The 72,089-nt window shown below is 43.7% G+C and overlaps 3 pseudogenes; 2 read left to right on the top strand and 1 right to left on the bottom strand.

The window, feature by feature from the left end:
- LOC140596703 (dnaJ homolog subfamily A member 1 pseudogene) overlaps positions 1 to 13,025 on the top strand; it is a 13,308-nt pseudogene extending 283 nt beyond the window's left edge.
- A 989-nt stretch (positions 13,026 to 14,014) lies between these two features.
- Positions 14,015 to 15,050, top strand: LOC140596704 (microtubule-associated protein RP/EB family member 1 pseudogene; annotated as a pseudogene).
- Positions 15,051 to 25,836: 10,786 nt separating this feature from the next.
- Positions 25,837 to 57,941, bottom strand: LOC140596702 (transmembrane protein 19 pseudogene; annotated as a pseudogene).
- Between the last annotated feature and the right edge of the window lie 14,148 nt (positions 57,942 to 72,089).

Genomic DNA, 72,089 nt, shown 5'->3' with positions numbered 1-72,089 from the left:
AAACTCAATGTGGGCTTGACCCACAGTGCTAAGCCTGGAGCCAACACACCGAATTACACCATTGTTATAGTCCCAAGCCAAGGATTCCTCCCCAGTACCTGGTCTTGAATTAGGTTTCTTAGCAGTCAAGAAACCAATTGTTTCCAATAATACTCCCAGCGGAGCCCTGAGAACAGGTGTGGAGTCTCATCTAGGTCTTCCGGCTTTCTGAACCACCACTAGACTGGGCCCCAACTAGCTATTCACTGTGGCTCCCTCTCAGTTATACTGGAAGCTGGACCACCTCACTCCACAGCCCAACCCTGGAGTCCTGTGACATTTCCCCCCCCCCCCCTTACATGATTGGGAAGGAAGTCATGGCATGCTAGGTAAAGATGCCCAGCCTAACTTCCTACAGAGGATCTCAAAACGTACAGTTCCACTTCTCTAGGGCCCAATAAAGTCTGAAAGCCTTTCTCCATGTTCCTGGGAAGTCACACCTCTTAAGGTCTGCTCTCTTCCTCCTGAGAGGGGAGGAATTTGAACTGAGAGGGTTTTGAGGTAGGAGGAGACATCCTCAAGCTTTGCCTTCCTGCCCCTCAAGCTTTGTTGGGAACTGGGGAGATGACAAGGGGTGAAGTGAAGTGCCAATGATGCAGTAGGAAGCAAGATCTATCCTTTGGCTGGGCACTCCGTGCTTCCAGACTGGTCCATATTCTGGTAGCTCATGGAGCACTGAGCACTGGGAACATCTTAATATATTCAGGTTCTGTTTTTATTAGTAGCATTGTATACTGGAAATAGGAGTTATAGCCTATAATATACAGTTGCATCAGAAACTTCAGACACATTAAGAAAACATTGATTTTGAGTAAATGAGAGATCACTTAGTCTTTTGTTACAAAGGATAAGCTCCTCTCCTACATCTCCATCAGCACAAAGGAACCCATCAGAAACTGAAAGCAGGTGGGATGGTTTGAAGAAAAACCATTAGTCACAAAAGACTGAATCATTTTCTTCAACTCCTATCAAACATGGTTAGTGTCAAATCCAGGGCCTCTAGAAGAGCGGGCCAGGCTCACAAAGGGTCAGAAACATCCTGGGGTCCCCTTCTTACTGGTTATGTAAGGCAGAAAAGGGAGAGGGGGGCCTCACAGCACAACTGGGTCAAGCCTGTACCTCAGGAGCCTAAGTGTCCAGTTTCAAATGTGTGGGGGGGAACCTTTCCCCTCCAGACAGGTTGCCCCTCTACTTCACCCTCACAGCAGTGGTCAGATTCAAGGTACTTCAAGCAATCCCAGAGCTCTAGTGCTGGTGAGGACTGCAGAGGAGCATCAGTTAAGGATACTGCCCCTGTGCAGGGAGCAGCTCTCAGAAGAGCCCCATCAGGTTTCATCCTTGGCAGCATTTTTCCATTACTTCAAGACCTAGAAGCATTTGTTCCACCAGATGGTTTACTTCATTTGAGATAGGGCCCTTTGCACCATTTGATTTGGAGGGGGATATGGTCTATAAGTTCAAGCAGCAGTTAGAGGCTGTGGCCAAGACGCACTGGTAGAGAAGTCAGTTTGGGAAGCTATCAGAACCATTCCCAGGATAGTCCTTCTCATCCTGGAACCAGTACTCCTGGGCTTTTAATTCTTCATGCACATGAACTTGCCCCTATCCATGGCAGCTTTAGTCACCAGTGTGGCCTGGTAGCCTTTCCCTCATGACCTCCTTACTATCAACCAGGTTAGTATTGCTATATCCTATGAAGGAATCTCTCGCCCAGGCTTAGTTGGAAGTAGAGGAGCTACTTCTAGCCTCCTAGAACCATCTTGTGATTACAAGACCAAGGACTTTCAGAGCTGATGACACCATCAGGCCCCTCTCCTACTGTTCCCAAATCAGATGCCCATCAACATAACAATTGGATCCGTCCAAATCAGAATCCACTGGGGACATCATGTAAAAAAAAAAAAAAAAAAACCAGCCTGGGAACACAACACCCTTTGGGATCTAAGATAATTTCCTTTGGCCTGCAGTACAAAGGTCTTTCATTCAAAGCTCTAAAAACTTGTGCTTTCCCATCCCTCGATGTTACTTGGCAATGGGAAGATGTGTCACTATTTTTATAAAAAAAATCAAATCAAGGGTCAAGGACAGACAAGGACATTTTGTCCTTGAAGGATACCCAAAGTTGGCCAAGGTCATACTCACTTGGATATATTTGCAGAGTAGGTCTGCAGCTGAGCAAGGAGCTAGCTGTGAACCTTTGGGATTTTTGTCACAGGACATGGGGGAAAAGTACCTCTTGCTTAAGAGCCACCAAACACAGATTGGAGCATGTGGTGGGGGCAGAGGTGAGGGTATATGTGGCAAGACCTCGGGTTCAGGCTAACAGAGGCCAAACAAGGAGTTCTGGTGACAACATGGTGACATGTCAGAGACCCTGATACCAGGAGAGACGGTGGGATTCAGGACCACCAATGATAGAGCTCTACCACTTTCTAGCAGTCTTCAGGTTCTCCAGTCCAAGAAGCTGTGCCATGGCCTTTCTGGAATCCATTTATAACTCAGCCCTAGGACACTGGACACAGTTAACAAAAGTTAGAAGGGACCACGGCCTGGCAGAATGGTTCCTTAGAAAAAGGGTCACTATCTTATGCACAATATTGAGATATTGTGAGCTACCTTGGGGGGTTGGCTCTAAGGTTTCCTCTCTGGTGGAAGATGCTGAGGAGACAATCCTGGAATCTAGTGGCTGAAGCTTATGCTAGGCCTTTCAGGGGGTGCTGGTCTGATAGAGCATTGGAACAGCTTCCTGAAGACATAGCTATAGCACTAGCTCAGAGGCAACCCTCTGCAAGGACAGGTATCCTCCTGGATGCATGCAAACAGAGGTCTCTAAGGGGCTAGGTCCCTAGGGGAAGGGACACATGGGTATAGAAACCAAGAGGTTGAAATAGCAGAGCACCTCCCCCCTTTGCCATAACTGACTCGCTGGGGACTTCGTGCTTCCTGTCCCTGCAACTCTTGCTTCTTCTATAATAGATTCTGTTCAAGAATAGCACACTCTTGCCATAGGATCCTGTTGACCTTCCAATCTTAACTGTTACTGGGGATCTTGGGTTCCTTGTGTCCGAAACCAGCAGACAAAAAGGGCCACTATTCTGGTAGGAGCATTGGCCCTGATCATCAAAATGCAATAGGGCTTCTTTGATATCAGGCAGCAGGAGGGGATCTAGGGCATGGAGTAGTCCTCTTGGACATGTTGTCCCACTTGAGTGAAAGAATGACTAGTACAGCAACACCAGCCTGAGAAGGGAGGAGTATCAGGCACTCAGACCCCTCAGGAATGAGAGTTTGAGTCATATCATCAAGTTAGTCACTGAGACCAGGGAAGGTGTGGGTTGGTAAAGAGAATTTAGGATGGATAGTGGAGGAGTAAAAGTGAGTGCCAGTAGCCCCCGGAGACTGCCTGCAGTGATGGGCACTAGTTCTTTCTTCCAGTCTCCCACTTCTAAGTTTGCCCACTAGGGACTGGGAAGCTGTTCCTCTACACATGTGAGGTGGACTTCAGTAGGACAGGTGAGGGCTAGGGCAGCTATGAAGTATAGGCCTTGCATCCTTAAGGTTTACCTTAAAGGGGAATACTTGTCTGACAGGCTCCAGTGGTCAGTGATTTCAGGAGTCATCCCACCATTTGATTGAACGGTGTATTCTTCATAGGCAGCCCTTGCCAGTGATTTTGCAGCTCTACCCCACACTGGACCTCCAGTGGCCGTGCCCTGGAAGTCCCCCATTTGGTTGAAGTGGCCAGATCTGTACTGTGACTGGGCCCTGCTAGGGGGAGGAAGTGGAGGAGGAAATGAAGTGATGGGAGGCCATACACTCCTCTGGCTATCTGGTCAGGAACTACAAGCTGACCTAGGTGATGCTTAGCAGGTCTGTTCACTGGGACCAGAAGTGTTACAAAGATTATACTTTTAGTCCATTGAACAGAGACCTGTTCCGCCTGTGTCTCTGCCTTTCTCTCGTGAATAGAAATATTAAAAAATATTTTATTCATGAGAGAGATACAGGCAGAGGGAGAAGTAGGCTCCATGTAGGGAACCTGATGCGGGACTCGATCCTGGGTCTCCAGGATTCCACCTCGGGCCAAAGGTGGCACTAAATGGCCGAGCCACAGGGGCTGCCCAAATAAAATCTTAAAAAAAAAAAAAAAGGAAAAAAGGAGAACCCAAATACTACACCACATGTCATAGGGTTTCAACTAGCTGTGAAAGTAGGTCAACCTTCAACTGGCCAGCTTGGGGGTGGGGGGGTGGGAGGAACTTAACAGGCCAGCTGGGCACTTGAGGGCCAAAAAAAATTCTGAAGTGTGTACAAGATTATCACCAACACACTCTGTATCCTTAGAATAAGCTGTTCCATTAAAGTAGAAGTGTTCACACTGGGAATTGCCCATGAAACAGCTTTCTTTTCGAAAGGGAGTTAACCCTGCTTCCTAAAGTGAGCAACTGATGTGCTGGCAGTACACTCACAGACATGGGTCTAGCTTTGGAAGACTTGACACTCCCTGGCATGGGATTCTGGAGAACTTAGGGGGTGGTCATGAAAGATGCCATGTGGAGACTTGAACTGCAAGGAGAGATGCCCCAGTCAGAGGTAGTGGGAGTGAGACAGGGCCCTGGATCCAAAGAGGAATGTGGGATTTCAAGACCTAGAACAAAACAGAGGAAGGTAGAGATTTTTCCATATACCTCCTGCCCCACAGGTGCATAGGTACCTCCATTATCAGCATCCTCCAATAGGGCTGTAATATCCACATCCAATAAAGTTGTAATATCTTATTTACAATATTGTAATATCTGGGGATGTTTTAGGTTCATTAAGAGTTCATAGTTTACTTCAGGGGTCTACTCTTGGTGGAATAGCATTTTTAGGGTAGTGAAGACCCTCTATGACCTAAGTACATGCTGTTGTGTATTTGACACATAGGATGTACAATGTCAAGTCTCCATTTTAATTTCCTTCAAGAAGCCTCCTGCCAACATCCTAGTATTAACTTCCACTGGTCCTTTTCTCTCTGAAGGGCTTGGACCCTGAGAATCACTTGTTCCCAATGATCTTGATATATGGATTATTTTAGGACAAGGAGATCTGGCAATGCAAGTGTCGGGAAATTCCACCCTCCACTAGAGGCAGGGGAGTTCTTGAACACCTGCTCCCACGAAGTGTCTAATGATCAGAGGGGACATTCCTCTCCCATTGTAAGGGCTACCCATATTGAGGCATGTGCTATTTTCTTTGGGCTCATGTTTAATACCAGTAAAAATTCAGGTAAGAAAGGATTTAGGAGGTTTTCCTTGGACTACGGTCCTGAGAAAGAACAAGTCTACTTACAAGTCTACTTACTGGTAGCTTCCATAATTGATTCCTATTATGGCTGTGCCTGTGATCAGATGCACAGATGCCACAGGAAAACAGCTTTTCAAGTTCTGGGATGTCTGAGAAAAGCAACTCTAAGTCTGGTAAGCTGACCTATTTGACTTTTGCTTTGAGTATACAATCCTTCAAAATTCCAATCTACTTCATTTCCAAGGCCACTGAATCATCTTTCAGCGCAAGCACCTCTGAGCCTCTCCAAGAAACATTGGCCTACATCCTACTAAATACTGTGTTAAGACTCCATTTGTGAGCAGGTTGGCATGTTTTCTGTGATCAGGCGGGGGATAGACCCCTTGCTGTGAGGGGAGTTAGAGCCTCCAGGTTTTTTTTTTTTTAATATTTATTAATGAGAGAGAGATACAGAGGGAAAGGGAGAAGCAGGCTCCATGCAGGGAGCCTGAGGTGGGACTCGATTCCAGGTCTCCATGATCAGGCCCTGGGCTGAAGGCGTCGCTAAACCGCTGAGCCACCCGGGCTGCCCTGAGCTTCCAGATTTCTTAGAGTGGATCAATGCCCTTCCAAGGAAGAAAGGAGCATTTCTGGAGAACTTGCGGACGGTCAGGAATTGGAGTCACGTTGGCCATTGTCTGAAACCTATCAAGCAGAGGGCAGAGTGACACCTCTTTGGTCTGAGTTTTGGGGGAACAGCTCTTCCTAGGCCCTGGTAGGCCCCTTCTTCCTGAGCTCAGGAAAGGGAGGAAAGGGCTAGCAATATGATGCATAGCCAGTGTCACTGCATTTGGTCCCAGGACCTTGTCTTCTCCCATCTCCAAAGATTCCCCTGACCCTCAGTCACCACCTTTGCTACCCTCACTGGTTTAGGGGAGAATTAATCCTCATTCCTGAGGAGGAGTCCCCAGTAGACTTCTTCTTCTCAGGTTGGGTTGCAAAACTTGTCCATTCATAGTCACACCTGGGAAAGGGAATACAGTTGTCCAAGTAGATCACTGGGCTACCATACTTTGCCCATTGCCCTCCTCGTATACTGGCAGCTCCACACCTTCACCTGATCAGCCAGAGTCAGCCACCCCTGCTGCAGTCATGACTTTTCCTGCCTGTGGGTCCTGGATACCAGGAATCCAAGTTGTCTGGGCTGCAGTCATATCCTAGGATTCAATGGGACCCTTGCTGTGTCCCCTGGCAAGAATGAGCCCTCCCTCCTATCCTTTCCCCCAAGCTCTTCTCTTGGAACTAGGCCTCTAACCCTGCAGAGCCAAGTTTGAGATAGTAAACACAAAGTCCCCCATGGGTCAGTGGCAATGGTAGTATTATCACCACACCTACTTCTACACTTTGGTTTCTAGACCCATGTTCTCTTTATTGGGATAGACCACCACAGAAGAGTTCTGTTCAGGGTTCTCAATCCTCAAGGATGGCACCCATCCTCACAGATCATTGCTAAACTATTGCTTCAACTGCTTAAACAGCAGGCTAATGTTTTGCTTCATTAGGACCATTCTCTGTGGGGCTATATGCACATGGCATACCTTTAGGTAGGATCTTGGGAACCCACAATCTGATTTTCTCTGGACGGTGTGCTATGAGTGCCACTGTGCACCTTTTTCCTCATCGAGCTCTCTACCAGCCCTGAGGTTTGCTGGATTATGCAGCTCAAGTTTCATGTCAAGGCCATTTGCTCCACAGCCTGGACGTGTTGTAGAGCCCTTTTCAGCTCTCAACCGCAAACAAAGCTGACAGCTTCTTCCAGGTCATTGAGTATGTGGGTTAGAACAGTACATGCCTAGATCTAGAGTATAGCCTCTAGAACCCTCATGGCACCTGTCAGGCACTGGGATTCTTTGCAGTTGTAGATGCAAGATGCCACAATTTCTTTTCCTACAAAGGGATGCCCCAGTGTACCTTAAGCTCTTGAATTCTACAAGATTTTGGGAACTTATTTCCAGAAGAATTGGAGTTTGTCTCCTACCCTCTGAGATACATGTGTTTTACCAAGGCCTCCTATATACTAGCCTCTTCTTACTCCGCATGGTCAACACGACACTGAACTGGCTGGGCATCCTGAAGGGAAAAAAAAACAATTATGTTGACAGTCCTTCTGTAGTATGGACAGAACAAGTTTAGACAGTCTTGGAAAACTGAATGCATATGGTGATCAGGCTCAGGAGTTAGGCTTGAGTATTATGTCCCTTACCCTTTAATCTTTTGATCCTAATATTCAGCCAAACGTGCTGCTTAATATCGGACATGTTCTCAATCATTTCTACAGTTCTTTGAAAGTCATGGTTCCTTGACTACAATAGTCAACTGCTCTGACCACTTTGCTTGGGTCACTATAAGGGTGTGGAATAATCCCCATTGCTAATTAGGGAGCCAAATTCCATGAACACTTCCCCTGCCTTTAACCTAGTCCTGTAGGAAGTGAACTTAGGGTTGCCATGTCCCACTCACTAGTGGGTCCCCAATAGCCTTCACAAGTGCAGGATCTCCCATTCAATTTCTGGACTCCTGTAATAGATTCTCCCCAGCATGCCCACTTCACTGGGCCCCATCGCCCCTTTCTGTGCTGCCAAGGTAACTCCAGTATTTCATTTAGAACCTCTAGGAAATTTGTGGAGTAAGGTTCTGCCTGGTGAGTTTCTACTGTCCTGGAGGTCTTAGAGTATATTCCAAGAAAGGGACTCCACGTTGACAAGCTCCTTCATTCCATCTTAATTTAAGCCCCTTTAGATCAAGCAGCTTCACTATCCGGTCCTATGTGAACTATCCTGGCTCCTAGAGCCACATGTTTAGACGGCTAGCTGTTTTTGGTAGAGACCAGTTCTGGTTCCCCTGCTTTATCTTCTCCTGGACCATACCATAGAAACCTGATAACTCTTATGAGAAGAGTGGCCCAGTTTCTCGGCTGTGAAGGCACCACCAAGGAAGCCAAGATGGTCCCACCCAAGGAATCTGGGACAGGTGAGATTCAGTACTATGCTCCAGGAAAGCCTGCTGCAACTTCTACAGGAGATGCTGCCTTTGAGCTCAGCTGCACATCAAGGCCAGAGGATTCCCAGGAGTAGGAATTAAGGATCCTGGGGCCTGCTCCACCACGGAGAATTCGAACTCCTGGGAGGAGCCCAGTTTTTATGATGTTTGGTGCTTCATAACCATGTGGCGGGCTTCCTTGCCAGGATGAGGCACTTGGGTTTTGGTAACCATAGGTAGAGGTGCTTCATGTGGACATAGAGCCTCAGGAATGGTGTTCCTGCAGCCAGACTGGCCATTCACATGTTCCTTCTCCCTCCCTGTCCCAGGGGCTAACACTGCCTAATCAGTGCAAGGTTTAGGCTCAGTCTAATCCTGGCTGTGTCAGGAGCCTCTTAGACCCTAGCCTGAGAGCAAGAGCCAGGCTTTGGGGGGGGAGGGTAGTTGAATATTTAGCCCCTGAATATTTCATTGAACCAGAGAATGCCTAGATCTTCTGTTTCTCAGCCTCAAGCCCTAGCAGGACTATGGAGGATGTACAGGCATTTCAGAAGCCCTAGAAATATCACCATTTATTTAGGAATGAACATGAATTATGGAGATGAACACTCAGGTCTCCTACTGGCTCTGAGGTTTTCTCATATTGGAGACTTCTTGGAGGTTTCTCCAAGCTGTGAGGAAACCAGGACCCCCAGGTTCATCCAGAACCACACATGAAGGGTCTATTTTTATATGTGAACTGATTTCTTTCAACACTAGTCAGAACTCAGGCAAAAAGCCTCCAAGATACAGGAGACCCAGTTAACGTTAGAAAGATAGGAGCATCATGGTAGACCACCACCTCAGCCATGCTGGTGGAGCCCTTATTTTGGGCCCTGTACCCAAGGGCCTGCCTGGCCGCATACCCCCACTAGCCCACTCACCCCTGATTTTTTACTTCCGGTCTCTTTAGCATTCTCCAGCTTTTCTCTTTCGGCAATCTGGACTTTCAGTTCACCGTTTCACAATACCAAATTCTACCGGGACATATACGAGTCAGTTATTTTGTTTAGCACTATACCAAGTTTTCCTTTTTGCTACAAATTAGCAGCATAATCACATCTGAGAGGTTTACAGAAAAAAAAAAAAAGCCAGAACATAGAATTATAGGAACTTTCTGCATCCTGGGCATAATGAGCCTATGATAGTTCTGTTTCATGATGTTATACTAAATTTGGAATTTTGAGTTTCTGAAGAGTATTATGATCAGTTGAGAGGCTCTGAGAAAACACTTTAGAAGTTTGGGGGGAAAAAATGATCTGTTCCCAAGACAAAGTTATACTTAAGTCCAGATCAACTAAGTGAATCCTACAGATGGATTTTCAGTTGGAGTGGTTAGTCTTAATTTAGGTTTAATTTGAGACTTAACCTACAATGTCCATGTGAGTAAGGTGCTGTTTGGGAGTAACTGCCTATAGGTCTGAGAGTTGAGACACAAGGTCTTAAAGTACTTACCAAATGGCTCTTTTATCTAGAAGTTCCTATGATGATTGAGGATTAGGGTTTTCTTGTACACAAATGAATTCCCTGTTTTCAGTAGGATAGCAAAGTATGGCTTAATACAATCAGTTGGAAAAGAACTATGGGATGGCCCGTGAGATCTTGTTTTTCTGTAAGTGAATAAACGCTAATGTGTGAGGAGTTAAGCTATCAGCTTTTGACTTTCAGGCTTCCAGGTACGTTTTTACCTACTCCCCTACCCCACATTAGGAAAAAACTTAAGCGTATTGAAAAGTTGAAGTTTTATAGTGCTGCACCACTTAGTCACTACAGTTACCATTTTGGTATTTGCTTTGTTTTTGATGTATTTGTTACAGGCGTCAGCTGCGTTTGCCCTAAGTACATAGAGTAGTTAATATGCATGTTCTAGTTCGATATTGGTTTACAGCTTCTTCCCTTTGAAAGAAAAGGCACTTAAGATCTGTGCATCTCATCACAAGGGTGCCATTTAAGCCATGTTGGAAGTGCCTGTGCCAATAACCCAAATCCTGATCACAAAGTCCTCACTACCCCAGAGATCTCCCTTCAAGTCTGCTCTCTTCCCTTTTCTGTCCTGTGTACAGCTCAGGACATTGAAGACCAAGAGTAGAATTTACATTCTTTCTGGATCATTTATTATTTCATACAACCTCTCGCTTTCATTTTGACTAAATCTATTGGCAGAAGGGTCTTGACCTTCACCAATATTTCTATCCCTTTAACCTTGTAAATTTAACAGGAGCTATTACTCCAAGGCCTGGCCATTCCTGAGGGTGTCTGGGTCTAACAGAGGACCTGCACCTCGGACCTTCCCTGGTCTCGGCCCATCATACTACTTCAGCATGTCCTAATGTATCTTACTAGTTCAGCTAAGTCCTCTTGTACAAATTTAATCTTGAGACCATAAACTGAGACAACACAAAATAAAGCTGGGTATTTGGGTTGGCTGGTTTTGGAGAAAGATGGAGTAGGTATCGCCAGTCATCCTGGATTTTCTCAAGCTAAAAACTCCTAAGAATCTGTTCCCTAGCCAGTACAGACTGGTCAGCTCCATGAACTCAAGTATCACCATGGATATAGAGGTCCTTTTACATAGCCTCATTTGCTACAGGTGAGCAGCAAGACCCTAAGTCATTTCAGCTACCAGCTCTTGCAGAATTTGCTTCATTTGAGCCACTTTCCCCCCACAATCCTCCCTTTAGTATTCAACAGTCAGTGGCCAAACAGATGCGAGTGTAGAATACCTGCATGCTTTGACCTAAGGCATTTTTGGGCTTGGATCCAAGTTCGATGGCTCTTTTGCCCTCGTCTTAGGCTTAATACCCATCCATCCTGTCCGACTATTTCTCAATATCTTCTGGAAAAATTGAAACAGGAGAGAACTACAAGATTCAGGGGGAAAATCATGCTGCTTACTGATACTCGGTCATTGGAAGTTTATCTGCATGTAGGCAACAGAGATCTTAGTGCCCTCATTCCATCGTTGTGGGGTGACAAGTTTGCCGGTATTCAATAGAACTGCTAGGAAGACCGGCACTATAAGTCTTCTTTCCATCCCTGTCCCCCTTGTTGGCCTCTTGGTCAACGGAAGAAATAAGACCATCCAGATCTTAACTATTGTAGCAATTCCAATTAGAGAGCTTTCCTGGGAATGTAGCCTGTAGTTAGACTGAAGTCACTCCTACTCCTTAATTGCCAAAGATGTAGAATCATCTGACTTAACAGATGTACAGTTGAATCCTAACCAGAATCTTTAAAGCATCATCCAACTCTAATACAAAGTTATTGGAAACAGAGCTTGTTAGTTCTTAGAGACCTAGTAGCCAGGGACCTAGGTTACTAAGTGCTATTCATGTTGAATACTGGTCCAAAAATACAGCTGGGTCAGTTCTAGAAAGCCAGGTGGTTTTTGTTTTTGACCTATTGACTTGTTCTTGACCATATTCTAGTTCCAGCAAGAAGCATTTGTACTAGCTCCAATTCCTCTTTACCCAACTAAGAACTAAGTATAATTGCTCAACTATAGCTAGTGAATTTATATTTTTGGGCCTCTAGACAAGAGCAGGTGTCACAAGTAGCTTTTTTTTTTTGGAGGAGAGGAGTTACTGACCACCTTCCATTTGTATTATTCTTATCATGGGAATCCACGCTTGTGTATCATGCAGGAGGGAAGTATCGGTCTTAGAAGTTTTCCAGTAGCCCGTACTTGCCTTAATTTGGGGGCTTCTGGATATCCTTAGGGAAGGACAGTCTACTGGAGGGGAGAGCATTTTAAATATCTGGAAGTCTAACAATCAGCCCCAATAGAGGATTAGTAGGGAGCAGGGGGGCAGGCAGATTTAAGCCTGGTATCTGCATAGCAGTAGTACCCGATTTGGATACATCCTGTTTTGAGAGTACAAGTATTGTTTATCACAGACTTAGCCTCAATCTTGACCTCTGCTTCCATGGTGAGGGAGACCAAGAACCAGGACTTGAACCAGGAGATATTATCATTGTTTTAGATCAGAAGGACCATGCTGTTTTTACTCGACGAGGAGAAGATCTTTTCATGTGTATGGATATACAGCTGGTTGAAGCCCTGTGTGGCTTTCAAAAGCCAATATCTACTCTTGACAACCGAACCATCGTCATCACCTCTCATCCAGGTCAGATTGTCAAGCATGGGGATATCAAGTGTGTGTTAAATGAAGGCATGCCAATTTATCATAGACCATATGAGAAGGGTCGCCTAATCATCGAATTTAAGGTAAACTTCCCCGAGAACGGCTTTCTCTCTCCTGATAAACTTTCTTTGCTGGAAAAACTCCTACCTGAGAGGAAGGAAGTAGAAGAGACTGATGAAATGGACCAGGTAGAACTTGTGGACTTTGATCCCAATCAGGAAAGACGGCACCATTACAATGGGGAAGCATATGAGGATGATGAACATCATCCTAGGGGTGGTGTTCAGTGTCAGACTTCTTAATGGGGCTGGTGAATAACACTGCTGCTGGCATTTTATATGCAGTAGTGGATGAGTGAAGGACTATAATCATAGCTCACTACTTGCTATTGTTTTTGTTTTAATATTCAACTATAGTAGTGTTTTAAAAGTTAAATGAAGAATAAACTCAAATATAAAAGCTCTGACTTTGCCCTGTATGTATGATGACTTCAGTGTGCAAGATTCTGAGTGGATTAGAGCATGTTGGAAAAAAAAATTCTTCCATTTCTGCAATGGTCTATTTGATTCCTTCGAACCTAGCCCACCACTAGCATATATTCCTGATGAACTGGCTTTGGCTGATAGGGTTGGAATGAAGTCAGCAGCAGTCCTGATTATTGCAAGAGGCTTAAAACTGGAGGTAGTATTAATGATAGGAGGGGAATTGGGGAATTGAAGTATTAGAGGAAATCTGTAGAAGGAAGTCTGCCTTCTGAAGTGTTTAGAGGTGGTACTAATTGGTCTGAAGCATAAGGGTAAAGACCATGGTTCTTCCAGAGTGGCTTAGGCCTAAAATAGAGACCCTGTGTTAAGAACTGTCTTGTTCCCTGGGGAAGATCAGAGGGCCTTGAATGGCCTTACAAGTTCCCCACTAGACTCTGCTCCTGTGGAGGAGGCCCCCCAGCTAGACAACCCTTCTTGTTAAGGGACTAGGCACAGCTTCTGCTTATCCCTAGGTGTCTGGTTTCCATTCCCTGCTAGCTTATAGAATTAGACAAAACTTAAGACATCTTCCATGGGAACCAGAGGACACCCACATCCTTGTCACTACAGAGCCAGCCTTTTACAACTCCTGGTTGTCCCTGTTCCATATGGCCCACATGGCATGTGTCCTCACCTAGGCTGTATGTAGGACAAGTTTCTGATATCTCATTATATCCCCGTACAGTGGTAATTGTTTACTTGCTCATCCATGGGTGAATAGGAGATTAAAACTGTTATATTCACAGCAGTAGTCATGGTCTGAGACAACATTCAGGATAGCTTTGTTTTTGCTTAAGTGTCAGAAGATGGGAATGGGGGCCAGAAGGATGAAGATAAGCAAACCAAAAGGTTTTTGTACTTTGATAATACTTAGCTGCCAACTATAGTTAGGAGTAAGGAGAGATTCTGGGAAGTATATATTAAAAAAACAAATTCAGGGGTCGGGTGGTTTGAACAAGACGAAGACGGAATCGAAGCCGGGCACAGGCAGTGGACGCGGTCCCGCCGAGAGCCGAAGATGGCAGTGAACGTATACTCAACGTCCGTCACCAGTGATAACCTAAGTCGACATGATATGCTGGCCTGCATCAATGAGTCTCTGCAGCTTAATCTGACAAAGATTGAATAGTTGTGCTCAGGGGCTGCCTATTGTCGGTTTATGGACATGCTATTCCCTGGCTCCATTGCCTTGAAGAAAGTGAAATTCCAGGCTACACTAGAGCATGAATACATCCAGAACTTCAAAATACTACAAGCAGGTTTTAAGAGAATGGGTGTTGACAAAATAATTCCTGTGGACAAATTATTAAAAGGAAAGTTTCAGGACAATTTTGAATTTGTTCAGTGGTTCAAGAAGTTTTTTGATGCAAACTATGATGGAAAAGACTATGACCCTGTAGCTGCCAGACAAGGTCAAGAAACTGCAGTGGCTCCCTCCCTTGTTGCTCCAGTTCTGAACAAACTGAAGAAACCTCTCAGCTCTAGCAGTGCAGCTCCACAGAGGCCCATTGCAACACACAGAACTAATGCAACCCCTAAGGCTGGCCCGGGTGTGGTGCGAAAGAATCCTGGTGTGGGCAACGGGGATGATGAAGCAGCTGAATTGATGCAGCAGGTCAATGTATTGAAACTTACCGTCGAAGACTTGGAGAAAGAGAGAGATTTCTACTTTGGAAAGCTAAGAAACATTGAATTGATTTGCCAGGAGAACGAAGGGGAAAACAACCCTGTATTGCAGAGGATCGTGGACATTCTCTATGCCACAGATGAAGGCTTTGTGATACCTGATGAAGGGGGCCCACAGGAGGAACAAGAAGAGTATTAACAGCCTGGACCAGCAAAGCAACATCCGAATTCTTCACTCCAAAACATGTGCTTAACTGTAAAATATCCCATTTTATTATTCTTAGAGGACTCACTGGTTTCTTTTCATGAGCAAACAGTACTTCTTCTTAAAGTGCACTTTGCAGAAGTTTCACCCCTTTTCCAATGAGTTTGAGTTGGGAGCTTTTACCCTGTAGCAGAGCAGTATTAACACCTAGTTGGGTCACCTGGAGAACAGAGAGGCTGACCATGGGGCTCACTGTGTGGATGCTGGTAACACTCACTGCTGGAGAAGGTGCTTTTTATGTTATACACTCAGGTGGAGTCCTCAGTAGAGAAATGTAAAGACTGATTTGAATTTTAAGCTAACGTGAAATCTTGGCAGAGAACGTTTTAATAAATAAATGCCTTAAGAGTATTTAAAATATGCTTCCATATTTCAAAATATAAAATGTACCATGACAGGAGATGTTACATGTTTGACAAGGTGTCTGGGAAGGAAGGGCCAGACCTCTGGACCTTTGGAATCTGCTGTTCACAGGCCTTGCAGGGCTGCTTGAATCCTCAAAGACCTAGACATTGGCTCAAAAGGGAAGTTTAAAACGTTGCTCTGTAAAGCCATTTGGTGTCCTTGACCAATCGTATCCCTCCTCTAAGAAGCAAGAGGCATTGTTGCCTGGATGAATAGAGGGCACGCTTCAGCCCTGAGATGTTGAAGAGCTTGAATTTCATTGAACATTTCTCTGACGATTTTTCCAGTTATCCCTGAAATTTCTATGTATTGTGTTTTTGGGAAAGGAGGTGTGTCCAGTTTCTAAATCTAACAACTACTTTTGGGGACTTGCCCACATGTCTGGGATTTGAATGGAGCTCATGTCCCATTTTACTGTCTTTTAAGTTTACATTGAACATGTTTCTCTTCTCGGCTCCCTGTGCCCACTGGGGACTCCTCTTTGGCTCCTTAAAGTTTGCTGCTTAGAGTGTAAGTTCAGCAGGCAGGTGGTCACGCTGCAAGTCTTTCTGGACCTCTGGCAAAGGGAGTGACTAGTGAAGGCCATTGCTACCTTAGGATCTGCAAGGCTGGGTGTTCTCGGTACCTGCTGTCCACCACCCTCCACTGTTATCGGAATACTTTGCCAGTGCACTAATCTCTTTGGAGATAAAATTCGTTAGCGTGTTGCTAAATGTTCATTTTCTTTTGCAGAAGATACAGTACCGTGTCTGAATTAATTATTAATATTTAAAATATTTCATTCCTTAACTCTTCCTCATTGCTTTGCCCCTAGCCTATTCAGTTCCTTTGTTTGGCAGAATTCTGCAAAATGTGTGTCACCCACTACTGAGATTGTTCAGCCCCCAATGTATTTGTGTTGATTTGTTCCTGGTGGTAGCTTGTCCTAAAATGTGTGTAGAAAGCAGATATTTTATGATAAAATTGTTGTGTAGTGCATGCTCTGTGTGGAATTCAGAGGACAACCCAGATTCAGTGATTAACAATGCCAAAAAAATGCAAGTAACTAGCCATTGTTCAAATAACAGTGGTGCTATTTCTCTTTTGTGGCCTTTTAGACTTTTGTTGCCCTAAAATACCATTTTATTGGGAACCCATTTTCCACCTGGTCTTTCTTGACAGGGTTTTTTTCTACTTTAAACAGTTTCTAGATAAAATTCTGTATTTCAAAAAAAAAAAAACAAAATTCACTCTTCTTTCATGGTCTTGAGTAGTCCCTGTTGTCAGCAGCTTAATTTTAGAGTGGTGGCTGGAAGTGACCTATTCCCTGAAGAAGTCCCCTGCCAGAAGATTCTAGAATAGAGAAGTCAGCATACTTGCTAGGGATCTTGAGACATGAGCAACAAACCAGCAAAAAAAATTTCCTGGGTGATCTTCTAAGCTCCTAGATGCCCTTGCCTGGGCGCTGCAGATGTCTGCAGCCAGGAGATGCCAACAGGCACAGATAAGAAATAGCCCCAAGGAATAACTCCAGCCAGAAGCCTGAGGCAAGGACACCCAATGGGACAAGAGTGCTTTACTGGCACCTGCCCATTCTTGGTGAGAGGAAAACAACCCAAGCTCCTTTCTGACCATAATGAGCACTACCACAGCAGAGTTCACAGAAGAAGCTGTTCCCTTTACAGTTATTAGGAGAGGGACACCTCCTGGAGTCTGGGGCAGCAGCACACTTCCCCCTCCAGCTAACATGGAGGGAATGACTGGAGTCTTGCCATCTGGGCAACACACCTGGAGACCGACCAGGAGAGCTCTGCAGGTGCTTAACTGAATGGACATTTGTTTTTGTTTTTTTTTTGTTTGTTTGTTTGTTTGTTTGTTTGTTTTTTTTGAATGGACATTTGATCCACAGCTCGTGAAAGTGATGTACATTCTGGGCTGATTAACTACCTGCTCAAATGGGGACATAGGCCTGTTTTATAAGAACAGGATTTTAAGCCTGATTTCTCAATACAGCCGAAAATTACTCCTACTGAGAGCCAGGAAAATTTCAGCTTGAAGGGGGAAGACAGACAAGAAGTGAACACTGAGAACAGATTAGAACGATCAGAGAAGGGTTGTCAGATGCTCCAATGAACAGTTATGAACACTTGAAACAAATGGAAAATAGAAAATCTCGAAATAGAAGACGTGCATTTCAGTTGGAGAACTATTGGACTTTCCCAAGTTCTAACTCACTGGCTGGACTCGAATAGAGAGGACAGAAGAGAATTCATGAACTTGAGGTAGAGCAGAAGTAATCTGTTCAGATTGGGTCAATAGAACCAAGTGGTCTGCAGAACCAGGGCTCGCCTTGATATCATTGAGGTACCCCTAACTCTAGCAACATGCAGGAAATTGGGTCAGCCTTAAACTTCTAGGTCTATTCTCTAGTTCTACAGAGAATTTCATCTCCCAGGACGATTGTAGAACAGGCAGGTTAAGAAAGTCCCTTCAGGAGAGTTTGTCCTAGGAATACTGTAGTCAGAGCAGGATCATTGGAAAGAACATCTTCCCCAAGCTCCTGGCATCCTGTATCCCAGGATATCTTTGGTTACAGACCCAAAGACAAGCAGATGGACTTAGTACTGTATACCTCCTCTACTCAAGGACAGAACAGTGACAGACAGAAATAGCCACATCCTTAGAGGCCAGGGGTAGGCAGTAGGGAAGGAGTCCCAGAGGCAGCCCTGACCACTAAGCCCAGCTCTAGGCAAGGGCTTTCCCAAGCTGACCTAGTTCATGGAGCTAGCACCTCTGGCTGGTGAGAGGTCAGAGCTCTACTTGGTCCATGTCAAAAAGCCAAGGGACCTCTGATTTTTGGGATGGGGTGGTGGTGCTAAGAATCTGGCTGTGCTTCAAGCACATGCAAGGAGAATGCTCTAGGGAGAGATGTGCCTCAGGGTCACTACGGTGGTCAGGGATCTGGAACTGGTCAGGAGATACTTTCCAAGACAAGGGCAAGTTGCTGTCTCTGCACTAATGTGAAGAATTGGAAGACCCAGCACATTGGGTCTTGGAGGGCTCAGACCTGTGGAACAGTTCACCCTTACAGCTGCTATTTTGGAGTAGGATGCAGAGCCAAGGCGGCTTGGCTTCATGCAGGCCAGTATAGGGGTGGCCATGCCACGTAGTATACAACTTAACAGATAATATGGAAGGATCTAGGGCAGAGAGAATACAATATAGAGCTAACAAAAAGCCTCAGTTGATTGATCACAGATTCCTAGAGAAGCAGCATGCCTAGTCCTGCTAGTTTGATAGTCAATTCCTCTCATGCCAGGGTCCTGGGAGTGATACATGCCTAGAGAGGGGTCACTAAATGCCTGCAACTTTCCAGTGACTGAACTATCAAACTGGATGTCATCTGACACAAGTAATCACAAGCTCATACTGCATAGAAGGTCAGTACAACAAATTTGAGACCAAGCTAACTCCGAGGTCAAAAGACTCCAGTTTCACCAGGTTACCATCTTGCGTCTGAGGGTTATTCCCATTCAATCTCTGGTCCTGGTTTGAACCTTGATCCTAAGGCTCATGCTGACTTGACTTAGTTTGTGCATGAGGGTCAGGCCTGACTTGAAGTCAAGCTCAGCCTGACTTGAAGGCGTTTGAAGAACTTTGGCCAGACTCCATCCTCTGTACGTGTTGTGCTGAGGTCTATCACCTGGGGAGACCCATCACTGTCCTTCAAACCTCGGGGAGGTGGGAGTAAAGCGGTATTTGAGAGGATTCGGTCATTTGACCTAGGCCTGATGCATTCTTTAGAAGAACACAAGTTTGGCCTTGTGTGGCCCTGGAATCTCCTGTGTTCGATGCCTGTCTAGAGGCCCACGGAGAATCTGGTTTCACTGGACATCACCAGGGGTACCAGTGTCCTAGAAGTGGAGTCTATCCTGGTGGTAACTCTAGAGGAGGTGGGTGGTTTCAGACTAGAAGCCCCCCCGCCTTTTTTTTTTTTTAAAACACCATACTTGGTTTGCAGACATGAACTTCCCAGCTTCTCTGGGCTTCTGGTTAAGATTTTTTTTTTTAAATGGTATCAGCCAGCTTCCTTTCCTTCACTCCAGGGCTACAGGCTCTCCCTGAACAGAAGACTTCAGGTCACCTTTTTCTATTTCGCATTGGCTCAGCCTTCTTTGACTCTTCTTGCTACGGTCACTTGTCACCACAGATTGTTCTCTGGTTAACTTTCCCTTGTCTTGGTTCCCTGTAGGAACCTGTCAATGGTTTCTGGTGTGTGTGAATTTGTAAGAATATTCTTGTATAAACTACTAGTACCATGATCAAAACATGTGCCCAAACTCAAGGTATAACAAGCATGTGTAGTTTTTACATAAGATACACCTGAGGAAAAAAGCCCTCTTTATCCCTGACCCCTAAGACCCAACTATCTTGAATTCCAAGGTACTTCTCACCTTGTTAGCCAGTTAAAGACAGCATAGAGCTTAAGAAGCACACTTCTTGACCTTGCCAAGGAAACCAAGTGTTCTTGCAGAACACAAGACGTTGCTAGGTAGGATGCTCCTACTTCATCTACAGAGGATTCAAGCCGTGTCCTGTCCTAGTGAGCACAGTTATGATGTATGAAGGTCAAGGCCCACACTGTAGACCCAGAAGGGTTATTGGTCAGGTTCCTGAGTGAAAGCTGGCTCTCCACTCCATCTCCTTGATCTTTGGAGTGCTGTCATATTTGATTGTACCAGGAAACTGGGCATTTGTGGCCAAAGTTCTTGTTCCCTGATGGTACGTTGGGAGGTCCTTTGTTTGGAGTTGTGGTCCATGCTGGTGTTCTAGAACAAGACCACCTAGCATGAGGCGCAAGGAAAGGAGAAGCTCTGAGCAGAATTTAATGAGAATTTAAGCTTCAAGCAGTTCACTGTCAAAGCTATTTGCTCTTATTGATCAAGCTTGGTTCCTCACTCCACTTTCTTGAACTTTTTTCATACTGGCCTCCCTACCTCGAGTATCCAGCAATTGTTCATCCTTCCTGAAAAAAAGGTTTTTTGGGCCCATTCTCACTTCCACTGCCATGTACACCCTGGGCCAAACCACATCTTGATTTCTACATGGTGCTCTTAACTGGTCTCTTCCCTACCACCCGTCTTCTACAACAAGAACTTAAGGCTCTTAATGGCTATTTTTTCCGCATTGAGTGAAATGGGAATCTAGTGGTGAGCTTTAAGTAGAAGACCAAACACAAAGTCCTTGCAGGATCTATGACCTGAGACTTTCCTATACTCACTTGGCTATATGGTCTACACCACTGACTAGAGAAGGGGCTCCTTGCTGGTGGAGGCACATTTGCTCCCTTAGATTACCACTATACATTATAGGTACTCCATATTTGTTCATTTAAATTCGATTTGTCAACCTACTATAACAACCAGTGCTCATTCTATCAAATACCCTCCTCAGTGTCTGTCACAGCTACCCTATCCCCCCCACCTACCCCTCATTCTGCAACCCTTTGTTTCCCCAGAGTTAATCTCCCTCTAATTCCAACCCCCCTCAGATCCCCTCTTTTCAATCCCTTTCACTATTTCTTATATTCCATGTATGAGTGAAACCATAGGATTTGTCCTTCTGATGGACTTCACTCAGTATAATACCCTCCAGTTCCACCCACACTGAAGCAAATGGTGGTTGTCATTTTTAATGACTGAGTAATATTTCATTGCATATACAGACCACATCTTCATCCAGTCACCTGATGAAGTACATGGAGACTCCTTCCATAGTTCGGCTATTGTGGACATCACCGCTATCGTGGTGCAGGTGTCCTAGCATTTCACTACATATCTTTGGGGTAAGTGCTCAGTAGTGCAATTGTCGGGTTTTGGGTATTTGACTTTGAGGAACCTCCAGTTTTCCAGAGTAGCGGTACCAGTTTGCATTCCCACCAACAGTGCAAGAGGGTTCCCCTTTCTCCCACAACCTCTCCAATATTTGTTGTTTCCGGTCTTGTTCATTTTCCCCATTCTCGCTGGTGTCAGGCGGTCTCATTGTGGTTTTTGACTTGTGTTTCCCTGATGGCAAGTGATAGAGCATTTTTTCACATGCCCGTTGGCCATATGTAGGTCTTTGGAGACACTTCAGGTCTTCTGCCCCTTTAGTGACTGGATGGTTTACTTGGGTGTTGAGTTTGATAAGCTCTTTATAGATCTTGGATACTAGCCCTGTATCTGATAGGTCATTTGCAAGTATCTTCCCCCATTCTGTAGGTTGTCTTTTAGTTGGTTTCTTTTGCTGTTCAGAAGCTTTTAATCTCGAAGTTCCAAGTTCATTTTTGCTTTGGTTTCCCTCACCTTTATTAGATTGGTCTTGCAAGAGGCTGTGGACAAATTCAAGGTTTTTGTCCGTTCTCTAGGATGTTGTATTCTTGTCTCACATTTAGATACTTCAGCCATTTGGAGTTTATCTTTGTGTATGGTGTAAGAATGGTCCAGTAGCATTCTTCTGCATGTGGTGGTCCAATTCTCCCAGCACCATTTTTTTTTTGAAGAGTGTCATTTTTCCAGTGGATATTCTTTCCTGCTGTATCCAGTATTAGTTGACCAGAGTTGAGGGTCCATTTCTGGGTTCTGTTCCATTGATCTAGTGTCTGTGCCAGTGCTATAATGGTCTTAATGATCAGCTTTGTGATACAGCCTGAAATCAGGCATCATGATTCCCAAGCATTGGTTTTCTTCTAGATTGACTGATTTGTTGACATATGGTTGCTCATACTTTAAGAGTCTTGTATTTTTTCAGTATTGGTGATCTTTCATTCATGATTCAGTGTTTTTAAATAAGGCCAGACAAGAAAAAGGACCATTAAAGTGAAAATTTTTAAAATAGTAAAAGGGAAAAAAAAAAGGTGGAGTAGATAATAGAGTCTCCCAAAGGGGACCCTAGAGGGTGATCCTCCTGGTTTAGAATGGATTTCATTCTCTATGTTAGAAGATGCTCAAATCCAAATTTAAGTAAACCAGCAATACTCATCAACTACAAAAATGTAAAGATAGAAGAGGGGGGCAGACTGGGAAGAGACTGTAGTCTCACAGAATGAGCCAACATGGTGTTCCAATTGGTTTTGGGTGTATCTTGATCCAGGCGTTAGAAGGCATTAACTTTTATCATTGGAAAACAAAATGAGACAACCCGCCCCCCCATATCCCATGGGTCTACCAGAATTAAGCTGACTACATTGAAGGGAATCCAGAAGAGATCTATCTAAAACATGTAATTGTAGCAATATGAAAGTCCAAAAGGAAAAAGCTTAGAAACAAGTTGGTAAAATGTAGCTAAGGTGGGAAGAAAAAAATCTTGGGAATTTTTAACTTTATACAAAAAAAAGTTGTGATTAACGAAAGAGGGTGGGTTTTTTGTTCAAAATTTATTCGTGAGAGACACAAAGACACAGGCAGAGGGAGAAGCGGACTCCCTGCAAGGAGCCCAGTGTGGGACTTGATCCCAAATCCTGGGATCATGACCTGAGGTAAAGGCAGATGCTCAACTGCTGAGCCATCCAGGCATCTCCAACCCTCTTCTTTATGCTGTTTTCCCCTTCAGCCCTGGAGCTTTCCAGCGCTGCTTGTCCAGTGAGCTTGCTTTTCCTTTATTCTACTGGTAGTTCTGGGGAGGGGCCTGTTGCACGGATTCTCAGGTGTCTGTGCCTGAGAGGAGATGCCCTGCCTCTTGCCAGGTGCAGGACTCAGTATGAGCTGTTTGTCCTGTGAGGCCTTTGTTCCCTAGGTCTTGCCCCTTCCTTATGAAAGTCGAGGAGAAAAAAAAAAAATGGAGGCAGCCAGATCTCCAGAGCCAAGAGCTCCGTGTGAGTACTGAACCGGGGCCTCCTCGTCCACACTGGTCCAGATGCTCCCGGGGACAGGTGAGGATGCACCAATCTGTACAACTCGCAGGGTGCCCAGTGGCAGGAAAGCTCTTGTTTTCCTGTGCCCTCCGCATTTCCACCAGTCTCCCTGGGGGAACAGGATAGCCAGCTTTGTCCGCTTAGGTGTCCTCGGATCCAGGGCCTGTGCTCCTGGACCTACGCTCCCAGGGACCCCCTTCTCCTGAAGGGAATAGAGGACAGCCACCTCCATTGCTGGGCTCTAGGGCAAAGAGCTCTGGAGCAGGCCCATGTAACTGGCAGGCTTCTCCCAAATGTCCAGGAGGGTTGTGGTGCTCTGGCAGTATTAGAGATCAGGCCACGATTTGCTATGAGCTTTACCGAGATCAGGCCACGATTTGCTATGAGCTTTTCCTCCGGGTGCTCCTCTACTAGGGTCTTCAGGAATCTTGAAGCTTCACTGCCCCCTCCCCGAGTCTGCACTACTTCCCTGCTAAGCACTTTTCAGTCAGGGAAAGCTCAGGCATGGATTTTTTTTTTTAAGTTCCCATTTGCCCATGGCTGGGTTTTCATGCCTGGAAGCTTGTGGGGGCTTCACTTTCACCTAGGCTTGTCATGGTTCCCCCCCTTCCACTCCTTGTCAGGAGCAAAAACTGTAGCATTCCAGCTGTTCTCTTTACATCTCAGGTTGTATTCATAGGTGTTCAGGATGTTTTGAAAGTTATTTAGGGAAGTTTGTGGGAGCAGGAGTTGAGGACCCCTACACTTCCCCCATCTTGCCTTGACCACTCTAGGTACTCCATATTTGAATGGACTAGCATCCATTAGTTATAGGCCACATTGTTTCCCCCCCCCACTAATGTTCTATAGGATACGAATGGGTTTTTCCCTTCTACTGAAAATACAAGCAGAAAAGTAGGTCAGTGGGAAACCCTGGTGGCTTTAGCTTTGCTGGTTTAGTGGTTTTACACTGGTAAATAAGTCTTAAGTTACCTGCCCAAACATGGTTAGGGCACCAAGCTGGGTTTAGACTTAAGAACCACATACAGAAACCCACTTGTATAGGTAGGAACAGCCATATTACTAGTTGAACTGGTTGGAAGCCCCACCTGGCCAGGCTTCCTAGAGCTCCAACATCAACCAAATAGGCAAGGACTTGAATGGAGACCTAGGAATTGCTTATTGGGCAATTCTTGAGTAGGTACCAGCCTCCAAGGGATTCTTTGAACCAGTGTAGGCCTAGGAGCCAGAGTCTGGGGAATGAGGTCTAGAGGAAAACAAGCTGAGTGAGTTGTACTGGCTGTGGCTTTCTCTGAACATTTTCAGCCTATTTCCTAGTGTCCTTGGAGGCCCAAGTCCCCTTCAGCTCTATACTTGTATAGACTTCTACAGAAGTCTAGAGACTTCTATAGTCTCTACCATGGTTGTCTTAAACTACACATAGTTCCGAGGATCCAGAGAGCCACTTGTGTTTTTACTACCCACGATGTGCCACACGGACAAGAGTCCTGCTCAGAAGACAGGAGAAAGCAGGATTCCATTTGCTGTTTCTGCAGCTGTAACAGAAGGTCACACGGCCTACTTTAGGACATCACCAGTGAAGCCTTTTCTTTCAGCCTCTCAACACCCGGGTCTTACCAGGCTGCAGACAAGATGAGAGAACACTTGCCATTATCTTGTTCTAGAGGCAGCAGGGATAATCATTAAGGAGTGAGGTGGTTAGGATAGTTGCCTTAGGCTCTTTGATCTTCACCTCCATCTTCAGAGGTGGGGACATGTTGAGGTGGAAGGAAAGGTGACCTCGTTTCCCTTGGAGTATCCCAGGAATCCCCCACTCCCACACCTATTTCTTAGCACGAAACACCTCCAATGCGTTTCCATCTTGAAAGATTGTACCAAGTCAACAGCAAGGCAGGGTTATAGATTTTACTAAGCCTCGGCAAATACATAGGAGTGTTCCAGTTGCTCTGTCAAAGTGAATTACTTTTTGGAAGGCCATTCCGATGTGTTCCCCTCACCACTTCACACTCTGAAGCCAGGCATGAAGCCTAGAACACGGGTTTTACTGCAGAGTGCATAGAGCGCATTTCTGTACACCAGTTGCCATATTCGACATGACAGCTTGGGGACGGTTACAGTTAGTGCAGCCCACTGAGTGTATGACACTAGAATGGATAAGCCATAGTAGGTTTATAATGAAATACCATACAGCGGTGGAGAACTGCTACAAATAATATGCAGAAGTTTCAGACAAGGGTGAAGAACTATATAGAAATGGAGTCCTGTGGTATATGAAGTTCAAAACCGTTTGTGTTTTCACTTTTTTTTTCATTTTAGTTGAGTCTGTATTGTACAGGAGAGCATAACTTAAGCTCAGAATAGAAGTCATAGCATCTTCCAATGAATTCTAGGTAGCAAACGAAAAAACTAATTACAATAGTTTTCCAGTGACTAACTATTCAGGATGCCAAAGTAAAACAGATTCCTATACAAATTTCAAAGAAAGCTAGAAAATACATTAACAAATATTGAATTCAGAATAATTTCTGCTCAGAAATCAACTAAAATGTAAGGTGCACTTTTTTAGATAGAAGATAAATCTCTTTCACTTAAAAATAATTTTTTCGTGCATTCCAATGGTCATATGAAAAAGACATATACTTTATTTTCATTCTAACCCTGAGGAAGGAAAAACAAATGTGGAGTAGCATACTAAGAACTTAAACTCCACACTTTTCACAACTGGAAATAGCAAGTAATGGAAGAAGTCCAGGACTACATTTATTCAGGCTTCCACACACATCAGTTTAAATTCCCCAAAACTAAAATTTGGGCAACTGGTACTAGTGGCATTATATTTTTAGTCCCTACACTGGTTTAAACAAAACAAAATTTGTATTTACCACGTAGGAACTTTCAGCTCAGCAATATATAGGGACATTATAGTTTCATTGCTTAAGAAGCTCTATTCAGAAGAAAAATATGAATAAGGTCTATGCACACATCTCTTTCACTACAAAGAGGTCAGCTGTTACAGGGGAGTTAATGAGAGGAAAAATGTGGAATTTCATCACAATGGAATATGGGAAGAGCTGGTATTTCCTCTTTGCCATTACAATTATTCTTCTTAGGATGAAACTTGGAATTGCAAATTTAGCTGACTTTGCCACAGTTTTCAACCTTTGTAAAGGAAAAAAAAAGTTCACTCCATGGGCCAGAAACCCCAAGCAGCAGTTGGGAGTAAGAGGGCAATAACAATGCAGTGAACCTGTTTTCTTCAGTTGTTATCAAGAATGGGTTTCCCCGCTATGTACTTCACCTCATTCGCTGGGCTGTTGACCACCATGCCTGTGCTTTCGTCTAAACCAGTAAATTGCATTGTAGCTCCTAAATATGAGTCCACAACTGATCCTAGTAATCCAGCCAGACCCCCAAATGCAATAATTGGCCACTGGGGAGCAGAAATGCCTAAATCATTAATGAAGACCAACTGTGTGAGGAAGTAGGTGATGCACACAAAGGTACCGCCAAGTAGACTGGAGACAAGGCCCACCACCGTGACCCCTCCATTGGTACCAACTGGAACTTTTTCCCAGGTTGTTATTAGCCTCGGCGGGCTTTTACTCAGAACCGGGCCCACTTCTGAAGCCCAGGTGTCTCCAGCAGAGCAGGCCAGTGCAGCCAAGAGAGACAGACACATCCAGGAAGCGGTGTACTGCTTGGAAAAATCTATCGGGATCTCCCCGGGGCCATTTTCTATCATGTACAGCAGGGCCAGCTCTGTGGGCACAGCCCCATTGCAGAACACCTGAACCCAATTCCTCTGCCCACCTTCTTTGTATTCTGAATCTAGAGGCTTCTTTATTTCTCCCTTCCATTTAGTGAGTTTTGAAGAAGAAAGGAAAAACATCAGCAAAGAGGTAAAAGAGCTGAAATTTGCAATGCTTAGGATAAATCCAACCACAAGCCCTCCCAAGGCCCCACTGTGGTCTAGACTTTTCTTTTTAAAGCCATTGGAGACGATCAAATCAGGAACGACGACAGAGAACAGCCAACGCCAAGGAGAAATAGGGTGTAAGTTGCCGTAGTAGGTGCTGGCGGTCAGAGACACCACCCAGAAGGCCAGGGAGATGCAGAGCGCGAGGCTCAGCAGCGCGACGTGGGCATCATCCTCAGGCACCGCGTGCACGCGCGGCCGGCGGCGTCCGACATGGGCTCGGGCCCAGGGGCCCACTCACCGGGCGGGGTCGCCGGCCTGGGGCTCGCAGGGGCGCCAAGGCCAGGCCCGCATCGCCCGCGCCGCTCCCCTCCCTGTGTTTTCACTTCTATCACTTGATAAATCTTGCCTTTGATAAGGATCAGGGGCAGCGCAAGGAATGTGTCTGGGCTTGTCAGTAATGACTTCATCTTCCTGGATCAGTTATATGCAGGGGATTCACTTTAACACTTCACCAATGCAGTAGAGTAAGGTTAGAGGAACACCACTGGAAAGTACATAGAAGTTCAGGCTCAGTCCAAGCTTTGCAAATTTGCCTCTCAAGGTTTTTGCCCAGTTCCCGGTAATTGGGTCTTTGCAATGGGGCCCTGGAGATCCGGACTTCCCCCAGGAACCTGCTGGTTACAACGGAAAACACCCTTGGCTGGGCTGACCTCAGGGAAGTGGAGTGGAATTCCTAAGGCTGCCAGAACCATTTTGCAGTTGACTTCTTCAAGTTGTTGAAACCTGTAGTGCTAAGGAAGACTTGGCCTGTCTTCCGGGAAGAGAGGTCTTGTCTACTAGTTTGCTGAAATCTAGTATTTTTCAGCAGTATTAGGAGCTTGAAAAATTGCTACTAGTTGAAAGGACAGACATCCTGTGTGACCACACAGCCAGTCATTGACGTGGTGGGACTTTCCTGGACTCTTGTCTGCTTTGGACACTGGTGATGCACCAAGGAGCAACAGTGAGGACTTGTGTTATACCCACCTCCTCAGGCCTTGTGAGCCTGCTTTCTATGGTCCAGAAGGCCCTGCAGGAGGGGACTCCAAGTTGTTGGAACTCCAAGGTCTATTGGAGCTTGGAGTATAGAGAATGCTACCTCCATGGCCCCCATCCCGGTATAGCCAGCAAGTTGCACTCCCCTCTGCTCCTAGTCTGTGCAACACTAGCTCCTATCCACCATGCTCTTCAATTCTGCTACCTTCACACCTCCATCCTCTAGCGCAGATTCAAAGATCAGTTTTATGTCTGGAACACCCTTCCTTACCTCCTCAGCCCCTTGTTTTGTGTGCTTTTGGGTCTTTGAGCTTCTGCTCCTTGCATGGATCACGGTAACAGTGTGAAGGCAGGTCTGTGTGGACCAAAGCCTGGTCACATACAAAGGAGCTCAAGAGGTTCTCCAACCAAGGCCCCCTCAACATATTAGGTTTGAATTTGAAAAAACTACTCCATATTCTTAGGGCAGAATATTCAGGGAGATACCATAATAGTGGTTAGGTCATTTGTCTAAGCTCATTAGCCATGTACACGAAGAATTAACCCCAATATTAGCTATGGGCTTTGTGGGAGAGGTTTGGTCCATGTAGGTCCATTGGTGGACAGATGTACCATCTGGTGGTATATATTCACAGCAAGGGAGGGACACTGCATGTGAGGGAGGCAGAGGGCATGTATGGAAGTCTATAGTTCTGCTCAAGTCCTGTGAACTAAAACTGCTTAAGGTTTAAAAAAAAAAAAAAAGAAAAAAAAAGCAATGCCTAAACTACATTCACAGAATCAGGTGTCTAGAAGACTGATCAAACTTTGACAGGCCTCACAGCATTTTCTAGGTTAGTCACATTCAACCATCATTGGTCATTTCAGTAGAGGGTTCTCCGGAGACCATGTTGGAGAAGTGTCTTGAGCCAGGATTGCCTTGAAGTCTAGTAATAAAGATCGTCAACATCTCCAGTTTTGATCAAGGGTAGTGCCTATCCTCTCCACTATCCAGTCATTCAACCAGGTGAAGTCCAGAACTGAAGGCTCCTGCCCTATGTGCTGGGACAACTTCCTCCTCGATTAGACCCCAGTCCTGTGGCAGGTAGCCACCAAGCCATCCCCTAGTCTCTCCTATGTACTGGGTACATGAGTATGAGACTCTAAGGCATCCAGATATCTAAGGTGGGAGCCCTTTTGCTGACAAGAGTTGGCTCTTTCTAAAGCCACCTGGCAGTAGTTCTACAGAGACATTTACCAAGACAGCATTAAGTTTGGTTATCTGATAGTCCCTTGCTAAAGTTAGAAACATGGAGAACGTTTTGTAGGGAGGATGACTGGAAATGTTAAGTTTCAGTAGCAAAGTTGGTACTCAGGAAAGCCCCCTGGGGAACATCTAGGTACCACTGAATGGCTGCTGGCAGTGCCCTTTGACATGTGGAGCTTCAGTCAGGATGCCAAGGTAATTCTTTCCTAGCACCAAAAAACCCTGGTTTCTACTCCAATCTTGGGTTTCACATTTTAAGTGCTTTGGGGCATCCAGATTTTAAGTAAAATGTAATAGCCAAGAAGCTAGCATATCTCAAAGATGGTCCTCCTTACAGGTCAGTATCAGGAGTACCATTTGCCAGGCTTGTTCATCTGATACAAGTCACCATGGGCTTAATTTCACACATGGGCCTAGCTTTCAACCCCCTAAGCTCCTTCCCAGGATTCCCCATCAGACATGGATTTTGGAGGATTTGTGGAAGGGGTGGGGGGCCTGCTAGGAGATGCCACTGTATTTAGAAACCATGGCGGCAGCACCATTGCCCAATTTATAACCCAACAGGAAGGGGACACCAGCTCTCCCTCAGCCCCTTCTAAACTTCCGAATAGCTCCTAAACACCAAGATACCAAGAAAACCATCAGTGCAAGGACAGCAGGAACCTGAAGCAGCATCAGTTTTAGGCTTTCTAAAAATAAGTGTGGGATGGGGAATTGTGGAGATCTAGCTGGTTTAAGGAAGATGGTGAATCACAGAATCCTCCATGTTTGGAGCACCTAGGAAATTCTAGTAGGGACCAGTAGTAGGCATTACAACACACTGAATGGCAGCTCAGAAGAGTGCTACTGGAGGAGAGCGGGGGGCGGAGGGCAGGGAGAGCAAGCACCTAGCTGCTAGTTGAAGCTATGACGTCCTGAGACCAAACCTAGAGCAGGATAGGGACCAGCTAAAGAACAGCTTGCAAAGGAGACCTGAACAAAATAGCTGGAGACTTGTCAGTCCCTGGGCCAGGTGTCAGCTGGGCCAGAAGCGCTTTAGACCTAGATCTGTCAGGGAGATTTGAAGAGGTTGAAGTCTGTTTGGGAACATTCAGACCCCAGACATTTAGGAAGGTCTTGCAAACGTGGTAAGGCACTAGTGTTAGTGGGGAAATGGTTTTCAGGATAGAGATCCTGGTTTTGTGATAAGCTCAAGGTCTAGAAGGAGTTGAAATCCCTCCAGAAGATGGTGGGGGTGAGGGGTTAGAGAGAATCCTAGAAAATAGATACATTTTTCCAGGGCAGATAACCCCCAGGGAGTGACAGATCCCTTACAGGCTTTCTACAACCGAGAAGCCCCCCCTTGAGGGACCAGGAGGACCACCAAGGTATTGGCAGAACAGATATGGCGTCCTGGCAGGACTCCCTGAACTCCCAGGTAGGCAACCAAGGGATAGTTATTCATCCAACCCAGAAAACTACCGTTTGGAGCACCAGGCACAAGATGGTTTCCAGGTTCACCATGACCTGTACAATCAGAAGCCCTGTCAGCAACATTGGACACGTTTCTCTAGGCACACTAGTATGTGAAGTCCCCAGCGAGCCGCTGGTTTCCTGACCTAGTTCTCTGGAGGCAGAGAAGAGAGAACCCAAGAAGATACTAATAAGGAAAGAAGATCCAAGATTTGTCTGGGTCCCTAAGGTAGAAACTACGGCTCCCCCAGAGCCCTGAAGACCCCAGCCTTGATAGAGACTATAGCACAGATTCACCTGGATTTCACCTCTGGAGAACAGGGAGGCCCCGGCATAGAGTGGTGTCCGGTCCTCCATTCACAGGAAACGGCACAGAATTTAGGGTAGGAGGCAGCCAGCCCTGTTCTTCGGCAGTTGTGCTCCAAACCCTTACTTCAGGCATGTTGCCTAGGAGGATAATCCCTCCATGCTTTTGATCCCCTGAAAGGGATTGCAGATAGGATCTGCTTCTCGATCCTGGAAGAGGGAAAGTTACAAATGGAATGTATTAGGAAGACGAGGGCTTGACCTTTGCAGACTGATCTACAAGGTTAGGGCAATAAGTTTAGACTTTTTGCTTCTCACCACCAGGATTTTTTTTTTTTCTTTGAGCTCAAGTGACTGATGGAGATACTGCTTTTGACTCATTCAGGTTGAGCAATTCCCCTAATACTTTTCATCCCTTCATTCCTTAAGACCTTAAAGCCACCTGTGGCTCGTAAAAGCCAAGAAGGCTACTTCACCAGCTGTGCTAAGAATGGAGGAATCCGTTAGAATAGGGAGTCGGCTTTGTAGGTTTTTCCTGTCCCCCCCCCATTTGTAGCTTTAATACAGTCCATGCTGCACAACTTCAGCGGCAGTACTTCCAGCCCATGTTAGTGGGACCACCTCCCCTCGGAGGTCCCTAGTGTTGGGGTCTACTCTTGGACTCCATTCTCAGTACAAGCAGATCTTGTGAAGCTATTTTTTCCCCCTGACTGCTTGGCCATAGGCAGTTTGGGTTTTGTAGTTTCAAGAAGCAGGTACTTAAAACTCATCCCAAGAATGGAACAGCAGTCCATCTGTACGTTCCTGATCAGCACTTGTGAGGTAACCTGGTTGATGAAAACCTTGCTGCTCACTCCCTCACCCCCTAGAAGAGCTCCTGGCCTAAAATCTTTTATTCTGATTTCCTCACCCCACCTTCCTGCCTAGAAGACCATCCCAATTTTGTACAGATCCTCGGAGCAGCTCTCTACTTGTGTGGAATAGCTGCCTATTCATGAATGGGTTAGTAAAGCCAGTTAGAGCAAACAAAAAGTGTGGTCTGTGTATACCGCAGAATATTTCTCAGTCACTAGAGACGACAAATACCATTTGCTTCGATGTGGTTGGAACTGGAGGGTATTATGCCGAGTGAAATAAGTCAATCGGAGAAGGACAGACATTACATGGTATCATTCATTTGGGGGAATAGTGAAAGGGAATAAAGGGGAAAGGAGGGGGAAAAAAAAAGGAAATATCAGAAAGGGAGACAACATGAGACTCCTAACTCTGGGAAACAAACTAGGGGTTGTAGAAAGGGAGGTGGGCAGGGAGTGGGGTGACTGGATGACGGGCACTGAGGGGGCAACTTGATGGGACGAGCACTGGGTGTTATGCTAGATGTTGGCAAGTTGAACTCCAATAGAAGACAAACAAAAACAAAAACCCACCAGAAGCTGGGTGAGTCACTCTCAACTAAAGCCCTCATTTGAGGAAGAGCCACAGCTGGGCTCCGGAAGTTAGCTATCAGGATAGAGGGTTGAACAAGATCCTTTCATTTTAAAGCCTGGTCCTGATAACCCTCCATCACAAAAGGTACGCTCCTAGTACTATACAGGAGGATACTATGCTCACAAAGAGCCTCATTTTCAGAGCTGTCCTGGGATGGCACTGGAGATCTCTTGGGCTCAAGTTCTTGAAAGGAACTTGCTGCCTTGAAAGGAAGCTTCAAGGGAAGGCATAGTCACCTCCAAAATCCAGTCACAGGGCTAGGCTTTGATGGATGCCAGGTCATCTGGGACCCAAGCTAAATGCCTGTAGGGATCTTCTATCCATTTAAGTAGATCTTAATTCAAAAGTATCCTCCAAAGCACAGCTGGTACAAATATGGCCACATGCAGTATTTGTCAGACTGTCCCCTAATTGACATTAGGCCTTAGGGCTATAGTAGAAAGGCCAGCTAGACGTCAGCGCTCTGGACCCTGATATTAGGGAAAATGCTCTGAATGTGGTTACTCCGTGAAAGCACCCAGGATTCAGAGCTGTTATTTTTAAGCAGGCAGTTGCCTACTGGGCACACACGCTGGTCACATTTAACTCCATGTTCAATTTAGTCAACACCTAGAGCTTCATACCAGTGTCCTGTCCTGTTGTGCATGTTATGGGAATACTACATTTTTCAGGTCAGGAATCTGGGAGAGCTCCCCACCGCTCCTCTTCACAAGTAGCAGAGGTAGGGGGCAAGTGTAGTGTCTTGATATAGATGACAGAACCTGTTTCCTTAGCTCGGGTCTTTAAGTCTGGTCAAGTTCATTAGGCATGGACCAAGACCGACCGCAGGATTTGGTAGTGTACAGCTGATAGCCACCCCAACTTCCACAGCTCACCAGGGGACTTTAGGATTGGCTAGGACGAACCCCGTAAGACCTGGAAGTTCAGTGGTCCTTACTTGGCTTTAAACTTCATTGCCAATCTCCAACCACACCTGTCAGGAAGAACATGGATGCTCTTATCTGGAGGCTTTTCAATAGGCCCTTGCCTTCTTAGGAAGGCTTAAATAGGCTTATTCATGAGAAGGAGGCAGAGACAAGCAGAGGGAGAAGCAGGCTCCTTGCAAGGAGCCTGATGCAGGGCTCAATCCCTGGATCTGGGACACAGGATCACACCCAGAGCTGAAGGCAGATGCCCAACTACTGAGCCACCCAGTCACCCCCTAACGGAGCCCTCTGTCTCGCTGAAAGTAGACTAGAAGTTGCTAACCTTTTCTGCAATCAGCTGTTCATTTTATTGCTGCAGTATAGTCCGAGCCCAGGGTCCAACACTGGGTATTTGGGCCAACCTTTGCTAGTTTTTACCACTTGAATTCAGTAAAGACTTTCCCTTTACAAAGCGAATTCTTATTAGATACTAGGCTACACTCAAGCCCAGAACTGTAGAGCCAGAGGAACAGTTCTTGGGAGTCCCTGAAGGTCTTCAAACAGCAGTTAAAGAAAACTCAAGACCAGACAAACCACGGGTAAGGAAAGCAGAAACAAGGGAGCCTGAAACTTCAGGCAAACCCAATCCGTGGAGATCTGAGAACATCTAAGGGGGTACCCTGAGTGCAAACTTGAGTGCAAACTTGCTCAGTCCAGTATTCTGCTCCTGTTTGGAGGCCTTCTAAACTTTGCCAGGAGTATAGTCTAGCTGTGACTCATTCATCTGGAGCCCGACCAGATGGATTCATCTTAGAAGCAACCACTATTCTGAAACTGAACATAGTTCAGGGCAGATCCCCATGTCAGAGGCCCTCAACAAAACCCTGTGCTTAGGAGATCTGGTTTTGTACTCCAGGATCTGGAAAAGCACTCAGTTGAGTTTCAGAGTATTCTTATGGACCTAATACTCAAGTATTTTGAGAAGCTCCCCACACCCCCGCTTGGGAGGAGACGGCACAAGCTGCTCTACATCTGAGCCTGTACAAGCGTACCTTGGGTCCTTACACGCTTAAGAAAAAGTTTGTGGCAACCCTGCACGGAGTGCATTTCCACGTGCCATTTCCACGGGAAGCACGGAGACTGCTCAAGCCATTCCAGTTTTCAACTCCGTGATATTATACAGGATTCCAAAAAGTGTATGTTTGTCCAGCCAGGTAGCCTCTCCTGTATGAATGCAAAAAAAAAAAAAAAAAAAAAAAAAAAAAAAAAAAAAGAAAGAAAAAGAAAAAAAAGCTTAATTCTTTGCAAAAACATAAAACAAAAGAAAACAAAACAAAAAACCCACAAACCAGTCTCTCACAAATATTTTTATTATTGAATTTATTGCTTCTTTGAAAACCTAGAGGGGGAAAAAAAAAAAAAACCCTTACCTTCCAGGCACGCTTCCTGCTTTTGCTATTAGTCAAGTATAGATGCTGCAGTGTTATTAATTTTAACAATATTTCAGCCTGGCTTAATTTGGCTGCCTTTTTGGTTCAAGGTGAGACCCCGGAGGGGGCGGGGGTTGGGAATCATCAAGCCAGTCCCAAAGCCTGTTTCTGGAGGCCGGCATTTGATCTGTTACAAGCCTCTCCTACCCTCCTGTGGCTTTGCTTTATACTCTCTCAGAACAATGCCTTCTCTGTGGCCCACTTTTGCTGCCCATTCTCAGGTCTGGGTCATTTGGCGCCTCCGATGGGTCAGGGTGTTGGGGTCCTGAGAGTCCCTGGTGACTCGCAAAAGTAAGACCTCATCCGAGCCTTTCCTCAGAACGAGAGTCCCAAATGGCCTAAGTTTTGTCAGCACACAGGAAGCTTCTGTTCTTTTAGGATTTGTGCCCAGATCAGGTCTACCATCTTGAATACTGTGCCTTCAGGGAGATTCTTAACCTCCAGGCAGGTTACCCCCAAGGAGGGTGTAATTGAGCCTTGTTCCATGAGGCGGACAGTGTGGAGCCACAACAAAGCGGCTCTCCTCCAGGCCGCTGCCCCTCGGTGCCTTAGGCCTGCTCCTCAGACCTCTCTACTGTGGTGTGGCTAACTGGTGACTGGAAGCAATTCGGCTCCGCTTCTCACTTGTTCTTAGATCTTAGTGCCCCTGACTGCTGCAAGGCCATATTATCAGTGTTTACTTTTTTGGGGTAGTATAGAAGCTTTTTGCCACCCCCAAGCTCGAGGGAGCAACAGGTGCTAATGAGCAGTGCCCCCACCTCACCCCCTGCCCTCCAACAACACACACCCACACAGAGTCATATACACAAGACATTTAAAGGATTCTGAAACAAAACCAGAGGAGCAGTGTGAGTTCGAGGAGCCCTAACAGAGTATATACAATTTTCATGAAAACCTGCCAGAGGCTAAGAAGCAGCAGAGCATTGTGAACCAACACTAGACTGTCGTAGCCAGCTTTCAAAGGAATTGCAATGCTTCACCCTGGATCTGTTCCTCGGCAGCAGGTTCGAGAACCCAAAATGTGGCCTCCTCTAGCATGTAATCAGTATTTCTGCTGCATCTGAATACAAAGTGGTTGGCTTTGTCTCAGACCGAACTTAATGTAGCCTCACATGATTCTCCCCCACCTGGCTCCGGGAAGACTGCTCCTGGCTTAATAGAAAATGAAGATAAAATAATGCTCCAGATGTCTCCAAATAAAAATGTTCCATTTAAAAAAAAACAAAACAAAACGGGAGTCTATCTGTGCCATTTCCACTCCCTCCTATACCATTCGTCTCTGCAGCACATTTTGATAGTTCATGAGATTTCATAATTATGATCTGTGATCAGTGACCTTTGAGATTATAATTATGGTTTCAGGTCACCATGAACCACAACATAGGATCGGAAACGGACAGGAGTGTTCTGACTGGTCCACCCACCTGGTACTCTTGTCTCGTCTGTTCAAGCCTCCCTGAGACAAGAGTAAGCCAGTTAATATACAGTGATCTCCGTGTGAGAGATGGAACTCTTCCTTTGCATTCACAACTTGTATAACTATCACAAGGCCCAGATTTGGGCCTATCAGCATTCAGTGTACCTTCTCTGCTAAGCTTGTTTTTTGACTTGAAGCGTTCAAGTGGAAGGAAAAGTTCTTGAAGTTGGTACTTCACCAGGGACCACAGGAAGGTTAAAGCCAGCAGCCTTAATGCAGACATGGATATAAAGTTCGAGTGATGGAGCTAGAGGGTCAAGTCTGGCTCAAAATTCCCTCAAACTAAAGCTTAATCCAGAGCAAGTCCAACTCTCCAATTTTGTGTGAGTGGAGGGACCCGGGGATGCTCAAGTTTGAGGCTGGCAGAGGTCCGTTCTTGAGGTTCAAGAAGTGGTCTCCATAATAGAAGCACAAGTGGATACAGCAAGTTCTCTAGAAGATCTAGCTAAGATAGTGAAGATTTCCACTATAGTGAGAACAGCTTTGTATCGTAGGACGCCATCTAGGGACTTCTAGTAGACTGGGGCAGGAGTTCTGAGAAACAAGCTGCCACTCTTGTCAGGGGCAAATGCAGCTGGTGACTAAATTGAAGCCTGTGTTCCTTGGCCATTCCAAAAATCCTAGGGCCCTTAGGAATTATGCTAAATTGACCCTGCCTGTGCTCCAAAAATGGAGCAACAAAGCCTGGATAGCCGATAACATGGCTTAGAGTATTTCAAGCTTACTGCTGAGACCTGCTACTCAAAAGATCCTTTTCTAGTTAACTGCTCATTGACAATGCATCTGGTCACCCAAGAGCTGAGGGGGGCCTACAGAGCGATTGAGGTGTTCACGCTAACCACCTCTATTCTGCAGCCCACAGTTGGAGTATTTCTGACTTAAGTCCTCTTAGGAGACAGTTTGTAAGGATATAGCTTCTGTAGACAGGGAGCCTGCAGGTGGATCTGGGCAGAGGAAGTTCAAAACCTGGGAAAGGATTCACTGTTCCAGAGGCCATTAACATTCATGATTCCTGGAAAGAGGTCAAAATGTCAACAGGAACAAGAGTTCAGAAGTGGATCCAACCCCCATGGATGATTGAGGGGCTCAGGACATCCGTGGAGGAAGCCCCCTCAGATGTGGTAGAGACAGAATTAGAAGTGGAGCCTGAACGTGGGACCACACAGCCATGATCTCATGCTAGAGCTAGTGGGAGAATAGATGCGGCTCGGGGAGGAGTAAAGAACATGGTTTTTGAGATGGAATCTACTCCTGGCGAGGATGCTGTGAAGCCTGTTGAAATGGCAGTTTGAACTCTTCCATAAGCCTACTTGATAAGGTAATAGCAGGGTTCAAGAGGACCGACTCCAGTTTTGGAAGCTCCGTGGGTAAAATGCTGTGGAACAGCAGCACATAGCCACAGAGCAATCGTGTGGGAGGAGAGTCCGTTCATGCGGCTAAGTTCATTGTCGTCCCAAGAACTCAATCAGTCGGCAGCTGTCAGCACTGGGGCAGACACTGCACCAGCAGAAAGACCAGCTGAAGGTTCAGGGGACAGCATTTTGGGGAGATTTAGTTCAGGCATTTTAGGACTATTGTACACTTAGTAGGCTATGGTGTAGTATAAACGTAGCTCTTACGTGCTCCAGGCAACCAAGAAGTTCATTTAGCCGCTTTATGGTGGTGTGCAAGAAACCGTGGTATCTGAGGCCTGCCTGTCTGAACAGACTTTTCATCTAGGATAAGTCGTACCTCACCGGAGACTAAGGGGGCTGTACGGCAGGCACCTAGAGCCTCTCAAGGCCCACCAGAGGCCACCTGCCCTTTATAGGGTGGCATCTAGAGCCCCAGCACAGATCTCAGGGGACAGCGTGCAAGTTGCCAGAGAAGCTCACCTCCCAGCTGCACATGACTTCAGAGAGCAGCCTCAACACCTATACTTTACATGCACTTAATTGTTGTATGAGTGGAGGGTGTAGTATGGCTGAGAAGATCCTTAGGATTGGATCTTAAGGATCCATCTAAGATGGATATATAGCGAATAGAACCAAGCACCTTCTACTCCACATTTCCGAAGGCAAGGTTAAGGCCAAACCACAAAGGCACTTAGGGGCTTAGCTTTGTAGTAGGATCCTCCCTAGAGGAACACCATGAAGACTAAGTGGTCACCCACCCACCCACCTCCTACTGTTTGGGAAGGATTACTTCAGCATGAAGCTAAGGACCACTTTTCTGCACAATGATGGATGGGGGAAATGGCAGCTTGGACACACTATAGGAGGACACCGGGCTGGGAGCAAGGCAAGAGAATCCATAGTGGCTTCCTCTAAGCTCATGAGCAGGACTGCGGCGTTCTGTGCACCATAAGGGGGACCTAAAGACCCCTTATGGTAGGACGGCTAAGCCAGACTATGCTCCATGCAATTTCACTCCCTGAGCTGCAGGCTTACAAAGGCTTCTGCATCCTCTGCATTTCCCCCTTTCCCACAAGGAACGCCAACATCACCTGCATTTAGAACGAGCCTCATCTGCTGGCCGCCTGTGGCGGTGTTGGCTGCTGCCTCACACAATCCAGCTAGCACGCCACTTCCAGCCGGAGGCCCACGTCAGTACCCACAGAAGTGTTGCAGCTAGCGCCCGGACACTTTGGGCACACTCCATGTTGAAGTGGGGTCTGTGAAGACCTCAAGAGCTAGCTAGTCCCTAACTCCTTGTTTTACAGGGGAGGGCAGCAGCACCAAAGCAGACAAGAAAGCTCAGCTTCACAGGCATAGGAAGGAGTCAGGCTACAACTAGATTCAGGTAGTTCCCAGCATCATGAAGCAAGATCTAATGAGTTGATTAGAACCGGGCCCAAATGCCTTTTCAAACAGGGACTTGTGCTTTGAGAAAGCCCCAGCTGATAAGACTTTCCCTCCCTCCCGAGGTGAGGATTAGGGGTTCTGTAGGAGAGAGTAAGTGTACAAACAGATCCTAGTTCCTCTCTTTTCTAGTGATCAGGTCACTTCATCCTTGGGGAATGAAACCTGACTAGAGAAGCAGAACTAGCAAGGAATGTTGAACCCTTGCCAGGTTAGAGGGGCTGGGGGAGAGCTTTGGTTTATTTAGTTCTAATGAACTAGTAGCCAGATAACCCTTCAGGGAGAGGAGCGGAGGTCCCTATCCCTCACGAGTTAGAGATGGCCTTAAGGTTTTCTGGAGGACAGCTACACCCCCCCCATCACTGCAGGACTAATCCCTCTGACAGCGTTGACAAGATTTGAGGAAGAAAGCCTATTTTAGTCACAGCCCAGAAAAGGAACCAGCTTCCTGAACCTCAAAGATCTTTGCCCGTCTCCATTCTGCTGAGCACCTCCTTAATCTGGTGCCGTGCGGAGCCAGCCCACAAAAGGGTTGAGGGGTCCCTATCATCACAAATTCAGATCTAAGAAGCCACCTAGACCTCCAGGACCACAGAAGTAAATGAAGAAGCATCTAGAAGACCATGTCTAGTGCCCAGGGCAGCCAGTCCTGGTGCTGGGGAGGGAAGATGCCTGCTGCTCGTGGGTTGGGAGCTCAGGTTCACCTGCTCCACCATCACTAGCGCTTTGTTCTGACCTAGTTAATAATTCCGCTCATGAACGACAGGCACGGAGAGCTGCAGACTGCTGTACCGCAGACTCCAGGCTTCCCAACTTCTGATTCAGAGGCTTTGTGAGGCCCTGCCTATGGTTCCCCCACCAACATCGGCTTCCGCGTACCAGGGGGCTGCTCTTGAAAGGCTGCTTTAGCATTCCCTCCCAGGCTGGGCCCTTAGGGACCCAGCAGGCTCCTTCCCACCCTGTTCTGCTGGATGAAAGAGAACTTCGCCTTAGCCCAGGAGCCAAGGAATTGCTCCTACGATCCTCTTTAGAAAAGGAAAGAAAGGTCTTAGAGCAAAGGAGGCCTCAGACATGCCGGTGGAGGTGCGTTCGAACAGGCTTATTGCGGGCTGGAACCTCCTTAGGCTTCAGCAGAGTGAAAGAGAGCAAGAGAAAACAGGAGCTTTCTCAGGAGGAAGGAACCCAGAGGAAGAGCCAACCTTGCCAGCTTGAAAACAAAGGCCCAGCAACCCCCACCCCCCTCCCTCGTATCAGAGAGCTCCGGCAGCCCCGCTGGGACCACCAGGATCTGACCGCCCAGGGCTGGACCAACAGCTCACACCAGCCAAGATACCCACGGGAGGGAGGAGGCCGCAACCTGCCTCTTTATAGGCCTGCCTTCTCCCCACCCCCTCTATTAGCTGGAAGGACAGCCACCTGCGCCAGCAGCCTCTCACCTGCCCTGCCCCCGCCAACCTCCTGTTGGGTTTTGGGGGCTACTGAGGGGCAGCTGGGGTCTTCAGGGTCAGAGACGTGAACACTGTTAAAGCAGTCGGAGAGACTTGGCAACAGTTCTCTGCAGCTCAGCAGCTTACTGTGAACGAGGAAACCACTTTTGGGAGGTCCTCCCTGGCCCTGGGGACAGCCACGGTGGGGCAGGGGTGGGGTGGATTTTCCTTGGAGAGCTGAGGGTTCAGGTAGGGCAACCAACGCATCCCTGTCTGCCTGTGACTGTCCCACTTTTACCACTGGAAGTTCTGTGTGTCCTGGGACATCTCCTAACCTGGGCAAATTGGGGGTTGGTCATCCTTTTTTTTTTTTAATATGTATATTTATATTTTTTATTGAAGCTCAATTTGCCAACATACAGTCTAATGCCCAGTGCTCATCTTGTCAAGTGGTCATCCCTGCAGAGGAAGGTACAGTGACTTTCCAGGGTCTGGACTCCCGTGGCTGGTAGGGCTTGGGCTGGGAGCTGTAAGGGAGGGAACACTTTGCTTTATTTAAATGCCCTTGAGTGTTTCTAAACCACTTAGATTTACAAATCACCCTAGACATATTCCAACTCTGCCTATTTAAAGACCCGAAGCATTTCCTATTACTCTTAATTCACATTGTTTTAATTTGGGGGTAGAAAGGCTAAGAGTTTTGTGAGATTTGTTAAATGTGTACCTCTGTGTCTTAATTATGAACAAGCTCACCAGCTAGGCCCGCGGAAACTTTTTTTAGAAGTCTGATTACCTCCTATTTAAGGAGTTAAATGTCAGGTTTTTACTGTTAGGACCCCTTAAAAGATGGCAGGTAGTTCCAAAGGTGAAAACTGTAATCATACATTGTTTGTAGGGTTAAGAATTTGGAATCCAATCACTCTATGGTGGTGGTAGGTTTATCTCATTGTATTTATCCTCAGGACTGGCCAACGCAATGAGTTCAGTGGATTACACGGTTTGGGGTTCGGTTGCCAGTTTTGATGGGAGATCGAAGCTTCTTGAAATTATTTCATTTGTGATGCCTTAATTGATACATGTGCTGATGATTTTCGCTAACACGTTTTAAAGTTAATATGTAGACATGTGGTAAATTGTCTATATGTAGTTTAAATAAAAATATTTCAGTATAAATAGCATAAGGTGTTTGTATACCTCTAGTCTACACCCTTGGGGCCTCTAGGTAACTGCAGTCACTTTAACGAGATTCTACTCTCTAGAGAGGACCACCAAGCTCTTTAAATGCCTTCATCTGTTTCTAAGGGACGTTAGAAGTGACTTCAGCACCGTGAGCAATGGCTAAGCCACGTGGCCGGCTTGAAATACTATGTGGATGCCACTGCTGTTGGAGGAACAGGGTCTGAGGACCTCAGGACCGAGTGGCCCATCAGCCCAGCATCTTCCCTGCCCGCTGTGTGGAGAGCAGATTGCGGGGCTAGGTTCTCCTTCCTCAGCCTCTCTGCTTTTAAGGAGGTCTCAAATCCCCTGAAGAGATGAAAGGCTTGGCTCATCCTGCCTTCAAGAGACTGCATTTACTCAGTGAAAATTACACGCCGTTTCTGCAATGCTCGGGGACAAAGTGTAGGGAACTCTCTGAACTTGCAAAAATAGAGTATAGGGCTGCTTGGTGCTGATTGCTAATGCACGCGTGTGTGCTTTGTCAGAATGGGCTCTGAGCCTCATCTTTGCGACACTATTGGGTGCGGGTTGTGGGGGATGGGACGTACCTCCCACCTGTCGCTATTGCCTGATTATTCATTCAGAAACAACAATAAGTAGCTGGCCATCGTGGACTAATCGGATTGCTTAGAGTCATTTCGCAGCAGCATTTTCAAAGTCCTGTTCCCCTTCCCCACACACGTGGACGCTCTACACATTTGCAAAAGAGATGCTTTCTGCAGATGGTTCCTTGTGCCTAGGGCTCAGGGCGATTTAATTCCAGCATTTGCAGAATGAACGAATGGTGCTGCGCCCGGTGGGTGGTGTCTGGTTAGGGCAGCTCCCTGTCTGTAAACTCCTATCCCACACATTGGTTGAGCACCTCTTGAGTGCTGGCAGAGGATAGTCCCACTGTGAATAGAAGTGGGTCTGATCAACGCCAATCTCCGTGCTCATGGAACTGCCAGTTCAGTGGTAGGAGGTAGACAATAAGCGATGATTTATTTTCTTGCTTGTCTGATGGAGACGGTGCTGCAGAGCAGGTCAGCGGGGATGTGGGGGGGGGTGCATGGTGCAATTTAAAATCGGGTCAAATGTAGAATTATGCGATGGTGGAAGGAGGGGTGTCTCGGCCCTGCATCTATTTAGGGGATAATCATTTAACGGAGGAGGAACTATTGGTGCAAAGGTCCTGGGCTTGGACCCTGCCTGGTTCAAGAAAGAGCCCTGCAGCCAGTTTCTGTACAGAGCTCAAGGGAAGCAATTAGGAGGCGTGGCAAGAGAGGTTATTGCCAGGGGGCCTGGGCCCTTGCAAGCCTTTGTCAGGACTTTGGGTTTTCCTTAACGGTGATGGAGAGCCCTAGAAGTGTTTGAGCAACACTTACATTCTTAGACGACAAAAGGCATTTTGAGCATGTTTGAGGTCCCCCAATCAGCAGAATCAGCTAAACCTGGGAGGTTCATAGAAGGGCATATGCACAGACCTCATCCCTGATCTCCGGAATCTGGGACAACCTGCTTTCACTGAGCCCCTCCAAGGGAGAGACAAAATACAGCATGCCCAGGTAAATTTGAATATGTTTGACAAACAATGAATAATTTTTTATGTAACTATGTCCTCTGCAATGTTGCACACTTATACGAAGAAAGTACTTAATTATCTGAAATTCAAATTTACCTGAGTGGCCTCTATTTTTATTTGCTAAACCTGGCAACCCTCCCTCAGATGATTCTGATGCATGCTGATGTCTGAAAAGCGCTGTTCTATTAGCTGTAGCTGACCCACCCAGGTGCCCTCCGCCTGGGAGGCAGGGTGTCTCCCACCCAGTGAGTGCTGATGGCTGAGGGCCCTCGGCTGCCACCTTCTTTGGGGTATCGCTCCATGGTTGACCAGATCTACGCTTGGTCCCTAGCACATGACCGAGACCGCTCTTGTGTCGAGGGCTGATGGCTCTGTTCATGGCTTATTCTTCAGTCCTCCCTGCTGTGGGTCAAGCTAAGGCCAGACTTCACTGAGACCCCATCCTGGCTCTGCTCTGTCTCCTTGTTATTCTGTGTCCCCTACTTCCCTACGGATTTCTTTTCCCCCCTGAGAGAACTCCTTCAGTATTTTGTGAACATCCAAATCTCTTTTGTAGGCTCTACTTATGGGGGCCATGTCTGAGCTCAAGGGTCACTCTGTCTGCTACTTTGAGGATAGCCTCTTGAAGCAAGCGTGAAGCAGGGAGACGTTAACATATTATTGCACAATCCAGTGGTCTAGAAGGGTGCTGGCAGCAGAGGAGTCAGTTTGGGTTAAGTTTGCAGGTACAGTCAACTGGACCTGCTGGTGAGTTGGAGGGAGGATGAGAGAAAGAAGCCAAGGTTGACTCCAGGGATTTTTTCCACTTACCACTTCCCCAAGGTGGGTAAGATCAGGAGTGGGGATTTCTGGGAAGAAAGATCCTGATTTTAGCTTTTTTTTTTTTTTTCTTTTATATGGCAAGTTTCAAATACCTTCAGCTCAGGCGAGCAGGTGTATTGAGTCAGATGGGATCACCGGGTTGAGGCCAGGAGAATTTGAGCATTTTCAGTGGGCAAACAGCCATGAATGCCAGCCATATTGTGGGTCAAGGTCACCCATGGCGAAGGGAGGAGGTGTGGTTAGGGAAGTCCAAATCGAGAAGGTGATAACAGATGAAAGGACACGGAGGAGGAGCTGAGAAGGAGGCAGGAGGACAAACCAGGGAAGTGCGCGCTCGTGCTGGATGGCAGGTGAAGCAGCTTTGTCTGGCGGAGAGAAGAGTCTGGGTAGGTGGCTTCTTACTGTGTGGAGACCACACGTGCTGAAGTCGGCTCGCTCCACCATGTGCACTAGGATGCACTGCCCACCTGCAGGCTTGCACCACCCTCACTCTCACACACTACTCATGTACTCACATGCTCTCACATCCACATACCACACTACACACGCCGTTTACACACTCATGCCCCCATGCCACTTACTCATGCTCTCACATATGGTATATCCTTACACTCACATGCTCTCACACACCATAATTACACATTCTCGCCACTTACTCATGCTTTCACTCACCCACATACCACACTACACACTCACACCCTCACATGCCACACACTCATGTTCTCACCACAGTTACCCGTGCTTTCACATTTGGCCACATTACACACACTGCTTACATGCTCACACATTATACTATACACATTGTCTCACACGCACACTCACACATTTCTCACACTCTCAATGCTGATGCCCATGCCATGCCCAAGAGCACCTCCTCAGGTGGCAGTGGCAGAAGAGGAGCAGTAACAGGACATCTGGGGGAGAGAGGAGAAAAGAGGTGGGGGGCTGGAAGGGGAGAGAGATTTGGAGACGCTCTGCTGCTGCCTTGAAGGCCAAGGAAGGAGCCACAAGCTGAGAAATGCCAATGGCTTCCCAAATCTGAAAGAGACAAGGACATGGACTTGACCCTAAAGCCTCCCAAGGGAGGACAGCAGGTGGATCAGTCCGAGAAGAAATTTGCTGTCAGAAGTGCAGATTAGAGTGTTGGGGCCAGGAGCCAAGGAAGGCAGGTGCCTTGGAAAGCTGATAAAGGCAAGGGAGCCCCCAGAAGGAAGGCAGCCTGGCCACACCACAATTCCTGCCCCCAGAGGGTGCTAATGGGATTTCTGCCCTCCCCCCCCCCCAGAACTGTAGGAGCATAATTTTGTTTTGTCTTAAGGAACTAAATTTGGAGTTGTTACAATAACAAAAGGAAGCTGATCCAGGAGGAACAAGATGCATCTCAGAATGTCTTTTCCATCTGAGGGGACAATGGAACAGGAACCCAGAGTCGGGGCGTGAGGCCCATCTCCTGCTCTGCTCCACTGGCTCTGTTCAGAGGTGAGGGCCTCTCCACCGTCTCTAACTGGAGGTACTGCTCCTCCGTGTGTGGACGGGTTGGCAATCTGCCTGAGCCAGGAGCTGTCCTGGACTTTCCCTCCGGAGAGGGCATGAGCGTGGTTTGCTTTGTTGTCTTACAAGGTTGGGCCCCAGCTTCTAAGTGGATGCCCTTTGGTGGCTGTTTGATGATTCCCTGTGCTCATAACATAAATTATTTCTGCTTCAGGTATTGCAAAGTTGCACTGCTTCACCTCTGAGGAATTCAGCCTTGGAAAAATAGCCAGAATGCTAATTATCGCCAATTTCTGAGGAGGATTGTCTGTAAAATAACCCAAGAAGACTTTGCCTTCATTAACACATTGTTTCCTCAAGTTTCCAGAGCTCCACAGCATGCAGAGGAATGTGTTTAGGGGCAGACCCGTTTCCTCACTGGTACATGTCTACAGTGATAAAGGGCCTGACTTGGAGCCCACGAGGATTCAGGACACCATGGATATCCTGCAGATGGCAAGGAAGTCAAGATGGGACCCAAGAGGATCTAGGCTGGAATTCTGCATCCATAAGACCCACCAGTTTGGGGCCTGTGTGTGTTTCCCTTGTCTCTAAGTCAGACTTTTCTCCTCTACAAGGGAGGGATACTGAGTCTCCAAGCACCTCTGCACACTTGTGCAAGGGCAGCACTGCGCCCAGTGGTGTCTGGTAAGGGCAGCTCCCTGTCTGTGTGTGGGAGCTTGCGACGCGGTATTCGGGTGGTAGGTAATTAGTGGCTGAGAGCAAAGCTGCTTTCCCTTTTCACCGACCTTGCTCTTATTCTGGTGTGTGATGCGTTTGCATCGATTGCTGCTCAGCTGGTTGGAGCCGCTACGTTCAGAATCAAGTCACTAGAGAGGTGATGCAGCTTCCCAAGTCGTGTGGTAGGGAAGCAGTCTTAGGGATTTGGGGTGTGTGTGTGTGTGTGTATGTGTGTGTGTGTGTTTCCAACAAAGATCAGCTACTTCCAGAATGCCTAAAGTTGTGCTGAGATGTACACGGAGGGAAGTGAAGGGTGTGGAAACACAGAAAAAAGAGGAGCAGGTTGTGATTCCAAGCTGTTTTGTTCCCCTTGTGTGCTTGGGTTGATCTGATCTGATTTGCTTTGGCCCTGAAAGGTGCTGTTAACATGCATGCCTAATGTCATCAAGCAAAGATGTTGGTGGAGAAAAGGGACATGTTACAAGCATACTGTGGGGCCTGACATGCGTAGATTTTCACTTTTCGGAGCTATATGACCAATATTTAAGGTGCTTGCAATTTTCTGCACCGACTTCGATGAAAATAGGGAGCTGGTCACACTACCCAGGAGTTGTCTCATTGTGCATCTTTCCATCAGCTCGGCTGCGTCCGGTGGTAGACCAGTTCCTCTCTTGGCAGTTAGTAATTCACCTCCAGGATTAAAAGGCATTCTGGCTGCACCGCTTCTAAAATCCCACGGAGGAGTGTTTGATAAGACTTAGGTTGAATTACAAGGATGAACCTGGGCATGACATGGGGAGCTCGGTCCCTGAGAAGTATGACATGTAGGGGCGGGCATCCTCCAGTGTGGACTGGATGCTTTAAACTGCCCTAAATTCTCTTTGCCACATGCAGAATCCATTTTCAATGTTTTGGGGAAAATGTTAAGTGGCGTCCTCACTGCCCTGTGGGTCACAGGATCTCAGGACTTGGATGAAGATGCTTGTGTTTGGAGTTAGATGGTGAGATTTGGGAGGCCTGTAATTACACAGCTAGCAAGTCTCAGTGTTGCAGGAAGGCTAGCAAGCTCCATACGGCTTGAGTTAACTGAACAGTGCGATTGATTAGCTCTACCTATATTGTGTTAGTTTCAGCTTGTTCACATCTAGAAAACTTTACAAGAGCACTTTGAACACACTGTTGTACTTGCTGCCTTGTTTTAATATAAAATTTCTTTCAAAAAGAAGCAATAAATGGGGTAGACGTTCATTTTTCTTTATTCCTTTTGAGTCTACTGTTGAGTTTTAAACACGATACTTAAAGGACTAGTAGACACTGTTCTGTGCTTATGTGTGTATGCAGAGAGCAGCTGATGAGCATGAGCAGCACTATACGTGTTGTATATGTGAGTTTTATGTCATGTTGTGGATTGAAAATGATAGTACCTGATTGAATGGCAATTGTAGTAAGTACATGAGGTTGTTGCCCTAATAAAATTGTCATAGTCTTGCAGAAAGGAGTTATTTAATTTGGTGAATGTTTGTGTAGTTCTACAACCTAATCATTATAGATGTCACTAATGTTTTCATTGTTTGTAATAAAAGTCATGCACTGTCAAATTATAATATTTCCGGGATCCCTGGGTGGCGCAGTGGTTTGGCGCTTGCCTTTGGCCCAGGGCACGATCCTGGAGGCCCGGGATCGAATCCCACGTCGGGCTCCCAGTGCATGGAGCCTGCTTCTCCCTCTGCCTGTGTCTCTGCCTCTCTCTCTCTCTCTCTCTCTCTCTCTCTCTGTGACTATCATAAATAAATAAAAATTAAAAAAAATAATAATACCCTATTAAAAAAAAAAATATTTCCATCAACTTCACATCCTCCACAGTAGAATACAAGCCAAGTCTTTCTCCCAGTGAAATGGTTCATCAGGGAGAAAATGAAATTCAAATGAAATTAGTTGGAAAATGCAATTTATAGTTTTGTTAAATAATTTCTAAGGATAATGTCACTTTCATAATGACCTTTAAAATTAAAAATGAAGTTACCATATTCTCAAATATAACATTACTTTTGACATATAATTATAAAGGTGGTGCTCTCCTGAACATAAGCTTTGTCAAAAGTGTTATGTGAATGTAGGTGAAAAGTTAATTTGAGTGGGAACAGTTCATGATACTTGTTGCTGGCTTCAAGTTTATCTGATTATATGCCAGAGCAACAGCTTTTTGTATTAATGTAAAATATTAAATGTGTCATAGATAAATAGTTTCTATCCCATTGTCTGCCAATCTAGCCTACTGATTAATAAGCTGCCTGGTTGGGTTTAATGAATCTAAATATGTTCAAAAACAGTACCTCAATTGAACACCAATAAAAAATAAATTTATTATTAAAAAAAAACAGTACCTCTTAACACAGGAAAGTCACAGAAGTATTTTATCCTACTGTGCTTTTAGTCCATTAAAAATGTGAAGACTCGTAACAAAAATGTGTAGTTATGACACTTCCAGTTGTTTATCTTTTGATCACTGAGCTGTTAAGTATGATCTCAAGCTCCATATCTCGGATAACTGTTTTGTAGGAAATGTCTTAGCTATATTAGGATATTGAAGTTATATTCTGTATCAATTAGTTTTTGATAAATTACAAACAGTGCTTCCTAGAAGCTTTTCATCTTAGAGACATATTCACATGTATCCCTTGGTGAGGTTCCTGAAAGTGATCTGTAAAATGAATTACATCTATTGAAACTTATTATTCCATTAATTGTCATTTCCTGTCACAAATATATTTCTAGAGAAAAAAGTTGGGTTCTGACCCACAATGAATATATATATATATTCAAAGCCAGAGTGCTGGCTTTGGGTGGATCCCAGCTCTGTCTCTTCTTTAGCTGTGACGTTGGCCATTTATGTGTTACTTAGACCTTAGTTTTTTGTTGGTTGGTTTTCAGCAGTAAAATGGGTACAAAAGGATAGAATATCTGAGGAGATTTATTTCAGGATTAATTGAAAGTGTAAGTGGCTTGTAAATTATAAACATTTGCGTAGACACAAGAGATCTGTATCTGCATGTTAAGATGGGTACTTATTTATTTATTTATTTATTTTTATAAATTTATTTTTATTGGTGTTCAATTTGCCAACATTTAGAATAACACCTGGTGCTCATCCCATCAAGTGTCCCCCTCAGTGTCCGTCACCCGGTCACCCCCCCCAGAGTCCCCACCTCCCCTTCCACCACCCCTAGTTCGTTTCTCACAGTTAGGAGTCTCTCATGTTCTGCCTTCCTTTCTGATATTTCCCACTCATTTTTTCTCCTTTCCCCTTTATTCCCTTTCACTATTTTTTATATTCCCCAAATGAATGAGACCATATAATGTTTGTCCTTCTCTGATTGACTTATTTCCCTCAGCATAATATCCTCCAGTTCCACATCGAAGCAAATGGTGGGTATTTGTTATTTCTAATGGCTGAGTAATATTCCATTGTATACATAAACCACACCTTCTTTATCCATTCTTCATCTTTCGATGGACACCGAGGCTCCTTCCACAGTTTGGCTATTGTGGACACTGCTGCTATAAACATCAGGGTGCAGGTGTCCCGGCGTTTCATTGCAAGATGGATACTTATGCTTCATTTGTGTATTATTAAATATGTTATATAGGCCTCTCTCTAACAAAGGCTATTAAATGTATATATTCTCTCCCTACTCCTATTGTAATGTTACTTTATTGTGCAGATTTTCATATGAGGTATATTAAGTTCTCTAATCTACAACATACCAGTCCTTTACATATTAAAATATATATTAGTTAAGCTAAAAGAGAAGTAAATTATATCTCCCAGCACCATTATTTTTAAAAAAGATGCCAATCAAAGAGTCAGAAATTATAAAATTTTGATATTCTCTATTAGTGTTGTGTACTATTCATCTGGTTAATATCAAGTTTTCTACAAGATTCATACAAAAAATATTATAGATAGTTGAAGAAACACGGCCTCCCTTTCTGTGAGGTCACATATTAAATCTGTCCTCTGTTTGGAACCACAGGGCATGAATCCCAGCATAATAGCAATGTAACAAAAAGGAAAGAAACCTTAAAAGGTTGAATTTATTCTTTAAAGAGAAGACCCACTCCCCCCATTAAAAATCAACTTTTTGAAGTGAAAGTGTGTGTACTGGTACCTTTTTTGACAATAAATAGTAATTTTCACTTGTTTTCTTACTCTGGGTACCTTTAGTAAAGAGCTTAGCTCCTGTGGGTTTGATTATGCCCAGCTCCTTCAAAGAAAAAACATGATCTTTAGCAGCATAATTTTTATAATAATGTTTAGATATACCTTAAAATTTGTTAATGGAATGTGACCTGTGTAACAAGAGACTAATTTATCTTAAGTCAAAAAAAAAACATTTTGACAATAAATACGGTTATTTATATTCAAATTTATGTGTTGTTGTGGGAACTCTAATTGTAAGTTACCAGAGTAAAATACGTGTTATAATAAGACCTTCCTGTTTTTTGGCTCAACGTAAGCAGTGATCCAAGTATGTTTGGTTAAATATAAGTGTCAAAATTTCCACAAATTTTGTATCATACAGATATATTACTAAGTGAGATGCTTAATTTCTAGCATTAGATGATGAAGAATAGATATAATTTAATTCTGTCATCACAGGACCTTGGCCTTCCTCTCTTCCTGCAGGACAGAGCTGATCTGAGCCCTAGAGCCTAGCCTTGTCTCTCTGTAGGCAGAAAGATCTCTAGAGGAAGAAGCAAGGAACTAGCCAAGGTGCTTCCTTTATTTTTCAGAAACAGAGAAAGTGAAGGGTTGGAGGGAGGCCAGAATATCACATGAATTAAGTTCCCTTTACCTGGAAAAAATATCAGAAGTAGGCAAGAAGTGTGCCTCACTGACATGGTTTATAAAGAATTCTGGTTGTAGAATTCTTAATATAATAGCTTCCATAGTATTTTGCTTAGAAGTTGAGCTCTTTAAATATTTTATGGTATTTTGACACTGTATCAGAAATTATCAGGGGAGTGTCCAATGCCTTGGCTGATTTATAGAGAGTACGGTCCATGAAATTCAGCTGATTTATGTATTGCCAACTTTAAAATAACTCATTCTCGGTGTTTCCTCCCTACTCTCCATGTTAGACTTTTGACTACCAATAATTGGATGGCCTTGTAAGTGGTAGGAATTGGGTATAAAAGGGACAATGTCAAAATCTGACTTCCCAAACTATATATAAATAATGATCTCATGCGAACTGTTATCTATAAGGTACTTTCTATCCCAGTGTAGATAATTTGAGTTTGGTTGGCATTTAATGTTTTAACTTTTAATAGGAGCAATAACAGACTCTGTCAAGAAAGAAGAAAAAAGTGAATTTCTAAGTTTTATTTGAATCCGAGCATGACTACTCAACCTTATAAAAGCTTACTTCTTAAAATAAATGTTATTCTTCTTTCTCAAATATTTTGTTTGGACTTTCAAACATTAGAGTAACCTAGCAGTCATTACTTTCAGTAATGCAATAATTTAATTTCCAAGAATAGCAACGTTTTTGGCAGCAAACCAACTCTCCCAAATACAAAAAAGCCAAAATTCAGTGTCTTGTCTCTAACACCGCCCTCATTGGTGCTGATTCTGGTGTGGATTTTTTCTTTTGTTTTGAGTCACTGTATAAGGAGGTAGAGATTTCCAGAAAAGCAGAAAGGTGAAATGGGCATCATCTGAAAAGTCTCAGAGACAGTAGAAATCATGTCATGTTTACCCAGGTCATGGAAGGTGTCACAGGAAGCCTGGGGCTGGTAGTGTGTGGATCAGACTGTTTGGCTTGAGTTGGGTTCCAAAAGAGTAATAATGTTACATCCACCATAAATGCATAAATATATTATGACACCTCTATCCAAAGGAACATGATAACAGTTAGGAATTATCTCTTCCAAGAAACTGGGGAGTGTTTTTAACACTAAGGGTTAAGAAGAAAAGCAAGGCAGTGAATTATATTGAATATGATACCCAGCACACATACCCGTATATACACCTATACAAACACAACATAGCGCTTATGACAGGGTTTCAAGTGTTTTGCTCTTTGTATATTATCTGCCCACCAAATATATAATAGTTGTTATGTATTACATCATTACACAGAAAAAAAAGAAAAGCATGCCTTTAAATTTGAGAAGAATACTATATTTTTGCTTTGGGATAAATTTCATTAATTAGTTGAATGCTTGACTGAAATCAACAACATGCGTTCTTTATTGAGTGTCTATTACATGTATCCTCTTCAGTGCTACAGCTAGATTTTCTCCATTCTTAAATTCAAGAGATGTATTGAGTAGTTTTAGCAAGTTGGTGTCTTCTTGAGAATGTGCAGCATATTAATGAAATATTTTTCTCTTTTTTGAATATTGTTTTCTTCTTTTATTGTTTTCAAAAGTAATGCATGATCATAAAAAATTGAAAATGCAGGAGTGATGAAAGGAAGCTAAAGTTCATACATGATGTGAAGCCACAGAAATGACTGTTTTTAGTAGAAATGCTGATCCATATACATTTTTAAATTTAGAAGAGTCCTCATATTCTGTCTTGTTACTGTTTAACATGTAAAGCAGCCTTTTTCATATAATTTGTATTCATTTTTAGTGTCTGTTTTCCATACCTTTATGTAACATCATTTACTTAAATAACTTCCTATTTTGCGACATTGGTGGCATTTTCATTTTTTGGTAGTATATATGATACCGTGATTAAAGCTAAATAGTTTTCATCAGGCTATTTTCTGTAGATTACTTCATAGAACTGAGTGTTTTCAAGGCTGTTGATACATGTTGTCAATGTGTCCTGCAGAAAGGTTATATAATTTACATTTCCTTTGGCAAGACAGAAGTGTGCCAGTTTTCCCATGATTTTAACAACTGAGTATTATAATTAAAGACAAAACAAACAAACAAACAAAAACAACCCCCCAAAACAACAAAACAAAAACCCAGGCGGCACATTCCAATTAGGGGGAAAATTGTGTTTTCCTGAGATTTAATTTTCTTTGCTGTGACTATGGCTGAGGTTAAATATTACATAAGTTTATGATGCATTTGTAATTCTACTGTAAATTTTCTTTTTGTATCTTTTGCATATTTCTCAACTGGTTTATGCTCCATTTCATATTAATTTATATTATTTTTCTAAAGTAGTTATATTACGCTTTGCTGTATTTTATCAGTTTATTCCTCATTTTATTCTTACTTTTGAAGAATAATTCTAAAACTTAATAGTTAAATCTGTTCCCTTTTCCTCTTTAAGGGAGCATTCTCTTGGTCGCTGATTTTGTGGGTTTCAGTAGTAACTATGGCAATGGAGCAAATGGTGGAGGGAGCATTTAATAGTCGTATCCTGACTTGACTGAGTTCATATCTCAACTTTTCCTTTTTTTTTTTTTTTTTTTTTAGCAAGTGGTTACGTTACTGTTGAGTGCCAATGTTGATAGAGGGGAGATAATCCCTGTGTTTTCAGGTTGTTTTGAAGGCAGATTAAGAGACTGTGGACCCTGGGGTGTCCAGGTAGCTCAGTCAGTTAAGCCTCCAACTCTTGGTTTCAGCTCAGATCGTGATCTCAGGATCGTGAGACTGAGCCCTGTGTCAGGCTCCATGCTTCATGCAGCGTCAGCTTGATATTCTTTCCCTCTCCCTCCACTTCCACCCCTTCCCCCACTTGCTTGGGTGTGCGCTTGCTCTCTCTCGCATAAATAAAACCTTAAAAAAAAAAAGAAACTATGGACCTCATATACATAGCAGAGAACCTAGTATATTTGTGAACCTCCAACATCTTAGCAATCTCTACTGTTAAATAATAAAGATAACATATTTTTTCTCTAATTCTGGCCTTTGCTTTCTCCCCATGAAGCATAATTACTCTCCTGTACTGTCTCAGGACCTGTGTGCGACAGGTCAGGTGTTTGCCGCAGCTGGGGCTCACAGGTGGAAGCTCTGCATATGTGCCATAGTCATCCTCTGTGTGGCTGCTGAAGCAGTGTTTCAGGATGTTTGGGAAAAGCAAGTTAGGATGTCATTCTTAAGCAAATATATGATTTTCTACCTCACAGATCTGATATAGATACATATATATATTTCTTTTTTCTAAAGATTTATTTTAAAGAGAGAGCAAGTGGGGGGGGTGTGGTCAGAGGGAGAGGAGAGACGATTCTCAGGCAGACTCTGCGCTGAGCATGGAGCTCCATGGGGACTGGATCCCAGGACCCTGAGATCACAACCTGAGTCAAAGTCAAGTCAGAGGGCTAACCGACTGAGCCCCCCAGCTGTCCCCATACATGTATTACACCTATCATATTCTGTGTGTACCCACTGGGTACATGTACCTTTCTCTCTGGTCACCTAGGACTATGTATCTCTCCACCCCCATTCCATACTGATCATCTGTCTTTTTATCATTGATTCTCAAATCCTAGGACCAATAACTGGCACATAGTAAATACTCCATTAATCATGATGGGCTATGTGTAGTCTTGTTCTCATTGTCAAAAGTGGTTCATGAACTAGGATTGGTTTGGTTGCTTTTTGTGGATTTTGGGAACTGGGCACTTCTGAAGGGAATACTGAATTAGGGTTCTGGATTCTGGGATCCACATAATGAAATTGTTTGCTTTCTCCTGTGACCTTGCATGTGTCCCTATTTGGTCACTTGCTCATTAGGATCAACATTTACAGTGTTTTCATGATTGTGATATGATAATAAATGTAAAAATGCTTTGGGAAGCATTATCATGACAAGCAGTTCAGTATAAAATGTATTCCCTGAAATTTGTGATGTGCTTCAAAAGCAGGGTTTTGGCTTTCTTTTTTTGATGAGCTGGAGTCAAAAGATTTTCTTGTCTGTAAAACTTTCTTGTCTGACCTCCATTATTAATATGATTATGAAATGCTCATTCCCCTACTGGTTGTAAAGATACTGCTATATTCCATGCCATTGGGTATCACTTAGAGGATACCATCACTGGAAGTAATTCCTGTTATTTCTTTATATCACTTCAAAAATTGTTTCATATCAAATTGGCTCCCAAAAAAGTTCTATTTTTTTCTTTTTGCAAAGATATGTGCTGCTTAAAAGAGTAGTAAAAACGAAGCCCTATTGTTCCTCACGGATTGAAGTCTATAGAAATGTCCCCAGAATATTATTTTTTCTCATAGTGGGCTGCTGAGTCTGGCGCCTGGAAGGCTTTATCAGAACAGTTTTAGAAGTGTGAACTGTAGCTGGCTTCTGTTTTTTGAACATATTTCCTTAAATATTTGAAGAAGTTTTCAGAGAATTCTTATCACTCTAACTGTAGGCTTCCAATAGGATGAAGTCGTGTGTAAAGTTATGAAAAAAACTTTAATTTGTCCCCTATTCTCAAAACTTTTGAAGGAAGTTCAGAAGGCAAGTTCATATCCTCTCAGTGGGTATGTTATTTAGTCAGTAGTGAAGTTTTAGGTACTCGAGTGGATATGCTAATCATGGTTTTGCTTATGCTTGTAGCACTTTCAGAGACAGCCCCCCCCCCTTTTTTAAATTTAGCTGGAAGATTGTGTGATGAATTATATAGTGATTCTGTGTTTCTCATTGCAACAGTTGAGCGGTTCCTGGGGTGCTGGTAGCTTGTACATGTGAATCCCCCAAACCAAAGAGAGTGTAAGAGGTTATGGGGCAAAGGGAAACTGACCTTTGGGGAAACTGACATCCCTCCTCCCTCCACGAATATGGATGGTAGAGACAGAAGACTGTGTTCTGGTGACCTCTGATAGAGAGCTGAGGGGCTTGTAACACCCGAGAAGTGTGGAAATTTTAAGAAGTGAGAGGGAACAGGAAGCTTAAACTAGTTTGGCAACACAATTTTTTGATGTGCTGGTCAATTTTTCATTGATCAGTCCATTCAGTCAACAAACTAGGCTGAGGATGAATTTTGAAGAAGCAATATAAAGAGTAGCAAATGACAGGATATTCCAGGCCCAGATCATCTGCCCCCCTCTGAGTGGTTGAGCCATTTTCTCTAGTTGAAGAGTAGCTGTATCTATCCTGTCCAAACTTGGATTTCAAGCTCAGGGTGCCATGCTACCTTACTTCAAGTCACTTATATGAAATCCTTCCTTTCCTTCCATGTGCCAACTCTGTTAAAATGCATTCTATGATTGCGACTAAGACTCAAGATCTTCCAGTACTAAACGTAAATACTTTACAGTTACACAGTTAAATCATATGAGTTTATGTGGTTTCCTAGTGGCTTGTCAGAATATGCATTTTTTGAGATTTGTTTATTCTTGAGACACACAGAGAGAGGCAGAGACACAGGCAGAGGGAGAAGCAGGCTCCCTGCGGAGAGCCCAATGCAGGACTTGATCCCGGGACCCCGGGGTCATGCCCTGAGCTGAAGGCAGGCGCTCAACCACTCAGCCACCCAGGCGTCCCAGAATATGTATTTTCTACCAGGATGGCGGGTGATAGAGCTGCAGGTGGGAGAGAGAAGGGTGACAGCCTGATGAAGTTCTGTCTTGAGTTGAACAGGGTGTAGGAGGAGATACAAGCAAAGCTATTCCTTTGAGCTTTATAGCATCTTAGTCATTACAAACGCTTCCCCATATTTTATCTTTTGAAAGTGAGGATGAGAGTTTTGAAAACAATTGAACAGATTTTTGAACCAATAGTAGATGTCATTTTTGCTTGTTCTCTGAAGCTCCTTAGCAGATATTCATCTGAATTTGAATATACATGTTGTTCCTTGTAGGTATTCATCATCTGAGCTAAATGAATGTGTGGCGGATACAGTATTTGTTGACTATAGAAATTTTAAAAATTATTTATTTATTTATCTTTTAGCTCTGACCCAAAGAAGATGCTTTTGAACTCAGAGTTATTTTCAGTTTCTCTCTCTGTCCTTTGTGCTTACACAGCTTGTGTTTTGTGCCCTTGTTTTTTCCTCTTACTTTCTAGAAGGAATCGCTTTGTGGACTGGGAGGGATTATTCTGTTTCCTGTTTGTTGTACCTTATTAGTTTGCAATATGCATGCCCACGATTTACATTAAAAAGCTGCCCGTGTACCGTAGGAGTAATGTCAGATTTTCTGCTTCGTAGTTTTCCTGTAGACAGAGCATTGTTACCTGTGTGTTTAACGCTCATGTATCTCTGAAGATGGATATCATTAGGCATTTGGGAAAAGGTAGAACTGCTTGTACCCCCGTTATAAGGCAGGACGGTGCAGGCAGGTGGGTTGTCCTGCTGTATGCCTGTGGTGCCCAACACTTTGCAGTGATCCTGGCAGCACGTGGAAAAGTTTGCCATCATCGTGTGAAGAAGCTAAGCTGCACGTGCATATTAAGCTAAAAAATACAGATACAGTGTGAGGTTTCAGGTGTTGAGATATGCAGACGTACTGTAGTGTGATGTCGGAATTTGCAGAGCTGTTTGTGCTTCACCAGGGGAAGATGGTAGAACATTTTGACAGCTAGTCTTTGTAGGATGCTGTGAGGCACTGAGTAGGTAATCGGGTGCCGTGCTCAGTGGCACAAATATTCCTAAATCCAAATGTAAGAACATGCCATGATCCCCTCAGTCACGGAAATGAGGGAATGCCTGGTGGCTTGTGTGTTGTGCTGGTGGAAGTACTTCACTAAGTGAAAACACTGCATGGGAGTCTTAGCTCAGGCTTCCATAACAAAATACCAGGGACATTTATTTGTTTCTCACAGTTCTGGGGGCCGGGGTATCCAAGATCAAGATGCCTGCTGATTCAGTTCCTGCGAGAGCTCTCTTCCTGGCTTGCAGATGACCGCGGTCTTTCTGTGTTTTCACATGGCATTTCCTTGTGCATGTATCTTTCTCTCTTCCTCTTCTTTTTTATTTTATTTTCAAATATTGTATTTATTTATTTGAGAGAGTGAGCACATGAGCAGAGGGGAGAGACAGAGAGAGAAGCAAAATCCCTGCTGAGCAGGGAGCCCAACCCAGGGGCTCTATCCAAGGACGCTGAGATCATGACCTCAGTCAAAGGCAGATGCTTGACTACCTGAGTAACCCAGTGTCCTCTCTCTTCCTCTTCTTATAAGATCTCTAATCCCCTCATGAGGACTTCATCTCATGACCTAATCTAACCCTAATTACCTCCAAAGCCCCCACTCCAAATATCATCATGTTAAAGGAAGTAGGGCTTCAACACATGCAACTTGTGGGGATCCAAACTTTACATCCATAACAGAGACCACAGGTTAAAACCAGCAAGGTCCCAATGCCCAGGAAGGCCCACTCTGGTGGCAGATTTGGGGTGTTTGGTATTGTCGTGGTCCTTAAGGGAATGGGAATCACTGATTATAATCTGGGTCATTATTTAAGGTATTTTAAATTACTTTTTAGTTTACTTTAAACGATTTGCTTTGATTTATAAAAGAGAATGTGACACACAAAGCAATATGATAGAATACCTAGGTACAGATTTCCGTATTTATTAACATCTCGTATTCCAAAATTCTTTTTTATAATAGTTAAAAAAAATTACATGGATGCTCCTCATCTTGATTGAACCTTTCACATCTTATAACCCTCACTCTTAAAAATACTGATCCCAGCCCCCATCACCTCTCACCAAGATTTCTGTAGCAGGCTCCTAGCCAGCCAGCCTGCCTTTCCTGAGCTTCTTTGAAGTTTATCTCCACAGCAGCCAGAGAGCTCTCTCTGTATCCACTCATATCTTTCCTTTATTTAGGACCCTGACAATGACACAAAGAAATAAATTCAACTTCTCCCTGTCTTATCTCACCTGCACCCTCTCCCACCGATTTATTAGGTGGCAGCCACTTTGGCCATCTTGTCTCTTGTACACATCTCCCTGAAGTTGATCCTCTCTTGGTTTTTCACCTAATAATTACTCCCTGTTCTATTTTCCTTACAACATGTGAAAGAACTGGAAATCATCTAATTTATTTATTGGTTTGCAAGCTTATTTTCCTGTCTTCCCACAGTAGAATGCAACCCCTTTGAAGGCTGGTCATTAAAAAGACTTTAAAATACCTGTTCTGATGTAGAAAAAGTAGGAATGCACAAGGATGAATGCCTACCTGGCTTCAAGTAAATATCTTATATAGGATAATTTTTAAATGTACTAACCATTGAATCATATCACAGATATATGTTGAAATGGGAAGATAGAAGACAGATCATCTATCACTGAATGAATGTCAGAGACCAGTATGATGATTAGTTAGGAAGAGCTGATGCGTTGCCACATGCAGATCTAATATAATGCTTTTACCTACCAGGTCAGCTCTCTTGTATTTCCTGGCATTCTCAAGTATTGCAGGCTGTTTTTCAAGGGGAGATTATCTTATAGTAAATAGAATATAAATATGCCAGGAATTTTGTGGCAGGAGGACATTAAACTTACTTTTAGAACAATAAATTAGAACTGTACAAAGTTTACTTTTTCATGGAACAATATTCATCATCTTAAAGAAAGCAGGGAATATGAAACACTGGGAGATATTGATTTAGAGAACTTTCAGGATATTCATTTGTCAAGACATTATCTTAAGAGAAAGTATTGAATGTTGGCAAATATAGGAAATATGATCATATGTGATTTTCAGAAGTAGGTTTGTTTTGTCAAAGTGAATTTATATTATGTTCTCCGTTATATTTAAATTGAAGATACCATCTAAGTTTTGGAATATTGTCAACTGAAAGGAAAACAAATTATTTTAAATTAGAGCAGTATTATCTAGATGTTACTCTTGGCATAAGTCCTTGAATGATATATGTTGGAAATTTTGTGACTTGTTTATAAAGAATGCATGTTAATGTGTCAGGGATATGAATTTTTTTTTAAACAGCTACATATTAAAATATCAGAAGCCAATTTATGTGACTTCTAGGTGATATTTTCATAATGGCATATTTACTTTCATTTCATCTCATACAGGAAATATCTGTAACTTGGAATTAATATTAACAGAAAAATAAGTTTTTGCTTATAAACTTTTACATCTCACATTTGGATTCTGCTATCACAAAATCCCCTTTCTATTTAAATTAGCTGTGCCTTTAGTCAAATGACATCTTTGAAAAATATAAAGCCTCCGTGTAGAAAATTAGCTTAAAGCTATTAAACTAGGGGAGCCTGGGAGGCTCAGTTGGTTGGGTGTCTGCCTTCAGCTCATGTCATGATCTCGGGTTCTTGGGGTTCCAGCCCTGTATCCGGATCCCTGCTGAGCAGGGAGTCTGCTTCTCCCTCTGCCTCTGCCCCTCCCCTACTTGTGTTTTCTCTCTCTCTTTCTCTCTCAAATAAATAAATAAAATCTTTAAAAAAGTTATTTAGTGTTACTAGATTGAGGAGGTTTCCTTTTAACTATCAGGACTATTTTGAGTTGTTTTTTTTTTTTTTTTTTTTTGATGCTTAACTTGTTGCTACACTTAAGCAAAAATGTGGATTAAAATGTTTCTCTCCTATTGTATTGGCTACATATATGTGCACCTTTAGCTTTTGAATCTGTCTGTAAATCGTGTCTGACAGTAAGTGACACAGTTTAGTTTTGGAGAGCAGTTTGGGAGTTTGTAGTAACGGAATAGGTGTCATCTGCCTTCTTGCCCAGATGCTGGTGTCCTCAGGAGCTGAGTGGAAGTGGCATTCTGGTTCCTTCTCACTGTTTAACTGTTGACATTCAGCATGCTAACAATTTCAGCTTTTGGTTTTGAGTCTTATTCAAGGATAGAAATGGTACCTTCGCCTAATTGTTTACCAAGGGCAGTACATGCCTTGGGAAGGTTTTTATTTATGAGTCATTCTGGGAAATCCAGGCCTCCATTGCTGTATCCTTGAGAGTGTTAGGTAGAACCATGTGAAATTGCTGACATGCAACTTCCTTTAACCTACAAAAATGTCAGTTTAAATCTAATCGTTAATCTCATTAATTGAGCTAATTAGTAATCACAAAATAACATGTATACTTTTTTCCAATGCAGTTCACCATTTAGTAGTTTAATAACAAATACGAGATTCAAATTCTCTTGTGCTTTCAAGTACAAAGGGAGATGTGCCAACTCTTGGGTCATGGGGGAAACCACTGATTGGATTAAGGTTGGCCAAGCTGGAAAGAATTAACTTAAATCCCTGAGAAACCTAGAGACCTGTCAGCTGGTGTGTTTGGCCCTCAGGAAGTGGGATGCAGGCTGTCACTTTCTGCCATAGACAGTTACTGTTATCTTCATCAATGATTCTATCTCCTTTGTTTTTTGTTGTTGCTGTTTTTTGTTGTTGTTTTGTTTTGTTTACCCTAGCTCTAAGCTTGTAATTTTGGTTTTTAAGCTATATAGGATTTATTTATTTATTATTTATTTATTTAAAGGACAATGTAAATTAATGTTCTAATGTTTTCATGAGACTCTTTTCTAAGTTTTAATTGATTTTTTGTTCTTGCACTTTAAAATGTCATATGATCATTCTAAATGATGTTAGAATTCATATAAAAATGCCATTGATTTATATAATTGAAACTCCTGAGTCTTGTCCAAATGTTTACTTCAAACTGGATAGGCTGGTAATACTAAATTGAGGGCATTAAAATATAATTTAGTTTCCAAGAATGTAAGTAAGCAATTTATAAAAAATTGTCAATTAAAAAAATCCATCTTATATGATAGGTTGAAAATGGCACTTGACTTTTGTGACTTCTTCCCTAAAACCTCTAGTCGCAGTCTAATCCTAGGAAAAATATCAGGGAAATCCCATGTGAGGGACATTGTACAAAATATCTAGTTCAGTATTCCTTAGAACTTTCAAGGTCATCAAAAACAGGAAAAATCTGAGATCTAGTCGGAGCCAAGAGGAGCCCAAGGAGACATTAAGACTACATTTGGTATGATGTCTTAGATAGGATCTTGGAATAGTAAAAGGACATTAGGGAAAAATTAGGTAAATCTGAATAAAGTATGGGCTTTAGTTAATGATAATATATCAGTACTGGTTCATTAGTTGTAACAAATATACTAATGTAAGATGTTCATAAAAGGGGAAACCAGGTATGAGATATATGATAATTCTCTCTACCATCTTTGCAATCTTTCTGTAAACCTAAAATGATCCTAAAACATAATGGTTGCTTTTCAAACTTTTTTTTTTAATTTTTATTTATTTATGATAGTCATCAAAGAGAGAGAGAGAGAGAGAGAGAGAGAGAGAGAGAGAGAGAGAGGCAGAGACAGAGGGAGAAGCAGGCTCCATGCACCGGGAGCCTGACGTGGGATTCGATCCCGGGTCTCCAGAATCACGCCCTGGGCCAAAGGCAGGCGCTAAACCGCTGCACCACCCAGGGATCCCAATGGTTGCTTTTCAAATTTTATTTTTAACACTGTAAGTTTTTAAAATGCCTGCTCAAAGATTCCAGTAAGGAATTCAGTAAAGGAAACGATGTTTTTATTTGATTTTAATAGGCTTGGATGATGTCCTAATATTTTGAAATTGTTCTTCAAATTGACTTATTAATTATTCACTAGCAAATCAGCATAAAATATTTTTTATCATCTATGTTGTGGATTTATGGTAAGGTGAGGGAAGAGAGGGAATTTCTCAAAATTACATAAACAATAAAAAAGAAAACTAATGACTTATAAGATACAGATAATGCAAAATTGGCAAAACTTGCTTAAACTATTTTGTTTAGTTTATGTCTTTTATAGAAGCAAAGGGCATTGTTATCATTTGTTTAGAAAATAATTTAACAAATGAAGATATTTTAACAAGTATTTTAGTATGGAATGTTTGCTTCTTTCCTTTACAAAACCCAGAAACAAATGTAATTAGTATTCATTTTGTGAATTGTCTTACTGATAACTTTAATGCCTTGTCCCTGGCCCTCTTATACAACCTATATAATACCCGGGAAATACCTATGAATCCAGAGTTAGAGTTGCCAGATTAGCAAGTAAAAATACAGGATGCCTAGTAAAATATGAATTGCAGATAATCAATAGTTTTACTTTTTTTTTTTTTTTTTTAGTATAAGCATCTAAATATTGCGTGGTACACACTTATACTAAAAAAAAAAAATAGTTTTTTCTACAATTCAGATTCTACTAGACCTCCACATGCAGAATCTGCTAGGTATGATAAAATTTGCAATTCTCTTTAATAATATTAACAATAAGAATTCTAATAGTTGAGCCTTTAGTATATGTTTCAGACTCTAACCCTTTCCTTGTGATAGAAGACCTTCTTTTGGGTTTACTAATTCTTCAAAGTCACTGTCTTTTTTTTTTTTGAGAGAGCAAGAGAGAGAGAGAGAGAGAGAGAGAGAGAGAGTTTGTACCCACAAGTTGAGTGGAGGGGCATAGGGAGAGGGAGAGAGAGAGAACCCTAAGCAGGCTCCATGCTCAGCGTAGAGCCTGACATGGGACTGGATCTCCAGATCTTCAATCATGACCTGAGCTGAACTCAAGAGTTGGATGCTTAACTGACTGAGCCACCCAGGCATCCCTCTATGTTACTATCTTAAATCCACTTTCTAGTGCTAAGACTTTTAGTTTTAACCTCAACCCAAAGTGAATTCTTACAGAATTTTTGCTTTTCATTTACTATGGAATGTTTCATATTTTGTTTTTTATGGTAATCACCAGCTATGGTCTTGTCACATCATAATCTTGAAGAGAGACTCTCTCGTAATCTTCTGCACACCTCATACAAATGAGCATAATGTGTTGAAATTTTTACGATTGAATAAGAAGTTTGTGTATTCGTTGGGGTAGATTCAGTTATGCTTAAACAAACAGCACCCCCATTTCAGCAGCTTAAAAAGAGTGAGAGTTGGCACATCTTTAGCATGGGGTTGGCAAAAGGTGGGAACAGAGGCTCGGGCAATTCTAGGCGTTTGGGGAGCCAGGCCAATGGACCTGGCACCGTAGTGAATTCCTCATGGTCATTGAGGTGGGGAAAAAAGAGTGAAAAGTTGAGTCATGTGTCACTCAGGCCTGCATCATCAGGCACGGTGAGTTACGTGGACATGCTCAACTTTAAATGCTGAAGGAAGCCAGTCTTACCACATGTCTTGGGGTCAGGGAGAGCCAAGATACTGGTGAGCAGCCTTAAATACAGAATAGAAAAAGAATATTGGTGGAGTCTTTGAAGGAGAGTTGGACAGCTTAGAAATATTTTAACTCTAGGAGGTATTTGTGAGCCTATAGCTTTTATTAGTAAAACAAAATTTTCTTTGGAATTCTTGTAAATAAAACAAAAATTGAGGAATTTGAATAAAAGTAAGAAAAAAATAAATGTCAAAGCCTCATGAAGGGCCCAGAACAGGGCATGATCCATGATCGGGAGTCAATATTATGATAATGTGCTCCAGTGAAATGGTAGCACACTCCAGAGTGGCCTTGCTGTTTTTCAAGATTTCCATGAAAATGAACTTTTCTGGAAATGCTATTCCCAGGTGTTAAGAGAAGGCAGATCAAACTTTTCCTGTATATACGGACATGCACATGCGTGTATGTGTGCACATATGTACCTATATGTGTATGTATGCATATATAGTTTTTAAAAAATAAACTCACAGACCTGATTTTTACGTTTCATTTTGGTGGGAACGTCCGAGACACTTGGCGGTTCTAATGCCTCTCATTCTCATCTCAGGTTGTTTTCTGCTTTGCCCCCGCCCTGTCTTCTCCGGGCCCTCTTGTCCTGGCTGGCGCGTCTGTGTGTCCCGGGGACCCCAGGGACCCAGGAGCGGGCGGCGCTGCTTCCCTGTGGTGCCCCCTCTGCGCGCCCCGTCGCCATCGAAACTGCAGGCTGCAGGCGCCTGTGACTGGGGGGCGGCTGGGGGGGTGCAGGGCGCGGCTGCGGGGGGGGGGGATGCTGGGGGGATGCTGCGGGACTGCTGTGGGGGGGCTGCTGCGGGGGTACGGGGCGGGTGTGGGCTGCTGCGGGGGGGCATGCGGGGCTGCTGCGGGGGGGCGTGCGGGACTGCTGCGGGGGGGATGCAGAGCTGCTGCTTGGGGGGCGCGGGGTGTGGGGCTGTCTCTGGCAGGACGCTGTGGGGGTTGCGGGCTGCTGCGGGGGCGGGGCGGCTGCGGGGGTTGCGGGGTTGCTGCAGGGGGAGGGGATGTGGGGCTGCTGTGGGGGGGCTCGGGGCTGCTGGGGGGGCCGCTGGGGGTGCAGGGCAGCAGGAGCTGGCAGAGACAATCAAAGAGCGAGACGGCCTTGAGCTCTGCAAAAAGCTTCCAGTGCAGTTGCGGAGACAGGCCCGACAAGTCATTAATTTGAGCAGCCAGGCTCGTGGCGAAGCGCCCAGGCCCGTCTGTGCTCCCACCTCGTGGAAGGGCGCTGCCACGGCCCCCGCTGCCCTGTGCTGGGGCCCAGGGAGATTGGAGGGGGACTGAGGAGGGCTCCAGGGCAGGGCAGCAGCTCCCGCGGAGCACCCCGTGGTTCGGGAGGATGTGGCCCCCGACCCTCCTGGGCAGCGCTGGCCAGGCTGCGGCTCAGGGCCCTGGGTCCGTGTGGCCCCCGCCTGCAGGTGTCTACGCGGCGGCGCGCCGGGGTGGGGTTCCGGGCCCACAGTACTGCGGGAGCTGTGGGCGGTAGAACAGAGCCAACGTTGGCTGCTTCTGTCTTCTCTGAGCATCGCTCTGCCCTGAAGATGGGAGGTAAACGGAGGCACTAATACCGTCTGTGTCTTGGGTGGCAATGAATCCTGCCTTCCTTGGACCTGACCTTTTCTCAGGTAGCTCATCCCAGAGACAAATGGGCGACCTTTTACAAGAAACACACGTAGTGGTGAGGAGACAGAACACAGAAGCCAGAGAGGGAATTCTTGATGGAAGAGAACTGAGGGAAATATGTAATATTGATGATGATTTTTATGACGCTCTTACACCATGTTTATTAATAGACGCTGATGTAGTTTTTCAAGTATAAAATGCAAAACAATTCAGAAAAAACATAATTGCATTTTCAAGTGTCTCTTATTACTTCCAAAATTTGTTCCTCTGTGTGTGCCTCTGTGTGTGTATAAAATCGTTAAGCGGGATCCCTGGGTGGCGCAGCGGTTTGGCGCCTGCCTTTGGCCCAGGGCGCGATCCTGGAGACCCAGGATCGAATCCCACATCGGGCTCCCGGTGCATGGAGCCTGCTTCTCCCTCTGCCTGTGTCTCTGCCTCTCTCTCTCTCTCTGTGACTATCATAAATAAATAAAAATTAAAAAAAAAAAAAAAAAAAAAAAAAAAAAAAAAAAAAAAAAAAAAAATAAAATCGTTAAGCTATTCTGTAAGGCACTCTTAAAAGAAGAAAGCTTGGATAGAAGTTAATTTTCTTTTCTTATATGCAAGATTCATTTATTTGATTCCACCACTCAGAAAGACTCAAGTTTACGTGCTGCTCTTTGGTGCTTACATATTTTTAGTTATTAGGTGGATTTATATGTAGTTTTACTCGAATTTGATGTTTGTAATTGTATATTTTTTCTTGCCTTTGGTCATAGCATTTTCCCCCCAAATGCATTAGTCTTTCTCATTTGATTCTCTTGTCTTTGTCTTAAAGATCAGTGATACTCTTTCATTTTTTTTTAAATTAACTTTTATTGGTGTTCAATTTACCTCTTAAGAGAATATAATGATAATAATAATGATCAAGATCATTATTATTGAAAGTGAGAATTTTTTCCCAAACCTTTTATTTTCCAGCTATGGATTGAGAAGTAATGTGAAATAAAAGCTTCTCAATAATAGATACTTTAAATATTGGAGATTAGCTACAAACGTATTCAAATATTGGTGATACAGTTTAAAAGCTATTTCTTCCTCTTTTGAAATCTGCTTCTTATACAAATTAAATATGGTTTATTTCTTATATGCATGATTTATAATGATAATTCAACATTACTTTCAAATGTTAACATTGAGACATCATAATAAATTGCAGAAAATGTAACTGGATGCCAATTAAAACAGCAAATAGCGAAATTCAAAGTGTGTAGCTAGTGTAGTACATGCATTTAATGCATTTATTAGAAAAGAAGAGTAATTGATAATGAGCTAAATGTTCGTCTTAAAGGCAACAGAGTAAAATGAAAGAAAGCAGATAAAAGCCAGCTATTGTAGAAGTTTGTACTACAGTCATTCCTAAGTATGCTTTAATGTTAAGAATTTGTTTTATCAGTTACGCACCACTTCTGTATTTACAGCAGAGGGGATTTAATATAGGAGCATAGTTACAAATTTGAAAGAAAAGCTAAGAGTCAAGCAAGGAGGCAGAGAAGTAACTCAGAGATTAGCTTCAAGGAGATGACTTCCATTAGCCCAGATCAGTGGTTCTCAACCAGGGCCTGTGTGGTCCCTCTCACCCCTACCAGAAGACAAGTAGCAGTCTTTGGAGACTGGGTGGGAGGTGCTAGTGGAATCTAGTATAGAGAGGCCAGGGACGCTGCTAAACATTCTCTGATGCACAAGCCAGCCCACATAACAAAGCACAATCTATCTGGTCCCAAAAAGTCAGTAGTACTCAGATGGAGAACCAGTGGTCTTGAGAGAGAGGAGAAGGCAGTGCCACCGGAATCCAAGGCCTGGATTTCCCAGGGGGAGAGGATGATCCAGCAGGATGTAGAGCCATGTGGGTGGGGAGAGGGGGAAACGCAGTCACTTTCAGAAAGGCTACTGGAGGCCAAGAGGAAGGAAGAGTGATATTCTGTATCTTCCCTCCTTCCTTCCATCCAGCCTCTTGGCAGGGACTCCCTGTTGTGAAACTTAGCTGGAAGCCTTCTGTTACAGGTGTACAGAACACGGGCTGCAGGGCAGCCCGGTGATGCTGAGTGGAATCAGGAAGGTAGAGGGGTAATTCTGAGGGGAGGCACCAGCCAGGAATTATTGTAATCCCCAATATCAACAGATGGAGGAGAGGTTTGGGATTATTTTAATCAATCTTAAAGAAGTACCACATTCCAAAACTAGGTTGCAATTAATAATTGCAGTACGCTAAGAATTTGTGAATATTCTTAATCTAACTAATACTGAAATCCTAGATTGATGCTATCCTTTTAATCACAAAAACCAAAAGAATATTTGCTCTCACCATTTCTTAGACCTCAGATATCACAATAAGACAAGAAAAGACAAAAAAAAAAAAAAGACAAGAAAAGACAAAAGCATGGGAAAAGAAGAGGAAACATTTAAAAGTTATTTGCAGATAAAACAAATGTTTACATACAAAATCCAAAGGAATCTGAGAATTAACTAACAAAACTACGAAGAGATTTCAGCAAGGTTTCTGGGTAAAATATCAGCATGTTAAATACAGCTTATTTCTTTCATGCTTGATATCTATATTGATGATTCAGATTACCTTTAAAAGCTAACATTGAGACATCATAATAAACCTTAGAAAATGTTTGTACCTCGGTGCCATTTAAAATGGCAGAAGTGCACGGTAAACCAGTGGAGCTTTGAACACTTGTTCAATCCATAGCATTATTAAATGCTCATTGAATGTATGGTGTGTTTTTAAGCTAACCTTTTAACCAAATCAGGCTTTTGGACTATTTCTCTTGGTTTTACTTTCTATGCAAAGTTATCTTTCTATTTTGTTTAAGTATTTATATGCATTTAAATATATATATGTGTGTATGTATGTACATACACATGCACACATGGTTTGTTGAAGGAGTATGATTATATTGATTTTAGCGCTATGACTAAATGTTAGCCTTTTAAATGGAATTCTTCCCTATGAAATGCATTTGTAATCCATGTTACCTTGTTGAAAGATTATGTATGCAATCTATAATTTCATAAATCCATATAATTATACATGTGACATAGTCTTCCTATTCTTTCAGGGGAAATGGAAAGAATGGAAATAGTAAACTCTTGTCTATCTTGTTTTCTATTTCTTTATATGTGAATAGTACCTGGTTAAATATTTTATATAATGTTATTCATGATATGGCTGTTATTAAAAATGGAGAGTTTATATACTTTAAGATTTGGTCTGTCTGGGGATCCCTGGGTGGCTCAGTGGTTTGGCGCCTGCCTTTGGCCCAGGGCGATCCTGGAGCCCCGGACAGAGTCCCGCGTCTGGAGTCCCGCATCGGGCTCCCAGCATGGAGCCTGCTTCTCCCTCTGCCTGTGTCTCTGCCTCTCTCTCTCTCTGTGACTATCATAAATAAATAAAAATTTTAAAAAATGTGTTTAATCCGAAGTGCTGAGGTGCTTTTGCAGCAGTTTTTCTTTGCAAAGCTTTGAGGATTTTTGATTGAGTTATGTATTCCTAGAGTAACAGACAAAAGAAGCAGTGCCCTTGCACAAATTCAATAGTGAGTTAGGGGGTTAGGAAGTGAAAATTGAGGCTTCAGGGGAAAGGAGATATTTGTGAAGACTGAGAACTGGATACACAATAGGCTAATAGCTAGTCTCTATCGAATGTTTGAAACTCAGTAGAACATAATTTTCTATGAGAATGATTTAACAGTGTAGAAACTTGTTCCTTAATGGGTAAGGACTTAGCGGCTCTATAGGAAAATTATTTCCAAGTTATTGAAATGAAAGATAAAGTCATGGGTAGTGTAAGAGGTTAACAGTATTTTGTTTTCCACTTATGCAAACCTCTTTGGGATTGGATAATTTATAATTTTTTCAAATTTGTTTGAAAGTATCTACTTAAAACATCAATGCATATGTATTTTTTCATGTCTAACTTAAAAGGTATTTAGGTTATACTTTCCTTTGAAAATTAATGGTGGGGTTTACCTTGGTTTAGTACAGGTTATCTGGGTGAGGAGATGTGATGCTAACTTCCTAAAGTAATTGTTGCTACCTTTCACTGACTCAATGACATTTGATATTAATGCCATGTTTCTGTGCGTTGCTGAGGTTATGATAAGTTTATCACAAAGTGGTCATAACAATGAGAGAATTTTAACATTAAAGGTTGTTGTGTTAACTTAGAAATAGGATAAGGCTTCAGTGTATGGTTAATGAATTCCAAAGTCTGTTTCCTTTCCTATCCACTTAAAGCAAGTCTATATCAGTGCTCAACATTGTATTCACCACTGACTAGTAGAGCTTGAAAATCTATGTCAGTCATGATATGACTGTCATGAAAATGGACAATTTATACCTTTGTACACAAAGTGACAGGTTAACCAAACTTGTGCTACTTTTCCCACAAGGAGGGAAAAAATACCAAAGTTCTCTTTGGGACCCAGATATCGTCAGCAAAAATGAAAATGCAAGAAGTCTGTTTTTTTATATTTAGAAGAAAATAGCACTGTCAGAGGAAATGACAAATGTGGGATCTTTTATGTCATTCTTAAATGTTGGCTATGAAAGTGTTTCCCTGCAAAGAGAAGAGTCTTGTGTCATCACAAAATGATGGGGAGTGCAGAGGAAGGGTAGGATATAAGATAACCAACCTGGATAATGGTATGCACCTTGGATGTTAGCAAAAATGAAGCTAATAGCTTATAAAAAAAACACGTGAGATATAGAAAAAATGATTTTGTATACATCATAATTTGACACAATTAATGCATTAAATTCCTGTTTAATAATTTAATCTGAACAACAAATTTAACACTAGTTAAGACTATCAAATTTAAGACCAGTTACTATTACCTGAATATGAAATTTAACCTGAATATCAAATTTAAGACCAGTTACTTTTACCATATTTTTTTCCTACATATAACACACACAGCCTTAAAAATAATATAACACATTTATATTCTTAAATCTAAATTAGTGAAATATTCTCTAGAAATATACAAGTGAGTAGCTTTAAAAAAGAAAGAATAGTTTTTTTTACATTTGTTTTTATTTAAGTTCAATTTGCCTACATATAGTATAACAGCCAGTGCTCATCCTGTCAAGTGCCCCCCTCAGTGCCCATCACCCAGTCACCCCAAACCCCTGTCCACCTCCCCTTCCACTACCCCTTGTGTGTTTCCCAGTTAGGAGTCTCTCATGGTTTGTCTTCCTCTCTGATTTTTCCCACTCAGTTCCCCTCCTTTCCCTTATGGTCCCTTTCACTATTTCTTATATTCCCCATATGAGTGACACCATTATGATGATTGTCCTTCTCCATTTCACTTATTTCACTCAGCATAACCTCCAGTTCCATCCACGTTGAAGCAAATGGTGGGTATCATCCTTTTTTTTTTCAAAGACAGATTTTTTTAATGATTTTTTAAATTCAATGATATATATACATATATATATATATATATATATATATATATATATATATATATATACACATAGAGAGAGAGAGAGAGAGAGAGAGAGAGAGAGGCAGAGACATGGGCAGAGGGAGAAGCAGGCTTTATGGAAGGAGCCTGATATGGGACTCGATCCTGGGACTCCAGGATCACGCCCTGGGCTGAAGGCAGGCACTAAACTGCTGAGCACCCAGGCGCCCTTATCCATTCTTTCTGATGGCTGAGTATTATTCCATTGTATACATAT

The sequence above is a fragment of the Vulpes vulpes genome, unplaced genomic scaffold, assembly GCF_048418805.1.
Source record: "Vulpes vulpes isolate BD-2025 unplaced genomic scaffold, VulVul3 Bu000000784, whole genome shotgun sequence".
In the NCBI taxonomy this organism is placed as follows: domain Eukaryota; kingdom Metazoa; phylum Chordata; class Mammalia; order Carnivora; family Canidae; genus Vulpes; species Vulpes vulpes.
This window is presented reverse-complemented; position numbering and strand designations above follow the sequence as displayed.